Below are 72,089 nucleotides of genomic sequence, written 5' to 3'. Positions count from 1 at the left end.
GACCAATTATGTGACAAGTGCAGAATAAAGCAATGATGTGTGGTATGTTGACTCAGGTGCATCAAATTACATGACAGGTCATGCAGAATGGATGCAGGATGCAAGGAAAATGGAAAAACCAAGATTTGTGGAGACTGGTGATGATATTGCACATCGTATTATGCAAATTGGTAAAATTCCTTTGTCTATGCAGGATGGAAAAAAGAAATACCTGTATGATGTATTTCATGTCCCAAATATCACCAAGAACTTGGTTTCTATTGGTCAAATGGTTGAGCAAGGCTTGCAGGTCAGATTTAATCCTCATGGATGCTTTGTTGAGGATATGAAAAATAAAGGTCGCTTGATAACAAAAGGGAAGAAGAAGGGCAGGATGTTTACGTTGGATGCGGACATGCCTAAATTGAGTGCAGCAATGTTTGCACATGGGACCGGTGTAGTTGCAAATATTGATATCTAGCATAAACGCATTGGTCATGTTAATGTACAATGACTTAAATTAATGCAGACCCAAAATATTGTTACAGAATTGCCTAAGTTCAAGGTTGCAGAAATGCATAAGTTATGTGAAGCCTATCAATTTGGAAAACAGGCAAGGAAACCATTTCCTAGACATGTTCAAGAGAGTAAGAGGCCATTGGAATTAATCCACTCTGATGTGTGGACTACTAAAGCTGCATCTCTTGGAGGCTATCATTATTTTGTCACTTTTATTGATGACTACAGCTGAAAACTTTGGGTGTATTTTATGAAAAAAAAAAGTGAAGTGTTTGGGCATTTCAAAGCTTTTAAAGCTATGGTTAAAAAAGAAACAGGCCTACAAATAAAATGCCTAAGGGCAGATGGAGCGGGAGGGTACCTCTCAAATGAGTTTGCAAGTTTCCTACAGGAGCATGGCATAAAGCAGCAAAATTCATGCAGTCATACCCCACAGCAAAATGGACTTGCAGAAAGGAAAAACAGGCATATTGGAGAGGTATCTCATGCCATGCTTAATGAAAAAGACTTGCCAAATTATTATTGGGCTGAAGTAGTTGCTACAGCAGTCTACATAATGAACAAGACTCCCACTGCAGTAATACATGGCATGACGCCAGAGGAGAGGTATACTCGTAGGAAACCAGATATTTCTCATTTGAAAGTTTTTGGTTGCATTGCCTATGTTCATGTGCCAGATGAGTTGAGATCCAAGTTGGATCCAAAAGCTGAGAAGTGCATCTTTATTAGTTATTCTCTGCAGCAGAAAGGGTATAGATGCTATAACCCTTCTACTCGTAAGTTTACAGTGAGCAGAGATGTTGTTTTTGATGAGATGAGGAGCTGGTATAAACCAGTAAATGTGATTGATGATGCAGATGCATAAAATGGTAATGCTACACAGAATTCACAGTATCATTCACAAAATATTAGTGGACTTGTAGTGTCCTGTAGCAGTGGTTCACATACTTCGCCATGGACAGGCAGATTGAGATTAGGAGGATCTCCTCAAAGCAATGCAAATAGTGGTATGCAAGTATCACGAAAAGGAAAAGAGAAAGTAGATCAGCCCATGGTTGATGTGAATGCAAGTCACTCTTATGTGGATGGTGAATCCAGTGGCTCAGAACAGAGCCTTGATGATGAATTGGGTATTCCTTCTATTGTTACACCTAGAGTAAGGAAGACAAGGGATGTTTTGAGAGCACCTGGTAGTGAACCTATTTTGTGTAGGTCTACCAGAGCTAGGTATCCTATGGATAGGCTGAAATATGATGGATTTACAGCCATTCACTATGCCTATATGGTCAAAGTGATACATGAACCAGAACCCACTTCTTTTGAGCAAGCCATGGGAAAAGAAAAATGGGAGAAAACCATGGATGAAGAAATGGATGCCTTAGAAGCAAATGCTACATAGGAATTGGTGCCTTTGCCTAAAGACAAGAATGCAATTGGCTGCAAGTGGGTTTATAAGGTGAAGCACAATGCAAATGGTTCTGTGAACAGATACAAGGCAAGATTAGTTGTCAAGGGGTATGCACAGACATATGGCATTGGTTATGAAGAAACATTCAATCCGGTTGCAAGGATGGCAGCCGTAAGAGTAGTCATTGCTATGGCTGCATCAAAGGGATGGTCTTTACATCAGATGGATGTAAATAATGCTTTCTTGCATGGTGATTTGCAAGAAGAGGTCGATATGGAGCAGCCACTAGGTTATGTTCATGCTGTTCATCCTGAGTTTGTTTGTAGGAGGTTGAAGAAATCCTTGTATGGCTTGAAGCAAGCACCCAGAGCATGGTCTGACAAGATAGGACAGTATCTTGTCACTATTGGCTTTCAGATTTCCAAGGCAAATTTCTCACTTTATGTGAGAAAAACAGAGAAAGGCATTATGCTGCTTGTCATTTATGTTGATGATTTGATCATCACAGGTGATAGTGATGAAGATATCCTTCATGTGAAAATGGTATTGGGATTTGTATGGTAAAGTACTCCACAAAGTATATGGCCAACCATACCAGCAATGATTGCCTAATTGTTATGAGCAAACTCCATGCAACAAAAAGGGTCATGGTGTTTAATCTATAATGTTTTAGGCCATAATATAAATACATGCTTCTATGATACTACCTTGATCCAAAATTTTGGAACATGAATCCCAAAGAGGAAGCATGACTCACTTCCATAAGGCAATCGAAACATATTGTCCACAAGATGCTACATTACTAAGTGTTATAATGATCTAGCATCGTATAAATGCAATGAGGGTTTGTTTGCATCCCCTAATGTATGAGGACTACTTCAAAATACCCCTACATAGAAATGGTGGATGATGAATTGTGCATCCCCTAATGTACGAGAACTAGTTGAAACTACCCCTACATAGAAATGGTGGATGATGAATTGTGCTAGTTGTGGACTCCTACAACCATTTTCCATGGGTATTTTGGCACAACCAAGCTCCAAGCTAGGTGTTGAAAGGATTTGGAGTGACTATATTTACATCCACAATATTCTAAGGAATTGACTCCTAGAAGATTGAGGTGGGAAGCTTGTATATATTTATTGCAATTATAAAACATTAATTACCTTGGTAGATGCACAATTTGAGGAGAAAGCTCCAAAATGCACATATAATGTCATTCTTGATTCCATCCCTTTCGAATGAGCTTATACCATAATTGAGACTAACATTGCAATCCAAACAAATGAGGAGGAGCAACAGGTTGAAGGTGACACCCAATGAGGACAATGAGAAAGAGGAGGATAAGGACAACCTTCCAAGCCATATTGATAATGAGCAAGTCGACGATACCTTTGATGTTAGAGACTTGATAATTTTTGAAAGTCAATAAAATTTTTGAACTCTTTTGATAAATTAGATAAATATCTTGAGGGTTACTCATTTTTTTGGAAAGTTGAAACTTTAGAATTTACTTTTCAAAACAATTATTTTTGTTGAATTCGAAGTTAAAGAGATGGATGTTTAGTATAGCCATTTTTTCCAAGACCAAATTTATTAGATTGTGTCCTTATTTGAATGTTTAGACATTATCACTAGAGCCCACCTTTTGACTTGTAAACAGTAGTTCAAATAGTCAAGAAATAATGCCAATGTTGATATCTTCAAGGCACTAGAGGTGGTCTAGCAATGATGTGCCCTACAACAATATTAGAATTGTGGAAATGTTTGGGGGTTGATCAATGTTTGTTATGGTTTATTATTAGGGGTTAAGATTTCAAACAAATTGAATGATGCAACTTGCACACTTTTTTATGGTATTATGTACATCCTCATGCAAGGGGCTAGTAATATATTGAGAGGCTTGATTATTATTAGTGTGCCTTCTATGTATTATGTGTGCATTGTTTTATTGTAGGCATGTCTTTATTATTGGGTACTCCAATGTCTGCATGCCTACTCTAATGGGTAGCTTACATTGGTTTTGTTGAATGGGTTTGTTTATATGGGTTCCTTCAATGCACAATTACCATCAAACTTGGAGCAAGTTATGTAGACAATTCAATATTAAGAACTCAATAAGTTAAACCTATGCCTAGAAGATGCGGTATAAAATTTGATGGATCCATCCTTCTTCTTTTTTGACATTACTACCAGCTAGAAGCACCTCCACTAGAATAGGTTGGATTGTATGGATGGTGACAGATACCATCACAATGTCCTCTACATGTATCCCATGCAATGTTGCTCTTTTATCCATGCACTCTTGCCTTATGCACAATTCATTTCATTCAAGGTTTTCAATTGTACCTACATAGCATTATAGCTTTTCATGCATCTACATACATCGATCATTGTATCTCCTTGACATGAGCTTGTAGCTTCTAGACTTGCTCTTCCAATGTTGGTAATGCTCCCTTGAATACATGTAATAGCATCTCTTATGTGTGTTTGTAACTATGTGAAGAGATTCTAGGGAGAGTTCCTTCATGAAGTGCAAAACCAACATGTTTGCAAAATATAGGGTCCATTTCCACATGGTGGTATTCTTTGCCATATACTTATAACATATATGTCATGTGTCTTAGCTCAAATATTTGGGTGTTGATAGTTATTGACATTCCATCTCCCATGCTTCTCTATTGGCTATGAAACTAAGCCAAAGTGTCTTCATTTTCTTTGGCTTCCTTCTAGGTCATCCTCCTCCTCTACATTTAGTGGCTAGATAGATAAAACCTCCTCCTTGGACACCAAGTTGTTAATGTCATTCCAACATACACCAGTAGGATTTGTCCACTATGAGGGGCATTAAATAGTGTCTAGCAAACATTGTGGATGTGGAGGCCCTCATAATGTGCATGGTTACATGCTCACATTCCTCTTGTTCTTAAGCCTCCTCTCATGTAAGTGATCCTCTTCTTCTCAAGCATGCTCTCATCATGTAAGTGGTCTCTTGCTTGCTCTTCTAACTCCATCATAATGTTGTAGCTCATATCCTTATAACATTCTATCAAGATATGTGAAGGTCCTCCATTGGCATGTGTATCTATTTCTATTGGTTATGTCATGGTTGATGTTCATTGTGTACGTAAGGTAGTACACATGCATGAATTCAAACACATGATTGGATTTAATTTCAATGCATGGAGTATATAACATTTCACATCTCATATTTTGGTGCATGTATGTTTGAAATTTGAATACATGCACAAGTTTTGAAATGTGCAACCATGTTGCAACATTATCAACATGTCATGGGATAAGCATGAATGCAACATGATAGGATGCAACATGATGATGCTACATGATATGGTGCAATACGATATGATGTAACATGATGATTTAGCATGATGATGCTACATGATGTGATGCAACATAAAAATGATACATGATGATGCAACATGACGATTCTACATGATATGAATATGCACTCCTTGAGCCCTTGACTATATTTTGTTGCAATCTGATTTAGGACATGTATGATAGTGTTGACTAGCTAGAATGATCATTAGAGGACCTACCCCCTCAACATGCTCAACCCCATATTGACTCTCACATGGTTCTCCATTCCTCCACCCCATCCCCTTACACAAATTTGTTATTGTCATTGATTTCCATTTAACCATACTTGTCTATAGTACCTATCATACTTCAATGACATAAACTCTCTACCTTAGTCAGTCTGAAAGGTTTTTAGTTTTGGGGCCATTCTAAGCTTTACCTTTGCCATCTAATCCCACATTTGGTTGAAGTCTTGAGACTTCTTTGACAATGTGTATATCCACGTCATCTAGCTATAGTCATCGATGAATGTGAGAGCACTTAGCTAAAATTCTCATGGGCATTAGCCCTAAGATGTCAAAGTGGGTTAGCTACTGCAATAGTTTTGTGGCCTAGTTTGTGACGATCATCATGCATAGATTCCACTGTTGCCTACCTTTCATCTAAGCCTCATCTAAGCCCGATAGAGTTTGTGTGACTACCAATGATTGGTGGGAGCCCATCCGAGCTTTTGGGTGTCTGTATCACATATAATCAAATATACTAATAATCTCGAGGCATCTCTCTCATTCCATACCATCAATGCACTGATCTTGTAGAGGCCTCCCTCCTCTGCAATTTTATTAAAACAAAGAAAGGGACTTTCTATGAATGCTTAGAAAAAATCAACCAAACAAGTCAATTGTCCCTATAACACTGACCATGGGAAACAACATTAAAAAAACTGGCTAACAGGAGACCACCCTGTTTCTAAAGAACCCATCTCATTGCCTTGGGAATCTCTGGAGTAAGGGCTAACAACCAGGGAGGACTATATAGCCAGTGAATCCCTCATGGAGTGGCAATGTAAAAAATGCATGCAGGCCAAGCTTGGCATAAGCGCTCGCCTTTTGGTGATTGGTCTAGAATCTGATGTCCCGTGCTCCCAAGTGGCATGCAGGGTGTAGATGATATCCTACCAGATGGTAACTAGAGTGGCCATGGGTGAAACATGGTGCTCGCCCATAACTAGGCCATAACGCATAACCCAATTCTTCCACGCCATGAGGCTGGCCACTCTCTCCCACATGGCGTCCTCTATACAAGAGAGGGGATGATGCCAAGGAAGTAGGATCACCTCATGTATCTCAATCCAATGAATGGTCTATCCATGTATCTTATAGGATAGGGAAACCTCATCAATGTGGAAGGCATGACCCTCCTCTATCAACCACGATGCCATGCCACAAGTGAAGTCCCACTAGATCCTCTACATCCATGCCACAATCTGTAAGGATCCCAACTAATCCTTTGAGCACTAGGGCAGCTCCATAAGTAGTGTGGGGTCATCTCTCAAACTCCCTCCATACAGCAATGGCATTGTGCATCTACTCATTACTGCTCCAACCAAGGGCCTATGGGTAAACGCCAATGCGCAACCAACCAAGAGAAATAGTAAATATTCCATGGCAATATGTTGGACCCTAATCACATCTAGGATCTAGATCTGACCTCCTAATGCACATACTACTTGGCCCAATGTCTCTCTCTCTCTCTCTCTCTCTCTCTCTCTCTCTCTCTCTAGATTTCATGCAGATGCCTCCATATGGAGCCATCATCTTATCAATGTTGAGTATAGAAAGAAGTCCACCTCCTCACTTGCTCTGTGTGGCCTACTCTAGATGGCCAAAACCACTCACTAGGATTCCACTAGACCTCTCAAAGCAATCGGCCCTCCTAGAGCCAAAGGTGCCACATCGGGGGCATCCTGGTTTGAGATGCTAAGAGGGTCAATGAACCACTCCTCACCCAAACATCCCACTACCCTTATCATCTACCACTTAAGTGAATCTAGACTCCCATCCATCTCTCGATCTCCTCAAACACTCAAACCTCTTGGCCCCACTCTTGAGAGACTAGCTCTGTCACTACCATGACTAATCATACTCAACGGCACCCCTATCCTAAAAAAATAACTTAGCCACTCTCGCCATGACTTGGGAATGGATGCATCTATATCTCTCATCTACTATCCTACCCCTTGGAGATGAGAGATTTCTCCTAGCCACACCTCTATCTCTGCAAGGGAACCCACTTTTGTCTCAAAAGACTTGGTTGGGTGATTGTCCCATTGTGTCCAACCTATGTGAGCCCACTATTCAAGCACAAGGCCATCTTGATCTCTAATCTTTGAGTGCCAAATAAGGTGACAATACTTGACCTCATCCTTGCTACAGCAAGGTCGAGCCCAAATGATTCCTTCTACTAGTCTCTATCAAAGCTTGTATAGGCTCTGTATAAATGGTGAGTCCTTCCCCATGAGAGGGGCCTCAAAAAGGATTCACCGATGAGTCTACTACCACTATCCACCTATGTGTAGGGTATTCTTGGAATCCCATCTAAGGAGAAGCTTCTAAGTCTCTGCACCTAGGGTGAGACCTCATGCAACTCCCTTGCCCAAGAGGGCTCTATTTTGCATCTCTAGATGAATGATGCCCAAGCCTCCTTGTGCATATGGCATGATCATTTTTGCCATGCAACTTTGGATCTAGTGTTCCTTGTTATGTCATGTAATCCACCCCATAAGATTTTGCATACTAAGCACCTAAGCTGTGCCATGCTCCCCTTATTAAAGCACCAAGGTTATGTACCAAGCTGGGGCAAGAAGGACATAGTTGGTCACTAGAGCTCTGCCTCTACTAGGAGAGTTTGGATCCAATATAAGAGCTTACACCAAACACTCTCTATAACTAGGGAATTATGATGCTCTATTGAAATATCAATACCCACTTGGCATACAAGTTACCTCGTTGTCTACCCCCACAGAATCCACTGACAGCCAAAGGCAACCCCCTAGTCTCAAACATCCTCTGACCCCTTGAAGAAGCCAATAGATTTGGTCTAGTTGGTTTGAGCCTCAGAGCCTTGCAATAAATAGCCAAGGCTCTCCTTAGCATCTCCAAGCTCGCTGATGATCCCTCCACATAAAGACTGTATCATCTGCAAACTCTAAATCCAACAACTCCTCCTGCCAACTCAAAAGCCTCCAGTGAAGGCCTGTAGCCTAAGAGCACAAAAAGTAAACCAGTGCCTCAGCTACAAAAAAGGAAAGGAAGGGGGCGAGGAGGCAACCTTGTTGTACCAAACATGAAAGAGACAAGGCCTCTCACATGTGACCACCAATAAGCACCTATCTAGAACTCCCTGTATAAAGAGACGAGACCCTCTAATTCATCTATCCAAAATATCCCAATTTGTGAATAGTCCCCTTCAAGAAGAACCCTGGCTCATAGAATTACTCGTAGTTCTTCCCCTAGTTCATAGAATAACAGAGGTCCAAAAATATAATGGTCCACCCTATTGTATGCCTTCTCAAAATCGAAGAGAAGGATAGCTAGAGGATGTGGTTCCAAGGTGAAGATGTTTTCCAAGATGCTATGCTCCTAAATAAAGCTAGTTTGCTTGTTCGCGAATGATGTAAGAAAGCACAAGTTCAAGACCTTAGCTAAGATCATGTGTGCCATATCCAAGAGGGTGATTTATTTCCACTTACAAATGCCTAATATGTCTCTCCTCCCATCAGGATCAAGCAATTCTGACCTCGACTCAAGGACTGAGGAAGTGAGCCTAAGTCAAAGGTCTCCTAACAAGTAAGCCATAGGGGGGGTGAGAATAAGCTCCCAAAAGCTTTAGAAGAAGGACGAGATCAAGCCTTGCCAAGGAACTTCTAAGGTGGGAGGGCCTTCAAGGCCTTCCAGAGCTCCTTATTAATGGAGCTCCTTATTATTAAGCTGGGAGGGCTTCTAGATCTCCTTATTAATGGATGATGCCTCTAGCTACTTGCTCAACCTCAGTAAGACTATTGTCCAAACCTAATCCGACATTGCCTCTTGGGCTACAAGAACCATGGGAGACTTCTTATTGGACTTGAACACTATCAATAGAAGTCTATTGTTCTCTCAAGAACCTCCAAAGTCTCTTTGTAATATTGTAGTTTGAGTAGAGTTTGCTATTATAATCGACTGAAGTATTTGGTACATCAATAACAAGTATGGTTTGTAAAGAGTGAACACAGAGAACAATGTTGATATTCTCATTTTAAAATATACGTTGAAGAACATCTTGCCATCATAAGCACCATATCTAAAAGGATAGAGGAATGGGAATAATGCATACTCATGTGTTAATTTGTCACATTGTGATAGACCTTCCATAGATGTTATGAGTTGATGCTCAATAATTCTTGTTGAATCATGAAGTACAATTGTGCCGACTTCATGCGATGTATTTTTCCTGAATTGATGAGTTGTAGGTAGCATGTTGATTTGTTCTAGTAATGACAAGTAGTTGTCCTCATGTGCAATTTTCATAAGATCGAATGGTGAGTCAGCAGAGTGTCTTTCAAGAATATCAGAAATAACATCGACAAACTAAAAAATTCACTCGTTTCTCCCAAAACAGCTGCCTCTGTCGATCTTGCATTCAATAAACACAGCAGTTCATCTCCTATCTTGCAATACAATGAATTGCTTCGCTGTTTTTAACAAGTTGATGCTTGTAATGCTTCTTAGATAAAGATGGTTTATGATGAAAACCTTTCACATTTGTCCACTCTGTACTGTGGGAGGATGCAAAAGTGTGATTGTAGAACATAGCGTTGATAAAAAACTGTCGAAACTGCAGCCCCGCTTTATACAAGGTTTTTAAGATCAATTTCAAGCTAGTGTCCTACCTTCCCATACAAGCCCCTCATTCACTGCATTTGATGGCGATGCTTCATGCGAGAAGCCTTTCACTATTTTTCAATGGTCTCAAGTGAAAATGCTTGTACAAACTATCGATTCCTCTGAGGGTGTTCGAGTGACATTACTGATTTTAACTTTGTAAAAGAACCTGTGTTAAATTCTATTCTACGACAAAATACACAATATTGCATCTTGAAATATATTGAGAAGTAATTTGGTTCCATTCTTTTAGAAATTTATCGATGACTAGTCATAAAGAGAAACTCGGTTGTAATCGTCTTTTCTTGTTTTCTATGCTAATGTAGGAAGCACGTTCTCTTCTTTCAATAAGTGAACTTTTCATATTTGTAAAGTAAATTATATGTTAAAGTAGAAGCACCTACTTTATTTTCTTGTTGTAGATCAGAGTGTTAAAAATGACTTGAAATTCACCAATTTGAATAATTTGCAAACAAAATATCAAGGTTGTTAACACTTTATATTTTTCACTCAAAATTTATAACATCTTTAGTTTATGTTGATACCAATTTGAATATAGCATATAGGAATTTGGAGGGAATTTGAATGTAGCATGTAGCATTTCGAATATAGAACATGGTAAATAGCTCTTTCTTTTTGCACATAGTAGTTTGTGTTTAGCATATATTTTTTGGAATATATTTTTTAGCTATTTGAATTTAGGATATAGCACTTTTCATTTATCACTTTATACATATTTGATAGCAATTTGAATTTGAGATATAGCACTCTAAATTTTGTACATAGCATTTTGCATTTAGAATTAGCACTTAGCACTGAGCGACTAGCATTTTTGCATTTAGCATATAGCACTTTATATCCAACACATAAACAAATAAACTTAACCACACATTCGTGTAGGGAGAGAGTCGGCACATTTCCTCTCCAAAAATTATAAGACCAAGGAATGTGCCCTTCCTTGGATTCATATCATTTTGCATTTTGCACATAGTATTTTGCATATAGCATGTAGCAATTTAAGTTTGGGATATAGAACATAGCACTTTGCATTTTGCACATGGTACTTTGTTTTTAGAAATGTATGATTTTGTATTTTGTACATAGTATTTTGCATATAGCACATAGCATTGAGCAACTAGCATTTTTGCATTTAGCACATAGCACTTTGTATCCAACACATAAACAAATAAACTTAACCACACATTCGTGCGGGGGGAGAGTCGGCACATTTCCTCTCCAAAAATTATAAGACCAAGGAACGTGCCCTTCCTTGGGTTCATATCATTTTGTATTGTGCACTTAGTATTTTGCATATAGCATGATATATAGAACAGAGCACTTTGCATTTTGCACATGGTACTTTGCGTTTAGGAATGTATGATTTTGTATTTTGCACATACTATTTTGTATATAGCATGTAGCAATTTGAGTTTGGGATATAGAACTTTGCATTCAGTATATAGTAATTTTTATTTAAGTATTAGTGTTAAAATGGCTAACATGCCATATCGACATCTTGGGTGGTTCTTGTTCTAGGGGGGTCAAAAGTACTTTAGAGATCCTTCATAGGGCGACATCAAGAGCCCCAATTGATGTAGAGTGCAATGATCAAGCATGTGCCCCTCTTGATCACAAACTTCTAGATGCCAAATCAAAGGCTGGCACTAAAACTTCTCTCTACACTATGGATTGGTTTGGAAGGGGAGGGGTACCATCCCAAGCAACAAAGGATTTACTTAATAGAAGTCTCCTTTTTGCAAAAAAAAAAACTGGCCTAATTTGTTTCATGTCCCTCAACAAATGTGATGAGGAGGACTTGGTGATAAGCCAAGCTTCATCTATATGGGCTTGGCTGCATGCTATGTACGTCTTATATTTAATATCCACTGTTGCTCAGATCTCAATTTTTATTGCTACTAGCTAAGAAGGATTTCAATATCCAAAAGAATTGGTGTGGAGTTGTCATGGTCACCTAGCATCACCATGGACAGTGGCTGATATCAACAATACAAGTCTTCATCAACAGTGCAGGTTGGCAGCCAATTTGAAGTTGCCATAGGGCCTACACAATAGATGCAGTACATAGCAGACATCCGACTACCACGTGGCAAGTTGGGGCTGCTCTAGATCAGTTGAGATCACCAAGGATCCTACACTTACCATACATAATGATGGTCAGCACTCTAGACCATTTATACTGTGGCAGGTTTCTACAAAAGCTGAAAATTTGAATGTACAAGGTTTTATCACATCCTATGTTTTGAGTATATAATCTTACAAGCCTGTCGATGCATACGATAACTTTTCAAGGGAGACACAGAGAGCTGTACAACATTATGGGAAAATATGAAAGCCAAAAAGAGTAAGATGCAGCCCAAAATGGCTCCCTTTTCACTATCGTGCTGCTTTAATCTTGCCAAATATAAATACAATCTCTTTATGGACACCCCATAAGAAACATCAATATGGACATATGTCTATGGACATCTCCCAGCGAGTTCATAGTAGACACTGCTTCATACTTGTGACTTGTCCCTATTTGGGCTCATGGATAAGGTATTAAAAGATTTCATAACATGAAGTCCACATATGCATGACTAACATGGAAATACCTTTAGACATGTGGTAGCATGTTAGTCTTTGTTAAAGTGAATAAAGTGGATGTATCTTTACAGGCATGTGATCTGTATCCACTTGGGCCTTGATTATGTATTAGGGAGCATGTATTCCAGGCCATGCATGCCAAACGTTCATCATTTGAAGCAAATATTGGAGGTCAATCCTGCAATTTTCCACTTATAGTTTGGGAATGAATGTGGCCTTCCTATGTGTACAAAGTTCTTTTTTTTGTGTTGCCCATGACACCAAATTGCTAGATTGACACAAGCAATGGTTGTATATAATGCTATTCTTTCAGCATTTCATTCTGCAAGATGATTGCAAAGTAGAAACCAAAAGAAAATAGGCAAGGAAGATGCACGTTGATGTTTCTTTTGGACTAATTTTCTCTTTTCTTGATCGCGCTGGCAAGCCCATGACATGGTTGTACACAGAATTAAAGATGGAGCCTGAAAAGGACACAGGCTAGTAAAGTAGCATGCAACTAATAGCTTCTTAAAGAGAGGGCGGTTGCAAAGTTGGAGGGTGGGAGATGCTATCCATGTTTCTAAATGAAGGGTTATAATACTTGCAATTGAATGTTGACAGAAACACCTTTTTGGAATCTTTAGATTGACAGCATTTCTACAACTTTGTGTCAAACTAGACCAATGGTATCTACATTACAGTGAGGTCTGTATGACTGGCCACTTGAAAGGAAGTGCTTGACAGGGCATTTGTTAAGGTCAATTGTGGCAATATGGTAGTGTTATCCTCTGCAGTTGTTGCCTGAAGATGAACACAACTGCTACTGATAGAAAGCCTTTTTTTGCTTCTTTTTGTGAGCTGATTGAGACACTTCAAACTGATTGGCAAATTGATGTACTCAAAAGCCATTAGTATGGACCTTGGTCTCACCATTTTCCATAACGAAAGGAACACTGCCTATTCCCTCCTCTAGACACTTTAAAAGAAGATTTGGGATCCACAAATTTGTGGAATAACTTGTCAACGACAACATTGCTGCTGTTTCTTGGTCTCCTCCATGGGCTTGGCATTGCTGTTCTTGTTTGTTGGCTACTTTCTTCCTATGCTCCTTGGCATGGGTCCTCATCTTGTTTTGTAGAAGCACTTGAGCTTTTCTAATTGGAATATGAAAATTTATCTTCTTGCATGTCCTCCTTTTCTAAAGATCCCTATTTTCCTTTACCCTTGCCCTTTGCCTAATCATTGCGAGCTTTGTTAGTATTTGTGCCATCATACTCTTCATCCAAATCTCTTCCTCAAGGATCATGTCCCCGTACAAGCCAAGCGAAGGTTCACGCATCCAAGTTTCACCCACTAAGGCTAACAAATCTCAAACCACCTTGATTTTATTGAAAAACTCTTCACTTTCTCTAAGTTTCAGGGCATATAGTTGGGTCTAAAGGTTCAAGATCCTCATAGAGTTGTCGGTCTCATACTGACTCTTGAGGATATCCCACATAGCATGGGCATTGGTCACCAAGTGGACTAGTGGAATGAGATTGTCCTTCGTGGTCTAAATGAGCACTACAAATGCTTCTACATCCTACTCTTCCCATGTCTGCACCAATGCCAGATTGGGAGGTACTGTTGTTGCACCTGTCCCTGTAGCCTGGGGTTTTGGAAAGGACCCATCTGTCACCTTCCACAATCGCCTTGAGATGAGGAGACTCTTGGCCTTGTAGGGGATAGTTACGTCCACCAAGTGTGCCCCAGCCAAAGTTTGGCATGGGAAGGTACTTGGTTGAAGAGATTTCGCTCTTCTGACAACAAAGCAACAAAAGACTAGAAATTTGATTGGACTATCCTTATTCTGGTTGGCCTTGGCAATCACCAAGAAGCCACTTATTTACGACTGAAGGCTTCCCACAATGATAGTTACTCAATGGAGAGGGTGGATCTCCTGAGTGAAAGCTATTGACTGCTCACCTGATCTCTATGCTTTTCTGCCAGGGAACCCCCAGAACGATATGCTCTGGATTCCCTTGAAACAATATAGCTCCTGATTCCCCCTCACGATTGAATCTGAAAGGGCCTGAAGGCTTGGGACTGCTGATCCCACATGAACCCTTGTGATATGGAGAGGCTATGATGGTTGCAAGGGCTGCTTGGGAAAGCTGACGACCATTGAAGTTGCTGGTTGTATTGCTGCTCTGGAAGATGCTGCTGAATGAGGCCTGAGGGCCCTTGTATAGCCGAATGCTGCCCTAGATCTGGGCAACCAATAGGCACATGGCCAACACCACCAGATTGTCATCACATCTTTGGGCGCCCGACTTAGTCTGTGGCAGCCCCGACCAGGTTTATGAACACCCCAACGTGGGCTGGGCCTGTATAAGACCCCCTCCTGCTCTGGGGATCGCTGCTAGCCTTTGCCTGCCTGCATGGCTTTCCTGGGGGCTGAATTGCCCTCTTTCCTACTGCATACTGCTGCAACTATTATTGCTGCCTGTGTAGCTACCACATAGACCACCTGCTGCTGCTGGACTATGCCACATCTCCTTTGACTGGATCTAACCCTGGCAAAGGGTTTAGAGCCTCTGAGGCTGCCCTATCATCAAGTAGATTGCCACGGGCACAATCCATATGAAGACAGGATTAAGTTTTGCTGAGCAAGAATCAAAACAATCCTACCAATAATCACCACATGAACATACTCCATGCTCAATGTGATGGAAACAATTAGCATCCCTTACAGTTATTTTCTGTTGAGCCCCTTCGAAATATATTTGGTAGCAGAATGACAGTTAGAGCACACCCTAAGGTTCTTTATAATATGAATAAGTGTTCTTGGAGGGGTGGAAATGAGCCCAAAACTGATGGCCAGCTTCATGCTGTGGTAGCAAAGCGAATCTTCTCTCTCTTCCTCATCCAGATCATGAAGCACCACATTTGTGTCAGCTGCAAATCTTGCCTCCTTCATGCATCTATTCAACCTCTGCAACTCGGCTTGTATCTCCTCATGTGGGGGAGAGCTCCAAGCTGTCCAACACATCTCAAGATGTCCATTTAAGTGCAAAAGTGGCCCATAGCTACCCAAGATGTTGATGTGTCATGTTGGCCATGTGGACAGCAGGTCAAGGTGGAGTGATTTTCAAACCACATAGAACTATATGGAATCAATACAGATATATGGATGCTGAACAAAATTCTAGACCAAAATATTGTTTCATGGACTACAATGATTGCTGTGTGTACTCAACATGGGCATCTTGAGGAGGCTATTGACCTTTTCAGCCAAATGTATCAGAAAGGAGTGCAAAGGTCACATTGTTTGGATTTATTCCTGCCTCCTCTCCTAGTCCACACTGAGGATAGGCAGCAGGCTGCTATCAAAGCAGCCCATGTAACTACATCTTGCTTGGGTATTTTGTCAAAAACTTGCCTTGCATGGTCTAAACATCCACAATTTCCATACATACTGATGAGCATTTCCCACGAGAATATCTAGATGGATGCTACTCTTTGTGATTTGCAAATGCAACCACTTGCCTTCAGGTAACACAGCCTCACTTGCATATGCCTCCAAAACTGCAATAAGAGTCACCTTATCTGGATTTACCCCTTCAACTTGCATTTGAAAATATAGCTGGACAGCCTCCTGGCCCTTCACATGGAAGGCATAGTCACCTTATCTGGATTTACCCCTTCAATTTGCATCTAAAAATACAGCTGCAGGCTCCTGGCCCTTCTCATGGAAGGCATAAACTGAAATCATAGTAGTCCAAGATACAACATCCCATTTGTCCACAAAGAAACACGACGATCCAGGGTAATAAACACCGCCACTGCATCCTGTAGGGCCCCACATTCGCCATACATTCGTACCAATAGGGATTCCAAAATAGTATTTCGCTTGAGGACACTCTCAATAATTTGTCTATGAACACACTTACCTTCTGGCAAGGCCTTTGCATCCTCTAGGGCCCCACATTTGCCATACATTTGTATAAACAGGGATTCCAGAATAGTATTTCACTTGAGGCCACTCTTAATAATTTGTCTATAAACACGCTCACCTTCTGACAAGGCCTTTGCATCCTTACATCAAAGCAATACAAAAGCACACATGCCAGGATCCACTTCAATGCCTGGACATTCCTCTCTCATTTTTGGTGTTGACTCATTCACTGCATTCTGTACTTAACGTTTGTCGTTGTTAGCAAAAGCAACAAATGAATAAACTTTAGTGAGGTAAGGACACTAACAAAAGGGCCTCTCTTCAACAATGGGCAGTGCATCATGATGTAAATGTAACAGACCTGTGTACAATGCACGTCACCAGCCTTTAGTGAGGTAAGGACACTAACAAAAGGGCTTCTCTTTGACAATGGGCAGTGCATCACGATGTAACAAACTTGTGTATAGTGCATGTCACCAGCCAGCCCAAGAGGATTTGCTCTTTGCCTAAACCACACAAACGCCATATTTTTCAGTAATAATTCTGTTACTTGACAGGTTCTGTTAGTGACAATTCAGTAACAATTCTGTTAGTGAGGTAAGGATACTAACAAAAGGGCTTCTCTTTGACAATAGGCAATGCATCACGATGTAAATGTAACAGACCTGTGTAGAGTGCATGTCAGCAGACATCCCAATAGGATTTGCTCTTCGCCTAAACCACACAAACGCCATATTTTTCAGTAATAATTATGTTACTTGACAGGTTTTGAGACCTATAGAGGCTCCAAGCTCACATTTCGAAGAATTAGCTGGCCAAGCAGTGCTATAGAAGGAGATGCAAAGGGAGGGTTGGGAGAACTGCATCCTCTCTTGAGAATGGAGAAAAAATCGGGGAGGGCAGTTTTGTCGTCAATAGGCCCACTTTTAAATCTTTCTTCAAGTATAGAGCTCAACTAGCAAAGAGGTACCTCATCATCACGAAGTGCAATTCCCTAGTGAAAGGAAATAATTTCACATTGGCACACTACGGACTCTGTGGTAGGGCAAGATACACATATCTAGACCAGACCAAGGTATTAAAAAGCAATCTTGGATTCATTTTGTGACATCCGCAACACACAAAAGGGGAAAATCACCCAAATCCGAAAAGTATACAGTTTCAATAAATTAATCTAATAATTGTTTGACACCACGACGAAGCAGCAGCAACACCATCGCTCATCCACTGTGCGCACTCTTCCCATCCAATCTACAGTAGCATCTCCAAACTTCCCACCCAATTGTTCCATCCCTTACTTGCCATTCCATCCCTCTCCTCAGATTTCATTGTCAACAACAAGCCACATTGAATGAAGGAACAACCAAAAACATTGTGAATTTAGTAAACTTCACAAGATTGAAAAGAGGCAAGTAAAAGTACCTGAGATGGCATCCAATCGCTCCGACCTGACCACAAAAAAGATGGCTGATACAAATTCAGTACAGTGCACTTTACAGTTGCCTTGCGAGCAACCCATGGTTGATCTTCTCACATGCTTGTACTCTTTGGTGTCCTCAGAATAGAGAGTATCCTATGCAATTCTGCTAGATAGAGGAGCCTACTTTTGATTTTTTAGCATCTGCGTTTGACATCCAAAGCTATTTGCGAAACTCTGATTCCTGGCCATTCCCTCGGAAAGGGCATTTAGCCTCAATGCAGTAGCAAGGTCTCCCTCACAATAGGATAGAGAGCCCCAAAAAACTTCATCTTTTGCTTCCCGTTCTCAAGACGCTTGAATTCTACAGAACCAAGGCTATGAGGTGCGAAAGTTGCAGTTGTAGAAGCGATGGTAGTAGTGAGTGCAGTAGATGACTGCGACATGTTTAGAGGACTGCAGGAAAGTGCTGCCACTGAACTCCAATCCATTGTAGATGGAGTCTAAAAATGTTGTGAATCAAGCTCGTAGGCTCTCTGAGGTACGATTACTAAGGCTTCTATGGCAGGGGCTGAGAAAAGGGCAACGACATTACATGAGGGTCTTGGGGGTCCATGGTCGCCCCGATAAGAAATCTGGCGAATTTTCAGAAGACATCCAAGTTTCGGGATCTCTGGAATTGGAAGCCACAACCTCAAAATGAAAATCTACCAAGAGAGAAACATAAAAACCTCCATGAACTACGTTGCAACAAGCTAGCTAGCCAGCCCACCAGCCCAAGAAGAGAGAGAACGCAGAGAAATCTCAAAGATTGGCACAACCGCAGAAATGGGGCGATGAAGCAAGAAGCATGGGGGGAGGGATAAGAAGAGCTGGTGACTTTGGCGAGGTCCTTGACAAGGAGAGGAGGAGGATCTGGCAGAGGCAATTGGGAACCAAGGAGGCAGTTGCCAAATTCTATAACCCTTGGATTAGTATAAATTCAAGGTTTATAAAACAGACATGTGACTCAACCACAAGCTAGAATTTCTTTTCATTCCACAATGCTACCTACCTAAAGATAATGATATCATGCAAACTGTACAAATGACACAAACCCATAAGCTCATTGTGTCAGATTTTTGCACCCACAAGTCCTAGGGCAGTGTAGGTGCAAGAATTTGCAATTAGGAATTTTATGCCAAAATTGCATAGCTAGGGAAACCAAGGAGCTGCACGTAATGAATTTTCCATCGTCTGAGAAGGTTGAAACACCAACATTTTGCAAATGGGCAATCCATGTGCTCAGCATGATGGCACGTCTTTATAACAGTCTTGAATTTTTATCACTATAAGGGACTATAGGATGGGAATACACGGCACCTGCTCTCCTCTCAAGTAACCTTGGAGTTTATTCAATCTGGGGTGGTCGCTTTTCGTTATAAATGAACCAAGATGGATTTATGTTTAAGGAGGGGCTAGCACATAAGCGTAACAAGGGCCTTGAAGAGATGAAGGCCAGCTTGACATAGCCTTGACGTGTGAGTCTTTGGAGAGCCTCGCGACGACTTTATGCTCTACTCTCACAAGCCAGAAAGCTCGACTTACTACAATGTTCAAACTCCCATTTTCTTGAGGTTAGAGAGGCACGCAACGCTGGCTAAGTGGAGAGTGAGAATGTTACATGCTCCACTTCATATTTCCTTTAATGATAGTTGTCTTTTTGTGCTATCCGTAGTCTATTGAACGATCTGAGTATGTTGGTATCACTAAAAGACGATGACAATTTGAATTTTGCCTAGCACATCACTCATGTTGATTTCTATGACGATCGATTATGATCACGACTATTGACATTTAGGTAATATGCCAATATCGTATCCATTCGCAAGACTTATCCTCGACGCTAATATTATCGACATTTATATTCTCGACATTATCTCGGCACCTAAGGAAGGGCCTAGCGTGCCACCACCTGCTCACACTATGTGTAGTTATAATAATTATATCTTATATATTATCATACAAATATTTTCAAGTGCTTGTCCATACAAATTGCTTGTTTCTTACAACATTCGTCTCCTTTGATGCATGTTATCGATGGGAGAAAGCAAGGAAATCCAAGCTAGCTGCAAGATCGAAAGATATCGACACCTTTACTCATATGATTATACTTCATGTGACAATATTCTTAAATTGCAAGGAAAATCAGTTATTGTAAGGCCTTATTCATGTATTTGTTGGACTTTCAAAAATATGGAGATCACCAAGTCAATAACAAGGTTGCATGTATGCACAAAAGCACTTGGCTCTAACTTGTGGGTTTTACGAGTCTTTAGACATTGTCGATTGTTTAGTAAGAAACAATAAAAAAGAAACACTTCGAGGACTCACAAGATCCATTAGGTTTTGCCAAGGTTCTATAGTTTTTTGCATGCTCTCACACTGACTGCAAAGCCATTGCCTTAAAAAAAAAAAACAAACTATTATTTAAAACTGAAAGGTAAATTGACGTTTTTTTTCCTTGAAGGTTTTACGAATAATACTTGCAAAGTTTTGATGTCAACTTTCTGGGTTTTTTTTTTGCTTTATTTTTATAAATAGATCCAGTAGACGACAATCTCTTCACCAGCAGGCATAAAGTCCGTTAGGCAGGCATAAAGTCCGTTAGGCAGACATTAAGCTCGTTTGGCAAGCAGAAACCTCATTTCAACAAAAAAGTGACTATTTTTTCACAGGCGAACCTACTTTTTTGACAAACGGCTTTTTGGATAGCAAATTTTTTTACAGGCAACAACTTTAACAATTAACAGGCGAATCGGCTTTAGCGCCTTGCTCACAAACTAACATGTGAGACCTGGGCTTTAGCGCCTTGCTCACAAACTAACATGTGAGACCTGGATGAGCGATCGAAAAGCTTGAAAGACTTGTAGCTAAGGGAGAGCTCAAGCATGGAGGGAGAGTGGAGCCCCTTACTTGATTTATAGCCATGTTGGAGGGGGGTAAAAAGCACACACAAGCTAAAGTTGAAAAGCCAACAGCCACACACAAGCTAAAAGTTGAGAAGCCAAAAGTCATCGATCCACACACAAGCTAAAAGTTGAAAGCCAAAAGTCATCTAAAAGTGGGTTTAGAAACTCCTAATAAAACTCCGAAAAGACTAAGAATAATCACAAAACTCCCCAACTGTCTCTAGGAGAGCCAGTGCTTTTGGGAGTCTCGAGGAGAGCTAGTGCTAATAAATCACCACCGTCACATTTGCAGGGGCCTCATATTTACATTTTTACTCTGCTGCGGCAAATCTCAATTGAGAACCCCCTCTCTCTCACAGGACTTTGTAGGCGCGGTCGTGCCTAAACAAAAGGATTACTGGTGCTCAATTGCCTCGGTGGGGTGTTACCGTCTGTCCAAGCACACTGTGTGGAGTGGCTATTGAAACGATTCGTGTCGTCAGTTATGTGGTGGATATGGAGACTAAAGGGCAGCTTTGGTGCCCCTTTTCTCATTCTGATCACGTCCATATACTGGACTCAGGTTTGGAAAGCTATCTTCTCCGTTTGTGATTCGTTCATACTAGTTTTGCTAGTAGAAAGTATGTTATCACGAAATCTACCCCACTTCCTTCCAACGCAATTTTGGGGTTTTCTCGTCAGGGCTTTCGATCCTTACCATGGATGGGTATATCTTATCAGTTAAAGGATAAATTGAAACTCAGCCCTTCCGCATCACAGTCTGTGATATCTGTGGCATTTTTGCCCTGGAGTGTGAAGCCGCTGTATGGGTAAGTCAAGAAGCAGGTCGGTTTCTCTGAGTTTTTGTCCGTATTATGTTTACTTTGTTTGGCTCTCATTCTTGTTTTGCTTAATACAGTGATGAAAAGTTATGGAGTCTATCACCTTTTTCTGATTGTTTAAAACTTTGCAGGATCTTTTCCGATTGCGTGCCAATCAGAGGAAGTCGGCGCATCTCTTATTTGATAATATCCAGTGTTATTTCTTTCATCCCTGGATTGCTTCTTGGGCTTGTTAAGCCTGTTATGATGTCTTCAGTGTATTTGACTGGGCTTTTGGCAGCGCAGAACCTTGGTGCAGCTTGGCTGATGTGGTGATTGATGCCATGATCGCAGAGGCTGCAAGAAAAGAAAGGTCACTTCTGAAAACTCCAGTCGAAAAACTTATCGTGATTTTTAATTGGTTCCAAATGTCAGCAATGTAGCTGACAATCTCCTTCGATTACTGTTTATAAAGGTTTTAATGTAGGAGCATGGAATTTAAAACCTTATTTCAATTTGTTGATACATAGAATTGGAGGTGAGCTTCATCCAATAATTTGTTAGCAACCGATCAATAACGCGTATTATCATACAGTGGTTTTGTTCCGACGCCCAGAAGTCTTGGTTGATTGTAATATCAGATTAATTTTCCGTACTTGTTAGCAACGATCAACAACACGGATTATCATATAGTGTCTTTCTTCCCACGCCTAGAAGTCTCAGATTTCAGAATTGATATTGTGATATATGCAGAGAGCGACATCTTGAAAGGGCCTAAAGTTAGGAGGAACATTTTTATACGACTGCTCTTACGCTCAGCTTACAAATCATATCATCACTCATGTGCTTGTTTCCATGTCTAAGTCATGCCTCATGGAAGTCGAACAAGACAGGCTTCAAGGCTACATGTAAAATACACTCTCTCGTTGAGTAGTGGGTCTTTTCACGAGGACCATCCTTTATAGTGCCGATTGGGTCAAAAGGAATAGTTTGGATTGCTTCTATATAGAGCTCCAGATTTTGAACATTACCGTTGATTTGGGCACCCTCGAGCATGGTCTCGTCATCAGACCTCAGTACCTCGAGGACAGGAGAGTCTCACATGCATTGAGGATCACCATCAGTTAGTTGTGAGTCTTGTCACGTCAGCTAGACAGGGGGAGCTGCAGACATATCCAGAGAGCAGAGGATCTGCACACTATGCCGGATGGAGGAGATCAAGACAGAGGAGCAATTTCTCAGTGTTTGCCCAGTCTACTATGAGATTCGAGGGCGATATCACTGCCTTTTTTAGAAGGGGCATGGCTTTGGTCCACTTACATAGCTGATCCATTTTTCCGAACAGGTTTGTATTGGGCTCTATCTGATTGATGCGACGACAGAGAGATATATTGATGCGACAGAGCAGAGAGTAGTAGAATTGATGCCACAGGTCACTGAGATCAACAGAGCATAGACACACGATGCTACTAGACGAGAGACACGTACTCCACATGCGACACAGAGAGGGACCAAAGCATGCATGATCAAGGTCTGGTCTATTTCAGCCCTCCTTAGAGGTGATCGCCAGAGACGAGGTGTCACCCTTGATGTAGCCCATCGGATAATTACATGTGACATATGTCACTCTTCTCCTTTCTTCCACAAAGACTGCATAACAATACGCCCTTCAACTCAAATATTGGTTCTACTTCTATCCCAAGTACGATGAAGATAGGATTGCATGTCTTCCCTTTTGCTATCAAAGTTTTTTTTGTTTGGGTTGGGATTATAAAGCTTAGTTAGCACTGTGTATAACAAGAGATTCTAGATTTTTTTGAAACCGAGACAGCAACGTATGCTTGGCTAGTGATGAGAACATAAGTGTAGCTTTGCTTACTAAGTTATTTTTTTTAAATATTTTTCTCATTTACTCTTAACTTTGTTTGAAGTTGCTTACAAACTCCATTCTTCCTTTCTCTCTTTTCTCTCTCCTTGTTCTTTCACGTGTTTCATAAAATTTTAATTCATAAGATGGGATAAATTTGTGAGAGTTGTGCACGTGTGGAAGAGTACAAAAAAGAGAGAAAAGAAAGATGTATTGACGTCTGCGGGAGGCCTCGCGTGCCTATGAGACAAAGTGCAAAACCAAAAGGTAACTCATACAAGCCACTAGGGGCTGAAGCAAAGGGCTCACTAAGGCCCTTGCTGAAAGCTAAAGTGCTAAGCTAGTGAACAAAATAGTAGAGTAGCAAAATATCACAAGAGTATCAGGTGCTCAGAGCTGATGCTCCTAGTACATGCCCATCTCGATGGCTCTCTGATGAGATGTGAGGAGCTCTCGTATCTATGTCTGTCGAGCTATCTCTTGATGCGGTGAAGGGTGTGGTCTCCTCGAGAGGCCTTGGAGACTTGGCCATGCATTGTATTTAAGGAGATCTTTCTTTTTGGAATGGAGAAAACTAGGACAGCCAAGAATGATAGAAAAGTTGTCACACGATGAGGAGTTTGTGGATGCCCCTAGGATTCTTGTTGTAATTCATGATGAGGTAGTGGTCATGGCAGAACTAGATCTTGGTGGGGAAATCTTCTCCCCCCCAAGCCCTAGATGTATGGAGCTGGAGAAGGCCAACTGTATGATACAATTGATTTCATCTCGTGGGATTATCTCGGATGGTGCATCCATGCTGTACTAAAAGGGGGAAAGTCTGTTCATCTAAATGCCGTGACTACCAAACCATGTGGATATCCCTGCATACCATGCTGTGTCAACATTGCTCTTTGCTGGTCACCTGGAAGACTCCAATGCCAGCGTCAGTAATCTCCATTGGGGTAAGGTTCAGACTCTGTGGAGGAAAGTCACTGTCTAAAAGCTGGCATCAACCTAGAGAGGGGTCATGGCGAACTCTGCCTATATAATCTGATGGGGGACCGTGGGCTTGCTCCAAATCAGGATGGACCCCATAATCACCTGTAGCCTCTCAAATCTCTTTCACTCAGGCGCTGAAATATCACTCCCCCAGAAAGGTGTTACATACATGGTAGTCAGTCTCACTAGCATGTCTAAAGGCCAGTCCTTTGTCGGAGGGTCCTAGAAGTGTGCCTAGTCGGGTCAAAGCACCCCATCCTCGTGTGAGTTGTGCTATACTTGCATGGATCATCGTGAAACCTGGTCCGAGCGCATTGGTTCGACATCGTCATAATTCCCCATCCTCTTTCTCCCCTCTATCTATTCTTTCATTGGTTCGACATTGTCATAATTCCCCATCCTCTTTCTCCCCTCTATCTATTCTTTCTCTGATGATCACTTTGCCATCTCTGTAGGCAGCCCACTTTCTTGCCTCTCTTGCTGTCACCAAATTGGTACTTCTCCCAAGACATAAAGAGGAATCTTTATTGCATTGACGATGGTCAAGAAAGTTGACTTTGGTTAACTAGAATAAGTTTTATTGTTTTTACTTTTGCTTTGCATTGGTAAAAGAGAACTGTGGGGACGCACACAAGGGACTAGGATTAATCCAAGAACTAGGAATGCATGCAGTTCGCTAACCTTTAAAGGGTTAAAGTGTTCGAGTTTGTGTAGGACTTGGAAGAGTGCTAAAAGGCTCAAAAAGCTGGAGCAAGTGGCAAAAAGCAGGTCCCACAAGGCAAAAAGCACTTGGGAGATGGCGCCATTAAAGAAGACCCCACGGGGTTCTAGAAAAGACGTAAAAAGTGGCCCCACGGTGGGCAAAAAGCAAGAAAGTTTATTTTTATAAAAAGTAGCTATTAAAAGCGAGTCTAGCTTTTTGCTGGTCCAAGTCTATAAAAGAAGGGCGTCAGGGCTTCCAGATCATTCTAGAGTTGTACTCAGCTGCATGCTCTTTTCAGAGCCAATTGTACAAAGTATTATTCTATTGCAATAAAGACCTTCAGGGGGGTCCAACCCTTATTTCTGGGCCCTAGTGTTGCGTGTGATGCGTCTCCTTCTTCTCTCCCTTTGTTCTATCGCGAAGAATCTTAGAGATAAGTGCTGCAATTCTGAATTTCAGATTTCAGTTTGTGCTCTCCAGTTTTTATCGCAAAGTTCTTGTGAAATGTTGCAAAAATATTGCGTGGAAGTAGCAATCTTTGTTCTTTCTCCCCCTCTCTCAATTTGTTTTGATTCCCAGAAGATATCTGTTGCTACTCCTTGTCATATGAAGCTATTAGATGCTGATTTTCCCTGTTATCTATGAAATTCAAAATCTATCTTGGTGATTATCTGCTGCAAATCGAAGATCCAGGCTGCGTTTCTACCAGCAGTGATTCGTTTTTAAGGTTTCAAAGGTGAATACAGATTCGTTTTAGGGTTTTTGGTCCGGTTTCCGTGGTATTAGAGGATAGGATTTCCATTTTTTTTAGTGGAAACGGTCCAAGGCTAGCATGCAGTGTGAATCAAGGTGAGGCGCACCTATTTTTGTATCAGTTTGTGTGCTGGAGGGTGAGGCGCACCAATTGTGACCTGATTCTTGCTGGAGAAGGTGGGGCGCTCTTGTTTGTGAACTAATACACATCCAAGAAGGTGGGGCACTCCCGTCTGGAGGCTAGCAGCAGAGGTGCATTTAAGCACAAATTCGTATTGGCTAGAAATCTCCTCTCTCTCTGTCGCCCTATCTCTTGGGCTGTTTTCTTCTTTTCTCTGTGATCTATGAAGTGGGAAAGACGTTCATCCTGTCGTCATCCTTGGTGACGCGCTTTCAATCTCTTGCTCATAATTCTTGAAGCAAAAAGCACTTGCTTTACACGAAAAGCATCTACTTCTCCCAAAAAAGCACCCACTTTTCACAAAAAGCAACCGCTTTTTGTGCACACGTGTCCAAAGCGGTGTAAAAGAAGCAGCAAAAGCAATGAAAAGCAGCAAAAAACTGCAGTTGCTTTCTCTTTTTTCTCATCATGGACGTGGCCTCTCAGCCCTCACAAGTACAAGCGCCTAAGCAAGATTGCGAGATGAAGGGAAGAAGGTCCGAGGATGAGGATTCCTATTGAGAACTATTGGTTGAATTGACAAAAGCAAGAAAGAACCACTCCTTAGTGAAAGCTTGTCAATGGACAAAGTGTTTCCAGAGATGTTATGGGAAATCTAAAGCTAAGTATTTCTTTCATGATTATGAAGTTTGATTTATATTTATTTAAAGATCTAACTCTTCTATCTTACAAGGAAAGAAGTTTGTTGTTTCCTTGATTGTTTCAGGAATCAAAAGCCAAGCACACACGATTGCTTATACATACATATGTGGTCCTAAAGTATTCCTTGATGGGACAAGCTAGTTATTTCGAGTTATATTTCAGTTTTGGAGGATTCCAAGTTATTGTACACGAGTGATATAGTCTCTATTATGGAAGCAGTTTTTTGTGACTTATGCGGTCAAGGCTATAGACTATAGACGAAATTATTGGAGAGATTGAATTACGTCCAAGAGGAAAGGGGATGAGATTTTGACATACAATTCTTTATTAAATTGAAGACACAAGATTATGTTGAGTAGCCTCCACTAGATAAATTTTAGATGACTCCAATTATAGTTTCTTCCCCCTAGGGAGATGAATAATATATGTCCGAAATATAGTTACTCAAGGAAAACTGAACACGCCTAAGGAAAAGGGACCAAATATTCATAACCCTCCCTGCAAGTTGGTTTTGTATGCGGAGGGGGAACCCTTTTGCCTTACCTCTTATTTGTGGAAGATACTTGGAGACATAATTGAGACTGAGGGGCACCTAGCTACACACACACACACACACACACACACATACATATATATATGTAGTGCAAATGGATATGTAAATATTAGGCTACTCAGAGCAGCCTGCTCTCAACCACAGGGCCCGCTGTAGCCTGCGGGTCACTCTAGTTGGGATCACGCAGTCTAATCTCCTGTCTCCACCTACTAGGGTCTCCTCCGTCCCATTAGGTGAGTCACTAGCTAATCAGGGCTAGCTAGGGATGTAGCATGGCAGCTTGAGCGAACATTTGATTGGGGTATTACAGACAACTCCTTCTCTTTATTCCATTGAGTCCCACAAGGGTGTCCTTAGCTCCTTAATCTTCCTTTTTGCAGTGGAGTGCTTGAGATACTTTTGAGATACAATGGAGCCGGGTTGGTTGGGATGCTCATCCTGATTTGATGACATACTGGTCGTTGAGTATGCAAATGACGTCACTTTATCTGAAGGGGACAATGGTTTGCCTGGAGACCTCTTGGTAGTTACTCCCTGACCATAGGTGCTTAGATCACTAAGCACAAGTCAGCTGGATTTCTTACATGGAGAAAGAGCTTTCTCATGTGCGTTGGGACATTGGGCTTTAAATGGTATCCCCATAGTCTAGACGGCAGAGTATCCAGGGTGCAAGGTGGGGATGGACGTCTTGATGAGCAACATGTGGGATCGGTTTTAGAGAGACCCGAGCATATTACCTAGTGAGCAGCAGGTGGGATTGGTTATAGTTTCTTGTCTCTAAATTAGCTAGGGATTTCTAAGACCTTCTTTAAACATGCTCTTGATATTTTCCATAGGAGGGCCTCACAGATTGAGCAGGTAAGGAATGACCTGGAATTCAAAGATGAAGCATTGATTTCCAAGATATTGCCTCAACTTCACATCTTTGAACCATGGTGATTTGATGCTAAGTAGTTGGAGATACTCATTGGTTCCTCAAAAAATTTATACATATATATTCAAATGTTGGAAGATGTTTGGTTTACATGACCTATGAGCTAGCTTGGTAATAAATCCCTAGTTACCAAAACCATATTCAATGATGATGGAAACTCATACAAAAAAGTGGGCACGTCTTATTTACTCACAAGACTCATATCAAACAAATAAGGGATGCATAGCGTAGATATTATAATTTGATATGGATTAGACAGCTCTATTATTTAGTATTCCTTTTTTGTACATGGCAGTGGATGCTTGTAGTTGGCACTTCACAGCCTTCTTGACTTCTAGAACCTCAAATGCTCGAGTTCCTTTCAGCTTTAGTTTTGCTTAGAGTCTATACTAAGACATTGCGACACTCGTTGGCAGTTGCTCTCTTGCCATGTTATGACTAGTGTTAATGGTTAAACTTTGAACTCGGAAGATGTATTCCTTTGATAGATGTATGTAGTAGGCTTAGCTGGTAGATATTGTCAAATTCTTGTTGTTCTAAACTTTTGAATCAATTCATTATTCATATATGAGTACATTGTAATTTGTGTGTACTATGTGCGTTGCATATTTTAATTTTAATATAATTTCTGTATATTTTATATACCTCTATATCTTGTATCAAAGATATTTTTGTATTTAGGAAAAAATGTTTCTAAAATGTCTTAGTTTCGTTAGACATTCGCATCTAAAATATGTCTAACCAGTCATGTCTTACGTATGTGAACGACCTTTTGGTTTAGGTTGTTGAGTTCCCCCACACTCAAAAGTGGGTTTTTGTTTTTTGTTTTGGAATGGAAACAAATGCATACTTTTGTATAAAATAATACCGAATCGCATTGATCAATTTTTCGTGTGCTGACACTTTTGTTGACTCAACCTTATCTTGTAAGAACTTATGACCTCTATCTCCTATGACTTCTGCCTTCTCTGTTCGGATGTCAGAATTTTAAGTCTCCTTAATGTACTTCTGTTCTGCAGGGCTGAATATGCAGGAGATCTTCAATCCATCTCATGGTTTGCCATGGCTCTGGGAGGCATGTTTGCTAGTGTTACAGGCGGTTTTGCTCTCTCGGCGTTTGATGTAAATGGCATCTTTCTCCTTTTTTCCATATTTCCTCTGTTACAGCTTGTTGCTTGTATTTTGATTGATGAAAAGGATTTGACTGGAGACTGTGAGAGTGGTGAGGTAGACGAGCCCAGAAACGTTGATACCATTGGCGGTGATAGGAACGATCCAGATGATGTCAAACCAGAATTGTTGAATACATATCAAGAACAAGGGGTGAATAGTGCTTGTGGGGAAGATGTGAGAGAGGAAGTTCCTGTCTATGATAGGGACTTAGTTGATGAAGATGAAGAGTGGGTGAAGATTGAAGCCGATAAAATGAAGCTCATTTTGGAGGACAACAATTCCGGTTCTGTCAATAGGAGTACAAGGGAAGGGCTCTGTCCAGTTGATGGTATCAAGCAGTCAGACGTAGTTGAAGTATATGAACAAGGTGGACTTCGAAGACGAAAGGGTGAGCGTGAAACAGAAGGGGCAAAGGAGAGCAGAGATGAATCGAAATTTAGAAAACCTGAGCCATCCTTTGTTTCTAAAATAAGGAAGACGTTTGGTGTACTCTTTCAGGCCATACGAGAACCAGCGATTCGACAGTAGGTTTCTTTTTCTTTTAGCACTCCTGCTTTTTTTTCAGTCTTGCCATGGTGTTGCAAAAACATTGTTGTACAAATTCACCCATTTCTCTTGATTTTTATCTGCATTGTGGTAAACTTTTCTCAAGTTTTGGATGTGTCGTGGCAGGCCAATGCTGTGGTTTTTCCTTGCCCAGATTTCTATACCAAGTCTTTCTACCATAATGTTCTATTATCAGACAAATTTCCTTCATCTTGATGCTTCATTTCTTGGAATATCTCGCTTAGTCAGCTGGGGAGCTTTGATGCTTGGAACATATGTGTACAATCAATACTTGAAGCATGTCCGGCTAAGGATGATTTTTTGGTCAGATCAATCATATCCTGTTTTATATTAATTCTCAAACTACTCACTAAATGGAGGAATGTGTTATGTTAATGGGAAGTTTTGTTAAAATTTGACTTGGATTTCTATAAAATGACCTGTCCTGTACATGTACGGAATATTGTACTCAACGATATGGAAATATTTTTTGAATAATTTTGTAGCTTCTTGTTATCTTTTTGCTTGGGAAAGAAAGAAAGAAAATGAAATGATCAAGGTTGAGTCTTGACATTGGAGGCATGTCATAGCTACAAAGGCAGTGGCTGCATTGTGCTAAGGATCTTTTTAGCTCAAGTAACCAATAGATAAAGAGAGAATTTTACGTCAAAGGATATAAGCAGTATATGTAAAGATAATTCAAGAGACTGCTCTTGAGAACAGCACCCTCCCCGCTCTCCCTCCCCATTCCCCCACCCCCATCCCCAGCGCCCCGGCCCTCTCCCACCACCCCCAAAAAAAAACACATCTACCCACCTCAAAACCCAATAGAAAGGTGCATGCCTTCGTGTGCTTACACACCATGTAAGAAAAAAGACATGCATGCTCTCGTGCATGCGCAATAAGGTGGGGTCCTTTTTCCCCAACTTCTCTATCTTTTCTTCTCTGATGCTTGTGCGTAATTAGACATAACTTGCAATGGAAAATCATCGCTTCCTACATCGGCCCATCAATGGATGTTTGGATCTATTGACTAGTTTGTACAGTAGAAATTGTGATGGTGGTGTATTGTGCAGCTCATGGAATAGAGGAGGTAGTTTGTGACATATGTTGCCTTCAGAGCCTCAAGTACAAGAGGGCACGTCAAAGCTTCTCACCACACATCAGAGAGTGAACAAAATAGCAAACGAGTCTTGTTTCGGATCACAGCAAGATAGTGTCTGTCTAGCTTTTGATCAGGGGTGCAACAGGACTGCTTCTAACTATATGACTTATTTCTTACCACATGATCTCTGAATCCAATGAGCTTCTCAGGAATATATTCAATGTGTCTAGTCTCATCCATAGGAGGTAATTCTGCTAAGACTTGCTCCGTAGGTCCCAGGTATTTCTTGAGTAGTGACACATGGAAAACATTATGAATTCTGGTAGTAGGAGGAAGAGTCCAACTGATAGGCCACTTCACTCATTCTTCTCATCACGTTGTAGGGTCGATAATACCTATGGGCAACCGCGACATTAGTATTCCCCCTCAGAGATGCATACCTTGATTTGTGGAGCCTTAGAAATACATAATCACCTTCCTTAAGACGGAGTTCCGTTTTATGTTGATCAGCATACTCCTTCATCCTGGCTTGAGCTCTCGTCCTGTTGTCCTTGCACAGTTGCAACAAGGCAGTCATACTGGCCAGATCATCCTTAAGGCTTGCTGGTTGATAATAGCCTTGTCAAGAATGGTGGATGGTACATGGGCGTTGCAACCATCCATGGCCTCAAAAGGACTTATGCCAATAGAAGGATGCTTAGTGGTGTTGTAGCAAGACTCAGCTAAATGAAGCCACTTGTCCCATGTATATTGGGTATCAAAACAAAAGTGCCTTAGATACTATTCCACCCACCTATGAAAAGCTCCTGCCAAAATTGGCCCATAAACTTGGCATCATGGTCACTCACAATTTCTTGAGGTAAGCCACACAGCTTGAATACATTTCCATGAATTGTTGAGCGACCATAGAGGCTGTGTATTGAGTCTTTATGGGAATAAAATGGGCAGTCTTAGTCATCCTGTCAACCACCACAAATATGTTGTTCCATCCCCTAGAAGCTACTGGCAGACCTAAAATAAAATCCATAGAGATGTGTGTCCACTTTCCTTCAGGAATGGGGCAATGGTTTGAGAGGACCAGCAGGACTCAGGTTCGGCTCCCTGTTTTGTTGATATGGCTTACAGTTCTGCACGTGTATAGACATCCCTTCCAATAAAAGCTTTGCTTGACTTTTTCATAAGCCTTGAATAGCCCAACATGGCCAGCCGTAGGAGATGAATGAAAGTCCTGCAGAATTAGCAGCTTATAGGTGGAGTTTTCAGTAAAGAATATTCTGGCCTTATATCAAGTAAACCATTGTACAAACTGAAGTTGGGATAGTCATGACAATCAGTGTTTTGCAAGGCCTGGAATATAGCAGTAGCTTTTGGAGCAGAGAGTTATTCCTGTCGAATCATATGGATCCAATCCTTGTAGATCTCAGAAATGGAGGATAAAGTACAATCCCACATCCTGGAAAGTGAGTCTGCCACTATATCTCTTTGCCCAATTCATATTCCAAAACAAAACACAGCAAAGCCGGCTCTCAAAACAAAAAACATATCAAAATCATAGTTTTGCACAATGGATAACCACCTTCTCTGCTTAGGGGATAGATTAAGCCAATTTTTTGAAGATTTTAGTGCATACACCGCTTTCCCAAAGCTCCACTGATCACATAAAGCATCTAGGTGTTTCCCCAACACTGATATGCATAACAATGTCAAAAGCCCCAATTCATATGCATCTGCCACTGTCCTGTAAGTCATAAAATGCATCAAATCCTTGCACAAATCAACTCCAATCAGGAGGATATACGCAAACAAGTGCGTGTATAAGCCAATGCTTGGCTGTGGCTACAAAAGCCCCTTGATTCTGTACCTTGTGACTTGAAATTCTCAACACCGACTAGGTACTCACGTGAGTGTAATCTGCATCATTTTGTAAGCCAAAGCTCTTCAAAGATTTTAAGGCATACCAAAGGCATCAATCTACAGTTTGTCCCGAAATCAGGGCGAAGACGCTTGGCGGGAGGCGGGGAATGTGCGTTTGCTTCGCAAGATCAGGTAGGAGACGATGATGGCGGAGCTGTTGGCGCCTGTGGCGCTGGTAGCGCCGTTGCTGGCGCCTGTGGCGCTGGTAGCGCCGCTGCTGCTGGCGCCTGGCGGCTTTGCTGCTGGCGTCGCCGGTGGCTTAGCTGCTGGCGTCGCTGGTGGCCTAGCCGCTGGCATCGCCGGTGGCCTAGGCTACTGGCGTCGCCGATGGCCACGATGGCTAATAGCGCTGGCAGCGCTAGTAGCTGCTGGCGCTGCTGGAGGCGCTGGCTGCTTGGCGATGGCAGGTGCTCGCCATTCTTAGCATTTCAGCTTCGTTTTTGCGTCGATTCGACATGGGGGACTCTCCAAAGCGTGGCAGGTATTCCGAGTCTCCGTCACCAAGGCCCAAGATATTCGAGGTCCAAAAGCCCCTTGAGAAGGTACCGGTCAAGAAGTCCCGCAAGGAGGGAGAGTGTGCTGCTCCAAGCTCTGATACCAGTTGTGGAAGGGGAGAGTAGGAGCACACCGACACACACAAGTAGGATAAACACAAGAGTGTGGGGATAAAACATATGTGTGTGCCTCCCCTAGCACACAGTCAACCTTTTATATGAAAGGATAAGGTTACAACACTAAGTACGGTGTACTTAGTGTACTTAACAAATAAAGTACTAAGTGTACTAACTGTACTTGGGTGGCCATAGTGCCTTTACCCCAACAATGATTTCATTCACTCACATCCCAGTGGCTGGGCAACATTGCTTGCTATACCATTAGCCACCTCCCCTGATCCATGATGGTGAGATGCAGCCTCATGGCTTGGATGGACTTAGGGTAAATGAATTTATGAGTGCTTTACCACTGTCAATTAATATGTGGACATGCCCGTTTTGGATGAATCTTTTCAAACGGAGAACTTGAGCTCCTTTACAGCCCATAACAGCATCTGTGGATATGCTGAATAGTTCAGCCTGTGCATCAGAATAAATCTCATCACCCTCTACTCAAGGATGTGCATTATAAATTCTGTCATCAAGGGAGTAGTCATAAGCAACTTCAATATTCCATTGCTGACTAGAACGTGGACATTTGGCTTGGGAAATAACTTTTTTTTGAGTGCTCACTTACTGAATCACTAGGGTCAAAGGGATATGAAGTACTTTTTTTGGAACCTTTAGGAACTTCATCATCCTCATATTTACTGTCATTTACACATTCATGAAATTCCATATCTATTGCAGCTTCATCAGAAGCTGAGTCCTCATCAACCTCTATAATCATGCTGACTTTGCCTCCAGATTTAGCCTTGCATTTGCTTCTTTGATCCAGGGACCATTTCTCTCCACAAAGGTAACACAGGTTCTTCTTTATCTTTTTCTTCATAAGAGCTGAGAGAGATGTTTAACTAACGTCTGTTTCTTGTCCCCCATATCTTCCTTGCTTGGTGTCTTAGGCAGGGCCTTGGCATCATCAACCTTATAGGCTTTAGGGTGTCCCATGGTACTACCATACACAGTGGGAAACCTGTCAATAGTGGGGACTGATGAGGATACCACTGGTTCATGGTCCATGGGAGTGCTAACCTTGCTTAGGGGCTTGTTTCCAAAATGCCTAATACAAATACCCTTTTCGTTCCAGTTATACTTAGGCTCATAATGCTCAGCAAATAGTGTAGCCTTCTTCAAAGAGGTGGATCTCTGAGCACAAGCATCAGAGGCCAGGCTAGGGTGAAGACCATGAATGAATTGCATCTTGCCCCTTTCATAATTCCATGAGTAAATAGAGATAGTTTGCAGAATTGCTTGATGTAAATCCTTCACTGCTCCCTGTTGGGACATATCATACCATTGCCATACATATTGGTCTCTAGCAAGGGGTGAAACAAAAGTCCTGAACATCTCTACTTTGAATTCATCCCATGTATCAATAATTGTGCCTTTTCCCTGAAGATGCCTCCACCATGAGTGGGCAAAATCCTCAAGGTGCAGGACAGCAAATCCGATTTTTCCTTGATCCCCTTTTGGGTATAATAGGCAATAATCATCCATCTTGCTGAGCCACTCCTCCAATTCACTGGGGGTACATGGTTCACCTTTGAACATGGAGAGATCGATCTTATCCTTGACATATGTATCGGGATGCAGAGTACCTTTAGGCTCAATTGACTTGACAGTTTGAATATATTGTTGAAAAGTCAACACTGCTATGAGATTTTCTGGCAGTCCCTTATATTCAGTAAATAGCATCAATACTGTTACTTATAGAAGCATTAACATTTGACGAATCCTTATCCTTGTGAGCTGCCAAACCATTGGAATGATAGGCTCTCTGGGCAGAGGACATGAACCCCATTGGATAAACTTTTGGAACTAGATCATCCTCTGAAGCAGGGTCTGCGACAGTCTCTTCCCCTCTTTGATTTGGCTTCTTTTGAGTTGACCAAACCCTCTGTTCATGGTGGATTAGAGGTTTTGCAATCTTTGATCCATTCTCTTCAGCTTGATCTCTATATTCCAACCCTTGAATACTTGGAGCATTGGTCCCATATCAATTGCTCCGGACAAACTTGAGACTGATCTTGACTGTTGTTTCTGAGGAACTGAATCATTGCCTTTAGGCTCCACCCTATGAAGTGAAGTCTCAGCCTGCTCCCCACCAATTGTTCTGATCCCCTCATTCAGTATCAGCAGCCCTTCATGAAACTTCCATTTCAGCCCCATCCATTCTAGGGTCTGAGTCACTACATACCTGCCTTCTAGAATCGTTTGCAGATTTACTTGTTGGCATTGTAGAAGCAGAGAATCACAGATCTGAACCAAATTTCAAAATTTCCTCCGATCCAATTACTTATGTAGAGTCAGTAGAGCATAGGCAGGGGATAGAATAGGGAAAACCCCCAGTTGCTGGAAATGAGCAAAGATTTAGAGCAATTGCCCATTGCGCTAGGCTGGAAAGGGAATTTGCCCTGAAGTCAAATCGATACAGTTCCAAATGCCGTGATACTCGGTATACCATCGGTAGGGAAGATTGCGTTTCAGATTATCCAATTGGATTGGAATTTGGAAGCTAACTTCAGGAGATCGCAGCAAATGGAGGATTCTGCCTGCGTCATCTCCCAGCAGCTCCAGAATTAGGGCAAATCACAGAGATGCTTTGCACACCCCTTAAAGAGGAGATTGTGATGCAATATATCCAATCAAATTGAGATTTGGAGCATTGCTCCCAGAAATCGCAGCAAATCAAGGATGGGAAGTACAATGTGAAAACAATAGGAAAGCACCTTCATAGATCTGGAGAGAGTGAGAGAGAAAGTAAGTCAGGGGCTGGACTTACAACAGGTGCTTGTGAGGGCTGCACAACAACAAGCAGAGTTAGTTCAATCTTAGAATTGACTTGGAGCTAGAAGCGCTGGCCGTAGAATTCCATTTTGGAATTATAACAGTGTTTAAATCATAAGCTGAGTCCAATTGAGCAGCCATGCCTTTTATAGAGGCTGTTATATAGCATTGCTTATGGTATAACTCTCCTGGACTGCCATGTGGCAGTATACTAGCAGCCGTAGATGCAAAGTACAAAGTACAAAGCCACTGAAAAGACCAATATTTAACCCTCTTTGTTCACTAACTAACCCCCTTTGTTACAAGGGTTTCTCTTAATTTCAATTTTGTTGAAAGGAATATACCCCATCTATTTGTCAGAGTCCAATCAACGTTCGTCACCTATTTGTCTATGTAAGATATTAGGTACATTTATAAGAAGGGTTTAAGCTTCCCATGATTGTTGGTGTGGAAGTCAAGGAGTCATCTCCTTGGTAGGGTGCTCCTCGTTTTGGTTTGCGTGGTGGCTAGTGTCAAGTATATTCAGCCTGCCATTTGATTTCGTCTTTGGGAATGCTAATGATGGTATGGGATCGTGTCCATGTAACAATATTGCTGCTCAAAGGCTCCCAAATCCTGAGTCAACTGATACTGCTCCACTATAGATGAGGGTTGCCAAGTGGATTCATCATCCTGAAGGCCCCTCGATTGACGTAATATTCCACATAGGATTTGTTCCCGAGTACATGGTCCCTGAAACCAATGATTCTCTCTGGAATGTACTGAATCTGTCCCTCCTCTTCCATAGGAGGTAACTCCTCAAGTGCTTGTTCAGATGGACCCATGTACCTCTTCAAGAGTGAGACATGGAATACATCATGAATCCTAGAAGATGGAGGCAGTTCCAGCTGGTAAGCCAGTTCACCAACCCTCCTTAGCACTTTGTATGGGCTGTAATACCTATGCGCAAGCTTAGTATAAGTGTTTCCCTTAAGAGAAGCATATCTAGTCTTGTGGAGCGTGAGAAACACATAATCCTCCTCCTCAAAGCAGAGTTCTCTCCTTGCAACGCTGTAGTAAATCAGTCATGCATGCTAGATCATCCCTAGCTTGTTGGTTGGCCATAGCACTATCAACAATTGTGGAAGGCACATGGACCTTACAACCAAACATAGCTTCAAATGGACTCATGCCAATGGAGGTATGCTTAGTATTATTATAGCAGAATTCATCCAGAGAAAGCCATTTGTCCCATGTTGTTTGAGTGCCAAAGCTGAAATGTCTGAGGTATTCTTCCAGCCACCTGTTTACCCTCTCTGTTTGGCCATCAGTTTGAGGATGATCAGCAGTGCTAGGGGTTAGAAGTGTGCCCATAGACTTAAACAACTCTTGCCAAAAACGTCCCATGAATGTGGCATCACGGAATCACTCACAATCTCGTGTGGCAACCCATGGAACTTGAAGACATTCTCAATGAATCGGGAGGCAATCATGGAAGCTGAATACTAAGTTTTTGGTAGGAATGGAATGTGCAGCCTATGTGAGCCTATCAACCAAAAATGCTGCTCCAGCCTCTACGAGTCATAGGTAGGCCCATGATAAAGTCCATGGAGAGATGTGTCTGTTTACCTTCAGGAATAGGCAGAGGTTGGAGGAGAGCAGCTGGGCTGAGATTTAATTCTCCGTTTTGCTGGCAAGGCTTACAGCACTGTACATAATTGTTCATGTTTTTCCAAAGCCCAATTTAAAAAAAACTCTGTTTTACTCTCTCATAGGTTTTGAACAACCCTGTGTGACTAGCCATAGGGGATTATTTCAGCTCCTAACCACCGGCAGCTTGTAGACTGAGTTTTCAATGAGGTAAATCCTGTCATGAAACTAGATCAGCCCATTGTTAAGCTTGTAATGTGGGTAGTTGGGGTCCTACAGGTCATGAAATAGAGTTGCAAGTGCTGGGTTTGAAAGGTATTCCTTTTGAATTCCATGTATGCAATCCTTGTAAACTTCTGTAATAGAGGATAGAGTACATGTCCACATCCTGGAGAGTGAATCAGCCACCACCTTCTCCTTCCCCATCTTGTATTCAATGTCAAAGTGTCATAATTTTGAACGTTGGATAGCCACCTTTTCTGTTTGGGAGATAGGTTGGACTGAGATAAGAACTATTTGAGACTCCTATGATTAGTTCTTACCTTAAAATGACTCTCATATATATAGTGATGCCATTTCTTGATAGCATGCAATATTGTTAGTATTTCCTGGTTATCAAATGTGGTAGGTCAGCTCTGTGTCATCCAACTTCCAGCTCTCATAGGCTATTACTCCATTTCTTTGCTTGAGCACTGCTCCAAGGCCCCAAACCACTAGCATCAGCTTCAATGATGAATGGTGGAGAGGAATCTGGACATACAAGGATGGGAGCTGAGGTCAAAGCGTCCTCCAGTTCCTGGAAACTTTTCCCTGCAGTTCTGTCCAGAAAAAGGCCTCCTTCTTGAGCTGGTCAGTAAGGGGTGCTGCTATTTTTGCAAAGTGTTTAATGAAACTTCTATAGAAGTACACTGATCCAAGAAATCCCCTGAATTGAGTGGTGCTCTGAGGACGCATCTTTCACACACTTGACCTTATTGAGGTCCATTCTTATGCCCTTGTTGCTAACTATAAGACCTTATTGGGGTCCATTCTTATGCCCTTGTTGCTAACTATATGACCAAGCTACTCCACCTCATTGTCCATGAATGTGCACTTGCTTGCCTTGGCAAAGAGTTGGTGGTTTCTCAAGACTTTAAGGTCCTGCTTTACATGCATTAGGTTCTCCTCTTTAGATTTGCTGTAAATGAGTAGGATTGATCTACAGAGATAGGGCTGTAGGATCTTGTTCATGAGTGCTCGGAACATTTTAGTGAGGCCACATGCCATTACTTTGAACTGATATAAACCCCGTTCAGTTCTGAAGGCAGTTTTCTGCTCCTCCTCCTCCTTGATCCTTATTTGGTGGTAGCCTGACCTTAGATCAATCTTCGTAAAGTAATTGGCTCCTCTCAGCTCATCAAGAAAATCATCCACTCTTGTTCTTCACAGTCATTTTATTCAAGTCTGTATAATAAAGAATGAGGAAGCAAAAGGAGATTGACTGTGTGTGATGAAATCCCTGTCCAAAAGTTCCTGGACCTGCTTGGCTACCTTCTCTGTTTCAGCCCTTGAAAGCCTATATCGTTGTTTATTTACTGGTTTTGACCCTGGCTTAAGGTTAATCGCATGATCCACATCTCTCTTGGGAGGTAAGTTATGATGATGGACTCAGGGCCAAGTAATTGAGGCGAATCGATTTGTGAAGTGACAAGGAAGATCAGCAAAAACATCTGAAAACCTCTGCAGCAACTCTTGCATATCCTTGTCTTCCACCCACAGTCCATTGCTGTCCTCTGTTTTAGCTAAGTGTACAGCTTAGAGTCCACAATCCCCTTTGAGGTCCCTGTTTGCTGATGGAGTGCTCACCAGTAGCCACTTCAACTTTAAGGGCATGGTCCAATGTGGATGGGCTCAATCTCATTGCTTGGATAGATTTGGTGTTGATGAAGTTGTGGGTACTCCCACTATCAACCCAAATGTGGACAGATCTGTCATTGATTATTCCCTTCAATCTGAGAGTTTGGGCACCCCTAGAACCCATGATAGCTTCTGGAGAGATGCTATACAGACCTGGCTGAGTGTCCCAAAATACTTCATCATCTCCTACACAATAGTTTCCATCAGGTTCTCTACCATCAGCCATCTAATTGTCAAGAATTTCCTCATTCCAGTGTCTGCATAACCTTGAGAAATTGGGATGGCAATCACCATGGTATCACATGGAGTGGACCCACCAGGGTCATATGGGAAGGAGGATCCTACATCATCATCTTGACCATCATTCACACAATCATGAAAATCGGATTCTGCTTCTGGGCAAATTACCTTCAATTTCAAGTATCATGCTAAGTCTTGCTCCTGATTTAGCCTTGCATTTGCTCCTATGGTCTAGGGACCATTTCTCTCCACAGAAGTAACATAGATTCTTTCTCTTTCTTTCCTCCATGAGAGCTTGAGAGATATGCTTAACTAGTCTTTCCTTCTCATCCCCATATCCTCCTTGCTTGGTGGCTTAGGCAGGGCCTTAGTATCATCAGCCTTGTAGGCTTTAGGATGCCCCATACTACTGCCATACACTAAATTCTGCCCATGTGTCAATAATTGTGCCTTCTCTTTGTAGATACCTCCACCATGAGTGGGCAAAATCTTCAAGGTGTAGGACAGCAAATCTGATTTTGCTTTGATTAGAGTAGAATCTGATTTTGCTTTGATTATCACGTGGGGGAATTGCCATGTGGCAATTGCCCCCTTTCTCCCCATTTGGAATGGAAGCTGTGTAGGCCATCATCTCCTGGTCGTATTGATGCCCTCTGGGCCCTGGTATGTGCCATGTAGCTTTAGTTATTGGCACTTAGGTCACCTAGTACTTTGTGTGTCTTATGACACCTAGTACTAGTGGTACCACTAGGACACTGTCCTAGGATTTCCCTTTATTTTGTACTTTGTACTTTCATTTGTTAGTAGTTGATGTGACGGCTTCCACTTCTTGCTTCACTTTTTTTTGCATCCTTTTGCTTCCGTGAGCCTACAGTGGTATCAGAGCACTTCCTTCTCGGACCTGCTCCGTACTCCCTGCTTCCTGCTTCCAACTCCAGCTCCAGCTCCCGCATTTCTACTCCATCGTCAAGCTTCTTCTCCTGGACATCCGCACAGCTCCGACGCGACTTGCTGTCCATACAGTCCATACAAAACGTCAGTTCATCCGTACACATGCGTGTCAGTTCGTCTGTACAGCTGTACGGATTTTCATACCGCACGTCAATACGTACTGTCCGTACATCCCCGCATTTCGATGTCTGTGCATTTCGTACCAGCCGTACATTTCGTACAGTTGTCCGTACAATGTACAGATTCCGTACTATTTCGTACTTGGAGATTCTTTTGCAGGCTGAAGGTGTCCCGTGTCCGTCATCTGTTGGCAGGATTCATTTGCAGGCTCAGCTATGCATTCAGCCATTGTTTGGCTTCGATTTTGGGAGCAGACATTGCAGTAGATCTGCAATTTTTGGTGACATTTGGGGCTTTTGCATTTGGGCTACGATTTTGCAAGTAGATTGTAGATTTGCAGACAATTTGGGGCTTTTTCTGAAATTTTCCTATTTTTGGCTCAGTTTTGCTCTAATTGCAAGCAGATTGCACGATACTTTCAGATTTGCAGTGAATTTGGCAAGAAATTGCAGACCATTTGATCACATTTGCAAATTACAGCTTAATTTGGGGCTTTTCCAGATTTGGACAGCAAGTCCTATTTTTTGCAGTTGCAAGCCTTGAGGCTATCTTTTGGGTCACTTTGTCAGTGCATTTTTGACTTGTCCTATTTGCAATGGTTGGCAACAATCATGATTTTTTTGGCATTCTTCGTGAAGATGATAAGTTGGATGGCACCAACTATCCAATGTGGTCTTATCTCATGAAGCATATTCTTGTTGCAAGACATTTTTGGAACATTGTTTCTGGGATTGATTTGAGGTCAGCCAGTACTGCAGTGGCTGCCCCTAATGCTGGTCCCTCTGCATAGGGGACTCCTCGTGATGCTTTATCCTCTAGCACCCCTGTTGCTGCTCCTCCAACTCAGGGACAAACAAGATGGGATGCAAGAGATGCAAATGCACATTCCTGTATTGCTTTATCATGCAAGAGAATCATTATTCCACACATCCGGTCATGCAGGACAACAAAGGATGCTTGGGACAAATTGGCTTCTCTTTATCAGATTCACAATGAGGCACATGTTGCATATTTAAGAAGGCAATTGCAGGAAGTCAGCATGAATGAAGGTGACTCTATGGATGCATACTTGACCAAGGTCAAGGACCTCATGGAACAACTTGCCAATATTGATGAGGTGGTGCCAAATTCTCAGCGTGTCAGTACCACATTGAATAGGCTGCCAGATACTTATCAAGGGTTTGCTACAACCCTTTGACTAGTGGCCTTGGGTAATCCAAATCACTACTCCTTTGATCAATTAGTCACTTTGCTTTTGCAGGAAGAGCAAAGTCGTGCTAATAGGCAAGCTACTATTCCTGATCATGCATTTGCTCTACTGCAGAAAGGAAAAGGCAAGGCTTCCAAGCCTATGGGTAAGCCTAAATATGCGCCTAACAGTGGCATTTCCTCCAATGTATCTCAAAAGACAACAAATAAGTCAAAGAAAAAAAGATGCAACTATTGTCGCAAGCCAGGGCATGAAATTTCAGAATGCAGGAAGCGCATTGCTTCGGAGAAGAAGAAAGCAGGATTGACAGTAAATGCCTCACATGCAATTGAATCCCATGAGCCAGCAGATGCCTCACATGCACATGCTCTCCAGGATGATTAGGCATGGGCTGTCCATTGCTCTTTTGATCCCTCCAAAGTTGATGCATTCTTTTCTGCTAATGATGCTCATTCTTGATATTTTGATAGTGGTGCTTCCAAGCACCTAACCTCTTGCAGACAAATGTTTCATTACTTGGCTAATGCACCTTGAGGGGGGACTGTCACATGTGCTGATAATGCTTCCTATGCTGTAAAAGGAATTGGAGATGTGCAACTCACATCCATTTCAAGCCATCTTGTCACTTTGACTAATGTTCTTTTTGTGCCTGGGATTGAAGTCAACTTGATCTCAATTTCAGCAATTGCCACTTCAGGTTTTAGAGTGATTTTTGATGGATACAGATGCCTAGTATATGATATTCGTGATGACAATGCCATAGTTCTCACTGGCACTTTGAAAAAGGGGCTTTATCGCCTTGATTATCACTCAGCTGCACTTTCTATTGAAGCATTTGCTATTTCAGGTTCACAGCTTGCATGAAACTCATCTTTGGCATGAGAGAATGGGTCGTCTAAGTTATAGAGCTCTTGCCAAGTTACATTCACAGGGCATGGCAAATGATGCACCTCAAACTCACACAGTTTCCAAACATGTATGTGAGGGTTGTCTTTTGGGTAAGATGCATCGGTTTCCTTTTCAAAAAGATTGTTCAAAATTCTCACAAAGGAAATTGCAGCTAGTGCACAGTGATGTCTAGGGCCCAATGAGGACAAATGCCATTGGTGGGTACAAATATTTCATGACTCTAATTGATGACTTCACAAGATATTGCTAGGTATATGCTTTAAAAGCCAAATCTGAAGTGTTCTCATGCTTTCAGAGGTGGCTGAATATGGTTGAGAATGAATCAGGATGCAAGCTTGTCACCCTCAACACAGATGGGGGGGGAGAATATATGTCAAAGGAGTTTGATGCATTTTTGTCTTCACGGGGCATTGTTCACTCATGCACTACTCCTTACACTCCTCAGCATAATCCTGTTCCTGAAAGAAAGAACAGGTCCACTATGGCGATTGCCAGATGCATGCTTAAGGCCAAGTCCTTGCCCAATAAATTTTGGCTTGATGTAATGATGTGTGCTAACTATGTGCTGAATAGATCACCTACAAGGGCATTGAGAACTGTTACCCTTATGAAGCATGGAAAGGCAGGAAGCCTTCACTTTCACACATGAGAGTTTTTGGGTCTCTTGCATATGTCCATGTACCATCTCAGCTGAGATGTAAGCTTGATGATAAGGCAATCAAATGCATATTTGTTGGTGATAGCCAGGAGAGCAGAGGGTATTGGTTGTGGGAAGATTATTGTCAGTAGAGATGTAATCTTTGCTGAACATTCAACTGCTTCTCTTGTGGACTGCAAAGCTAAGCCAGAAGTTGACATGTTTGATGCCTTGACTCTTGGTTACCTCTTCTTCCCTCAGGGGGGGCCTTTGACCAGCAACATGAGCCAACCAAATATTGGGAAGATTATTGTCAGTAGAGATGTAATCTTTGCTGAACATTCAGCTTCTTCTCTTGTGGACTGCAAAGCTAAGCCAGAAGTTGACATGTTTGATGCCTTGACTCTTGGTTACCTCTTCTTCCCTCAGGGGGGGCCTTTGACCAGCAACATGAGCCTCCTGCAGGCCCTTTAACAAGCAATGATCAGCCAGCAACCCATGCTGATTTGCAGGTTCCTTTTCCAGCACAAAATGATCCCAATATTCATGATGTAGTGATTGAAGAAAGAGCTGTCAATAGACAGCAAAGGCAAGTTCCCAGATGGCTTCTTGACACATTGAGGGACAGCAAACAAGATCAACCTCTTGCTGCCCAGACAAGATCAGAGAATAGAAAGATGCATGGTCACTTTCTTGAGTTTGCACTCCTTGCTACAGTTTGCAATGAAGAGCCTTTGTGCCATAAAGATGCTTTTGACAGCAAAGAGTGGATGGATGCAATGAGAGCTGAGCTAGAATCTATTGCCAAAAATGACACATGGGAATTAAAAAAGGAAATCTGATGGTAGCATAGATCGACACAAAGCCCGTCTTGTTGCAAAAGGGTATGCCCAACAACAAGGCATTGACTTTGAGGAGACCTTTGCTCCCACTTCCAGGATTACTACTATCAGATGTGTCATTGCCATTGCAGCCCATCACCATTGGCAAGTACACCAGCTTGACATCAAGATTGCCTTTCTTCATGGGGATCTGCAGGAAGAAGTTTATGTGACACAACCTCTTGGCTTTGAGGTTGTTGGCTCTGAAAACAAGGTATGCCGGCTAAGAAAAGCCCTTTATGGTTTGAAGCAAGTACCCAGGGCATGGTAATGCTAAAATTATGCACACTTCCTGTCCCTTGGTTTTCAGAATAGCCCAACAGAGCCCACTCTTTATGTCCGTGGGAGTGGATCTGATTTTTTAGTGCTGATTTTATATGTGGATGACATGCTGATCACGGGCCCTGATACTCAGCATATTGCAGCTTTCAAGGCTGATTTTCAGCAAGCTTTTGAAATGTCAGACATGGGACAGCTGCACTATTATTTGGGCATTTAGTTTGCTCATGTTGAGGGGGGTATTATGATGACACAGTCCAAGTATATTGGACAGCTCCTCGATCGTTTTCAGTTTGAGGAGTGCAAGCTAATCTCTATTGGATGTCTCATTTACTTGTGCCACACCAGACGTGACTTACAATATGCAGTATCCCAGCTCAGCAGGCTCATGCACATGCCCAGTTCACAGCATTGGCAGGCAGTGAAGAGAGTCTTCAGATATCTCAGAGGCACTTAATATTTAGCCCTCTTTTATGATGATTAGGGTTCACTTACCATGCATGCTTACACGGTTAGTGATTGGGCAGGTTGTTCCGACACCAGAGTGTCACATATCGGCAACAGTTTTTTGCTTGGCAGTTCATGTATCTCTTGGCTCAGCAAGAAGCAACCAATAGTTGCCACATCCAGCTGTGAGGCTGAGTACAGGGCAGCCTTCACCGCTACAATAGAGTGTATCTGGCTTCGACAGTTACTTGCAGATCTTGGTATTCGCCAGACATCCTCCACTATGGTCTATACTGACAGCCAGAGTGCTTTGGCTATTGCACATAATCCAATGTTTCATGCGCTTACCAAGCACATTGAGGTTCACTATCATTATGTTCGAGAGCGGTTGTCAGCAGGAGACATAGAGTTGTCCTACCTTCCCACAGAGGATAACATAGCAAATCTTTTTACAAAGGCACTTCCTCGTCCCAAGTTTGAAGTCTTTCGACAGGCTTTACACTTGGTTCCCTTTGTTACATGATATGGCTACCTTGTACATTCATAGGTGGCTATATCCCTTGGGATGAACATGTGCCACCATGACCAGAAAATACGAGGTATTCTGAGACATTTCCATAATACTTTAGCCTATACCATGGAGGGGGGTTTGTAGGCCATCATCTCCCGGTCGTATTGATGCCCTCTGGGCCCTGGTATGTGCCATGTAGCTTTAGTTATTGGCACTTAGGTCACCTAGTACTTTTAGTGTCTTATGACACCTAGTACTAGTGGTACCACTAGTACATTGTCCTAGGATTCTCCTTTATTTTGTACTTTGTACTTTCATTTGTTAGTAGTTGATGTGACGGCTTCCAGTTCTTGCTTTACTCTTTTTTGCATCCTTTTGCTTCTGTGAGCCTACAAGCTGGAGAAGCTTAGAGGAAGAGGCAGATTATGTAGACGGAGAAGGGGAGATTTTTAGAGATTGACGTCGAGTTTGCTGCTGCTGCAACAGAGAGTAGTACGAACTTGATACGGAGGGCAAGGTCTTGTAGTACGGATCCTGTACGGTGAATACATGTAGGTTTGGTACGGCTGATGGTACAGAGGATACGTATGGGTGGTACATATTGCAAGTACAACGCCTCCGTACGAGTTGTGTGTACGGTCTGTTACAATGGGCTGAGTGTATGGATAAGTCACAACTGCTGGAGCAGAATTGCTAGCGCCTATGTGTATAGACTGCTATATGTACGGACTACCGTACGTCTATTGTACGGGCTGCCATAGGTACTGACTGCTACACGTGCGGGTTGCCATGCGTATGGCTGTGTGTACGGCCTGTGTACGGCTGCAAGTATCTATATGTACGGTTGTCGTACAGTTTCTACAGACGGTTCATTGCTAGTCACGGTTAACCTACAGGCTGCTTGTACAAGATGTTGACAAGCTGAGATTGGCCTCTCTACAACTGATGCTGAGATTGGCCTCTCTACAACTGATCATTGGTCCTAAACTTATGCAAATCCTGCTGTGCGTGCAACGTCTGCCATAAAACCTCGGCGTGGTGTAGAGAATGCATTATGTCTGTCTGATTGGACTCCATGCTGGGATATAGGCTGCTTGCCTTTGTTTGGTAATACATGTGCGACAACTTGGCCAATCTGTTGAGACTGCTGACTAATCATCTGCTGTCCCAACTGCAAAGATGTATCCTGCTGGAGCATGGAGGAGAATGCTGCAAGGAATTGAGTCTGAACAACCCGAGATGTAGGAGAGAGGGCTTGAGTGGTAGTAGGAACATTTGTACCACTAGTGGATGCACCCACTGTGGAAGGCAAGTGCATGCTGAGCAGCCTCATCACTGTCATCAAGTGACTTAAGAGGGGGACGTTGGGGTGCCATGGTGAACTGCCACGGGAGAGAGGAAGCTTGAATGTATGGCTTTCCCTGCAAAGAAATTCCCAAACTGATATAGTGTGCAGAACCACGAAAATGTCAATGGAGAAGCTCAAGAGAAAGGTCAATGAAGAAGCTGCAAAATGTGGTCCAAATAAGCCCGAACGGGGTTGGGAAAGGCCCCGAAATGACTGAGAAAGGGCTGGAAAAAGGATCTCTCTTTTTTTTTGGGGGGGGGGGGGAGGAGGGGGGTCCTAAGTCACCTAAGATAGTTATCACAGCCCTAACCTAAGACTACTAGGGTTGTTAGGACACTGACTTAAGCTAACCTAATCCAATTGCTTAACCCTAGTTAGAACTAACCTAACCTAGTCCCAACTAACTAAACCTAAACCTAACACGCTAACTAAACTAATCGTGGTTACAATCTAACTTGGCAATTAATTAATGCAAGATGCTAAGGTTTGTGCAGGGCCTGGCCACGGCAGCGGCAACAAGGACGTAGCGACGGGCGGCGGTGATGGCGTTGCGAACGAAAGAGATGAGCAGGAGGGCGTTTGCAGGAGACCTGCGACGGGCTGGCAGGCATGGATGAGCAGCAACGCAACGACTGAAAATTGTTCCCCTATGGGGCATTCCCTATGCCAGGAGCAACTGAGGGAATTACAGGTGGAGTCACGGGTGGCTGACCACTTCAAGGTACATCATTTTGCGTAGGCCTTTGCTTCCTCTGCATCTTCTTGGCTGTCCTTATACTCTTGGGAGGGGCATTCAAAAGTTCAGCTAGATTCTGGGTCAATTGTGTCAAAGTGCCCATTGCACTTGCTAATTTCATCTTGAAGAGGGCTTCTGCATCTAGTTCTTCAGCTTCATCTTGGGATACCTCAATGGCATGCCCCGAAAGAACATGTTGTCCCTTACCATCTTGACCTTCTTTACCCTCATTGGTGTTTTGCTCCTCAAAGCTGTCCGACCTCCTGTCTTCCTCCTACTCTGAGATAGTTAGAGACCTCTCACGATGTGACATGCTTGCTGTTTTTATGCTGTAACAAGAATGCAATTGAGGCTTTCTTCACCCAACACTACCGGGGTTCACCTCTGCAAGAAGATGGTGACGATCCCGGCAATGGAACCACTGAAACCGGCCTTCAGTCAACTAAAGGGCAGTAAACTGTACTTCCATTAGTTAGATTCCAATTAGAAACAACTTTGAAAACGCTGAAAGGGAGGCTAAAGTGCCCCTGCTCAAAAACCAAAGACCAAGGACACTGACTGGCTGCAAACACTTTGGCGCCCTTCTGGTATTTATTTAATTCTTCAGGCAATGGCAATTGTGCAATTACATCAAGGGCTCACCCTTGCACTCTACTACACTAGCAGTCCACTACCCAAGCCAATACTTGGCATCAGAATGCATCCAATTCCCAGGAAGAAGAGCAAGGCTCATAGGTGCAGAGGCCAGAAATAGGAGAAAAAGGCTAGAACATCAGCAACAAGGCCTTTGGAAGTGTGCCAACAGCCCGCACAACTTCCAGATGATGCCTTGGGGTGTGTGCCAGCTGCAGGAATGTCTCGGGATGGGTGCCAGCAGGTCGTCCAGCAGCAAAAGAGACCTTGGACAGCATGAAACTGTCCGTACAACAAGGAAGAACATCCGTACAGCATTAAAGAGGGTCCATACTGTCATTAAATGAGCCGTACATCATTAATCACGTTCACACAGCAGCAAGCAATCGCCTTGGGATGCGTGCCGAGAGAGAGAGAGAGAGAGAGTAGTGTGGAAAATCCCGTACAAAGTGAAGAATATGAATCAAACGTTGGGTGTAGGGCCTTTAGACAGAAGGGTGCATGGCAAATTGGCACATATCCTAACCCCTACAACCAATGACACACTTAAAAGCTCTAACCCACTTTACCAATGACACATTGCTCTCCCCTTGGGCCCAACTTTTAGACCCCTCTTTCCTAGCATTAGCCTAACACTTGGGCCTAGTGGTTGTACCTAGGCATTGGATGCGTTCCTAGGGACTTTTGGGAAGTATCACTTCCCCTAGGCTAGTCCCCCAAGCCAAAGGTAGTCACGGTTACCAAATTCATGTCCCCATGACAATGACTTTGGACATGTTCCTAGTTTTATCTAGATATATGCACCTCCTTTCCTCTTAATATTTTTGGATAGTGTGGAAAAGCTAGCTAATTGAAAAAGGGGGGTTTCAATGGACATCGTTTTTTACCATGGCCACACCACTCTTTGAAAACCTTTTGTTGAGATCTAGATTTTTGTGTGGAAGGAAAACCACAATTTTCTGATGTCCTGACCGTGGACCCACCTACCATTCTCCTTCTCTTTACATTAAGTTTTTTATCTCTCTTTAAGGACTGCATGAGACTCTTTGAAGATATTGACAGCATTGAACTTCACCAAAGCAGGTAGAAGTGGACGGACTTGGGAGCTGGAGAGGATACCCTAGGGCTCTTCGACATGTGCACTACCAACTGTTGTGTCTCTGATAGTCCTCTAGCATTTGCTGGCAGTGAAATTATTGCCTCTTTTTCCTTTTGCTAGCATACCCTCTTCATAGTGATTTGGGGAGGAGAGGACTAGATCAGCTTAGAGGCTATAGAAAAGAATAAAAGTAACAGCACAGGGATCAAATCTACGTTGTAAATTAAAGAAACGAAGACACTTGGGCTTCTCTAAAAATCACAATCTTTTTCACAGCCCAGTACTCCGTGGATGGCAGATTCAAAGATAGGATTCAGGCCTTGAACCGATGTTTAGAGGCTGTCCCAAGGGCCAAAGCTCATCAACAGAGTAGACTGTTAAAAAACTTCATGAAAAGAGAGCTTGGGACCTTCTGGCCCGGGGCAGGTGTGCCCAACAGGTATCAAGCCATGTCATTAAAAGGTCATCACCTCATCTTCAAGGGCAGCAGTTGGCCGATATCTTCTCAAATTGGTTTTCTGATAGAAAATATTAATCCCTGACAATGCATGTTGACTTGGATGGTAAGCTGCCTGAGCCCTTGTCTTCCCCCCAACTCCATGCCACAGCCCCTGTATCTTTCTGTGCCTCAGTCTGCTTCTTCCTGCGAATATGTGCTCAACCTCATGGCTCTCTCGTCTGCCCCGTTCCCACACCATCAAATTGCTAAGGGAGGGGGAAACAAAAATAGAAATAAATCTCTATCTGATTCCACCTTCCCCTCCTACTCCCCCCAAAATCATAATTCCGTAGCAGTCACTTGCCTCCCCTTCACATGTGCTCAGCCTTACTCGCCCCCCTAGTTGTGCAGGCTGCCCCTTGTCTTGTGTCATAGGCCCTTCCTTTTGCCCCTAATCTTCCGCTGCCATTCTGCACCCTTTTTCTCTGCCCAAACATCCCTTTTGTGCTGTTTTGCTGCTCCCGTGTGCCCAGTCAGCACCTTTTAATACTGAACCTTTTCGTGTCTCTTAGCCTCTTTCCTCACCCTTGTTTTCTCTTCACCATTGGGATTGTCACTGGCAGAGTTGTGAGATTTTCATTCAACTTTGGGAGAGGATATTGACCTTTTTAGGTTTGGCGAGAGCAGCTCGCATGGTAGCATCCTTGACACCGACCACCATTCAATCTATATCAGAGGACAAGCAAGACGTCAAGTTTTGCGGTGCTAGAGTTATAGAATAGAGAAACTGTAGGTCACCTTGGTGGCCTCACCTCTGCTTATTGACAAGTTTGAGATTCGTTCCAGGCGAGCCTCACTTCGAGAAGATCACATATATGATGTTTTTATATGTGGCACTAGATACTCTTACTCCAGTTTACAATTGTAAGGACTATATCCTACTCTAGTGGAGCCAAGTGCATGTGGGCTTGCATGCCAAGATGTTAAATCCCCTCTAGAGGCTGTCAGTTCTTTCATCTCCCATTTCATGGTCTAAATGATGAGAACTGACTTTCGGATGCAAATTCTGTGTGTGTGTGTGTGTGTGTGTGTGTGTGTGTGTGTGTGTGGCAGGGGATCTAATCTTGTGTTCGTGTTCTCTGCAGGTGGAGTCACATTGCCTTATCTTTTATCGTTCTTTCTGATGTCATCCTCGTGAGTGGCCTCCATGTGCGGCTTGGTATACCTAACAAAGCGTTTGTTGTAGGAGCGTCAGCTTTGGGAGATGCAGTGAACCAGTTCAAGTATGAACCTTTTAACTCATTTAAAAAGTCAGGGCTCTGTCACAAGCTATAGTGTCAGTTCATGAAGTTATCCTTAATGCCATGAATTGTTAAGAATGACCTTCAACTCAAAATGGGCTTTGAACATTTGCCCCTGATGTGAGGTATTCTGTATTGTGTAAAAATGAGAACAATAAATGTTCTTTTGTTTGGAGTAAAGTGGAAGGATTACTTGGTGTTTAGAGGTTTGCATCAGTAATGTATGTCAAATATCAGTTACACTACTTGAAGTTTGAAGTCATGTATGTTGATTCTTTGGTGCTTGGTTAATATGGTACCTGCGTTTGGAAAATGCTTGCTTGTCTTCATATTGAACTGAGTTTTGAATGTTTTGTTCTCGCAGATTCATGCCTTTTGTGATTCTGTCAGGTCGATTATGTCCACCAGGCATTGAAGGGACACTTTTTGCTCTTTTTATGTCCTTAAACAATTTTGGTACAACCCTGAGCTCTTTCTTTGGAGCAGGACTTGCCTCTGCTCTTGACATTTCTTCAAATAAGTTTGAAAATTTTGGTATGGGCATATGCATTCAAGCCTTCTGCACAATAATTCCTATATTTTTTCTCCATTTAATACCTAATGAAATAACTGGCGTCTCAGTAAATTCAGCTGCTTAGAGACTTTCAAATTGTGAGATATGTATACATGATATGTACGTGCAGACATATCAGTTCCATGCATAATTTGATTACACAGGAACCTGATTACTTAATGATGATTGACATTCGCCTTCAAATGAGAGGTATGTATGGGTTACTGAAAGTGACCTTATGGTCAATTAATAGTTAAAAGAGGATCAAAATGTGTACTCAATGGATTCACATTTGCAACTTCTGGGTTCTTTGATCTGACTTCCCTCCTAAATATGCCAACACCACTTTTTCTCTGGAACAATTTCTGTGTGCTAGAACAGTTTTCAATGAGGACATGATCATGGATCATCATCCACCTATGACATATCCCCGAAGGATGCCGGCGACCACTTGCAGCTTCTTACTACTATTCTTGTTGCTTCTTTCACCTCAGATACTCTATATAGGGCTGCTACTCTCCACATAAATGTGTCACTAAGATCATGCATCTTACAAGAGGCACTCATTGCTCTAAATCACAAAAGATTCCTTGCTTTGATGCAACATTGCATTAAGACATCGCATTTGGCTCTTTGGTGCATGGGCTATTTCTATAAAGTCATCTATTTTTCCTTGCCTTATATTGCTTTGCAAATTGGTTTTATTTTCCATACAAGACGTAAGAAATGTAATAGGGGTATTTGATTTACACCTAACCACAAGTCATCCCCTTATTTTGCCACATACGAGAGTTCATTCCTCTGAGGCCTCTGTGGAGAGCTCAATTCAACTTGCTCATGGCTAAGATCAATCAGTTTTGGGTCAATTAGAAACTTCTTGGAGTTTGCGTTGCTTGAGGTGGATCTAGGCACAAGCAAACCTTGTTCATGTGTGTTATGGCTCAATTGGCTGGTTTAAGGATGTGGGTTTACGGAGAATCATAGAGAAGAAAATGAGCCAATTAAAGAGAAATGACAAATTTTTTGGTGTAAGTCGAATTTTAAAATTGCAATCATCCTTTTGCAATTGAGCATATCCTATTGTAGAGTAGTTGAATGTAGGTTCCAAGGAGTTTTGAGTGGGAAACTTATGTTTGCTAGAATCACGAAAGGATCTTAGGATTGAAGTTCTGATGCAGGTATTGTGGATCGCAAAAGTTGGGAGCAATTATCTTTTTTTTCGAGTAGGTGCCTCATATGAAGTTGATGCAAAAGAGGTTTGAAGGAAAATAGAGCATGGAGAGGAAGCACTATTAATTAGCCTTTATACCCTTCACTTTAACACTCTTGAGACCTCTCAATTGTTTCACTTTCTTGCTCAACCATTCTACATTCCTCCTCCTAGCTCAACCATCATGACTCAATTGTTTTGTTGTCTACTATGGTGTGAAGTGTTGTCACCACAAAGCATAAAAGAAAGCAATGATCCAAATTTCTTTCTATGGAAATAAAGGATGGTTTTCTATATCAAGGACTTGGGCTTGGGATGAGATATTTAGTAGCATCCACATAGTTGAGCCTGTGAACCCTATTAAATTTGAAAGCGTGGTACTCTAATAAGACATTGAGGGAAATCTTGTTAAAATTATGTAGGATTATAAAGGTAAGCCGGATGTGACGAAAAGGATCTTGCGATTGACAAACCTACGAATTTGAAAAGTTTTCATGCACCATGTTGAGCCGATTTTTGCCTTGGTCAATGAGTTGACAAAGCAATCATCAAAGAGGAATCCTTTTAAACATCATAAGTGGTGATTTTACAATGTAAGTTTGAGAGATCATACATGATGACTTTTTGCTAATTTGCAACCCAACTTGACAACGAGTTGAGAAAGAAAAGGCATGACATTGAAAGAGAGAGAGAGATCCTTGTTCTTTGCAAATGGCATGAAAGTAAGAGATTCTAAGTGCTTGGCATATACATTAAACCTCGTATAAATGCATGGCCATATTGACTAGAAAGTGTAAGCATGTGGCACACATCCTTCATAGAATTCCCATTTGTTATTGATCTTTCAAATTTGAAATCATTGCAAGTTATGGAGAAAAACAATATGATGCATGGTCTACCATGGACGTCTAGGGTTTGATTATGGGAAGGTGGGGAACCACGAGCTCATCAGTGCTTGCATTAGTGCGGCATGGAGGGTTGTGGTCTAGGTTTATTCCTAGGCGTAGGCATGGTGGAAAGGTGCAAAACGAAGCCGGGATTTATAAAAGGGTCCCTTGTATGGTGCATGGCACCAAAGAAGGAAACCAATTGTCAAATGGGGAGTCTTCGATAGAGAGAGTAGATCCCATGGAGGACCCAAGGCTAGGTGGAAAGCATGGAAAAGCCCTTTGTAACATAGATGAATTTCGAAGAATAAAGGGTTTTGTGAGAGGCCTCAAAGACGATAGTAAAGAACATCTCCCAAAACCTTAAAACAGGCTATCAAGTATGCCCGGATCTATGATGACACAACAAGGCCTAAAACTAGAATTGTGGATCAAACTAGCTTTGTTCCCAGATTTGATAAATTTTCTAAATAGAAAATCCAAAAAGAAACTTGAGGCACAACCCATGAAACACCAAGCAATGATTGTCCCACATGATTTCTTAAACTATCCTATAGTTAAGAAATTGCAGAAGTAGACCATGCTCAACAAGTTAATCCGCATATGAGAGGGAGCTATACGTAGTTTATGCATTAAAGAAGTAGAGGCACCATCTATATGGTGATCATATTTGATCAAGAAAGGATCAAATGGATTTGCAAGCAACGAGAACTTACAGGAAGAAAAGATAGATGGGCTAAAACAATGCCAGCATTTGATATCCAAAGGGGAAATTTAATGTCAGAGAAAATTCCCTAAGTTGAATGCCAATGATAAATGGAGTGAGCCTTATTTTCTTCCAAATTGACTTCCTAGAGTCCAATAATAAAAAAAGTGAGCATGATCCTCATGTTTTGGAAATATAGAAAGAAACTATTGAGAGGGATCTCATAGGTCGAGGAACTTTCGTTTGTCACCACATGGTTATGGCGACACATTGTAGGTTGGTGATAGAGGAGTGCAAATATAACATTCAAAATGGCTACTTTCTCTACAAAGGTAGAGTATGTGTCCTCGATAATAATGACATAAGGTGTCAAATTCTTATTGAGTGTCATGATAATCCTAGTGCTAGACACATTGAGAATTCAAAACATGTATGCATTTCTGAAAACACAATTCTTTTGGATTGGAATAAATAAGAGTGTCCACAATTGTGTATTGAAGTGCCATAAATTATAGGTCAATAAAGTTGAACATCTTAAGGTAAGTGGTCTTCTACACCTTTTGGAGATCCCATCTGGCAAAGGGAGAGCATCTCCATCAAATTTTTACTTAGGACAAAGAGGGGGCATGACTCTGTGTGAGTTATTGTGGATCGATTAACCAGGATGGCCCAATTTGTTCCAACTAAAGAAGAAGTTAAAACTATTGAAGTGCAAATCTATTCATGGAGCATGTTTTGAGTATGAGCACTATGGACCACCCATAGAGTGAGTGGTCAAATAGAAAGGGTGTCGTTGAGGATATGATTTGGGAATATGTACCTAAAAGAAATTAACCGGGAACAATATTTACACATATTGGAATTTGTATATAATAGTAATAGACATTCACCAATAGGGTTTTAGTCCAATCATGATGACATATGGATTTCAAACTAGAGCTTCAATTGTGCTAGATTCAAAAAGAGAAGATTAAGGCAACTATAGATTTTCTTGAAGATAGGATTAAAAGGGCTCAAGGTAGGGCAATAAATTTTGTAGATCCACACTAGATAATAGGAATCAAAAAAAAAATAGAAATTTTATCTTAAAGTGCCACTGAGTCATAAGAAACTATAAAAATAGATAAATGTACAAAGTTGTCTCCTAAGTATTAGGAATGTATGTCTAGTTTTTCATGTAAGTAGATTAAAAGGAAACTAGGAGATGAAGTCCTAGTTGCACTCATTGAAGTTACATATTTACCACATCGGTAGAATGAATGTTAGATATGCAAGACAAAGGAACAAGACATACAATATATCAAGAATGTCTAGTTAATGGGAACATATACCTTAAGATAGTCCAACATGGGGATTTGTAAGAAATCAAGGAGGATTTTGAGTGTGTCATTCATATTTCAAGGAATGCATTGGAATTAGCATCGTAAGTTTATGCATGGTTTAGAATTTGTCATGTGGAGGCAAGCGCGAGGCAAGAGGACAAGGGACATTGGTTCCACTACCAAGGAGCTACGTACTAAGAGAAGGAATGATGGGAGAGCATCGCACAGGCAAGCAGGGTGTTGCAATTTGGTACTATTGTTGAAGGAAGGGGTAGTCACGAAGACGAGGGGGACAACGGATCCGATGACATGGAATCTGAGAGGGGAGATGGTAAGGGAACAAAGGTGCCTCAAATATTATGTCCATAGATGGCATTGCAAGTACTTGCTTGACATTGTGTTTTCTACTGGCTGCTCCAGAGGAGGTTGTATATCATAGGGTAGTGAGAGTTGACTAGCTAGATGTGCACTTGTCACTAGTGGATGGAAAGCGGCACCAGTATGTATTCAATAGTTTGCAGGTGTATTTTAATCAAAAGGGTATGAATATGATTATTGATGTGGATTATTGATGTGAATGTTCTTCAGGTCTCATGTGAAAGTAAGGAATTTTCTTAGGTTGCTGACCCCTCCATCCATCACAATTGAAGAGAAAGAAACAAAGGCAACTGCAAGCATGATTTTGGGCAAACTTTCCTACATCATCTCTAGTTGAGTGCATCTCCGAAAAGGAGATTCCGGAGTGGAACTAGTTAAATATGGGTCTTGTGGAGGCTATTCCAGCATTTGCAAACCATATAGTCAAAGATGGGGGGTGGCTTATTAGTACTTGCTTGCCATAACTTGTGTTTTGTTCAATTAGGAGCAATGGATAATGGATTTGAGCTAGTTTGCACACTGATGGTATACCTTGACTACGGCTACATGCGAGAGAATCCCAAGGAGATGGTATGTGAAATATCATTTAAATGGTAGTATAGTTTCAGATATGTTTATACACAAATTTGCAGAAGTTTGACTTGTTTATGTTTTCATGGTTACAGATGACCTGGCTAGTGTTGGGTATGTGGCAGCGCCGTGGATGCAAGATCCCCACGTACTACAATAAAGCCTTAGTAGAGAAGAGCCTTGGCAATGACACATGCGTTAGCCAGTCAAACTGGATAAGGGAGACAAAAATCCATACCTTCAAAGGCACACAAGAGAGACACAAGTTCGTGCTAGGTGGTGTGGAGAGACAACTTGGATTGAGTAGGTAATTTTAATTTGCAGGTGCTTTTTTCAGTCTTTTTGTATGGTTGGTTTGTTAACAATTGAGGATCTTGTTTCTAGGTTTCTCTTGCACACATTCACACAGGAGGGGGACATGGTTGTGGATGCATTTGTAGGCACGGGCAACATGGCACGTGCATGTGCAGAGCTAGACAGACATTGTGTCTCTCTTGAGAAAGATGATGACATGGTGACTGTTTACTTGAGGCCCTTAGAGCGCAGGCATCTAGATGCCAAGAAAGGGGAATGAGTTTTTCCTATTTTGTGTGATGACATTTCGTGCTCCAAGGCTTTGAACATATGCTTATGTATTTGAACTTATATTTGTTTAAATTTTGTGGACCATTTCTTTGAATAGATGTTTCATTTTATCTCTATGGTTTGTGTTTTTTACTATTTGTTACATCCATTAGGAAAGAGAGAGTAGATAGCAATTTTTGAACATAGATATCAGATGATGTGTGAGGAATAGAGTAATGAAGTGAACTAGGAAGTTGTAGATCATTGAATGAGCTATGACTTTGTTTTTGAAATCATGTCAATCGGAGACCTAGAGAGAGAGATACGATTCATTTTATCTCTATGGTTTGTGTTTTTCATTGTTTGTTACATCCATTAGGAAAAAGTGAGTAGATAGCAGTTTTTGAACATAGATATCAGATGATGTGTTAGGAATAGAGTAATGAAGTGGACTAGGAAGTTGTAGACCATTGAATGAGCTATGACTTTGTTTTTGGAATCATGTCAATCCGCTCGCCTAAAATTTTTAGCCTTAAGGATTGATGTGTTGATTTAGAGTGGTGCTAGAAATCGGACCCGAGGACTTAAAATCCTCCATGAAATTGGTGAAAATCATCATTGTTGAATGCAAGACTGAATACACTTGGAAAATTTGGATGCATTAGGGCATGAACCTTTGGAATCTATTGGGGCATGGAAATGTGAGGCTCATGCAAACCTACATGATCAATAATGACTAGAAGCGGGATTTATTAGGCTTTCTACCTATCCACAGGTTCCTTTTTGTGAGCTCTTCTCTCCAACGTCCACTTCCATGATGTCTCCATCTTGAGAGTTGAGCTCTCTTTGGAACCCACCCCATGCCCAATGCTTACCACTTGGTTTCCTTCTTTGGTTCCATGTGTCTAACAAGGCCCCCTTCCATAAAATCTCTCTCATGGGATTCCCTTTACATGAGTGTTCATAGAAAACATTTTTCTCCATAGATCACAAAACCTAGGGTTTCAAATTTTCTAAGCTTTTAAAGGAGAATTTGCAGATTTTTAAGCTGAAATATAACTAAATTAACTAAAATTTTATAGGTGTATGACATACTTACCTTTGTGTAGCTTCTTCTCTGATTCGGGAACCTTGTTGAGAGGATAATCCAACCACCAGGGGCATCTCTACATCTCCCACTCTGACAACCCACCAGAGCGTTGCGACCATGTGTCAGGAAACATGCATAGTGGCCCTTTTGTTATCAACCAATCATGGCACTCCACTGGCATCTCATTTAAAGCACACTCTCCCACTAGCTTGAAAAACCACCTGCAAGCCATTCACATAACTATTAATCCATCATCATATACTATTATGTGACTTTCCGTATGGACTAGAGCATCCAACATTCATTACCTGTACACTAGACGCCGTACAGACATAGGCATTTGTGGCTGCTTCTCCGCAACTGGTGAGCTCTTCATATCGCATGGTATGTTATTGACAGGCATTTTATGAGAGAATGTTATGGCATGATTTCAAATATTTGATTGCACAAACGATTTCCCAAAACCAAAATTTCTCACCTACTAAGTCCAGAACGTCCCTTCATTTTTTTTGATGTAGGGGCACTTCTTCCTCACTGATCCTCTCCAAGGAAGATATTTGAGATGCAAGCACTGCTCCAGAGGTGACCTTTGGACCTTTTGACATTATAGTCTCCTGTAATCTTCGCTGAGATCGCAAGGAATAGTGGGATCCAAGTCCACTGCTGGACTCCATCTCCAACATTTTAGGAAAGAACCATTTTTGAGTGAGACTATTTGCACAAGATAATTTGCTTCCTTTCCATTTTTCATACTTTTATGCACGTTCCAGCTAAGAAATCTGAGAGGGCACATTTCCCTCCTCATCCATGAAATCAAGTAAAGACGTGTAGATATTGAGGGGATTAACAATTAAAAGGGAGCAAGGGAGTAATGTGTTTAAAAAGACAATGGGATAATGCATTAACTGGTGAGAGAGAGCTAATTTTTGGGGAGCGCATGGTTGCTCTGGGATTTATATACGAGCAACACTAATATAATTTCTTTGGTGAGAGACAAGGGTCCTCTGTCTCGCAAAGGCACATTAGTGTGAAGGGGACTCTAGAGTGTCCACACATTAATCAGGAGTTCTTATACAAAGAAATACCAAAAGCTCGTTTGTGGGGGTTAAAGGTCACTGTGCCTTTACCCCAGTTATGTACAATACTCAAACACATATATAAATGAATGAAAAAGAAGATTAGGGTGATTCTGCACCCACCAAAACTTGTGTGGCTCTCTGTCTCTCTCTCTCTCTCCTTCTTCCGTTCTTGCTTCCGTTGAGAGCACTCTCAACTGGTATCAGAGCCCAAGTGATCTAGCTGAGCGTGCGTGAATGCTTAGAAGCTCAGCAGCTCTGTGGGAGGAAGGAGAAGCTCTATGGGAAGCTTTGTGGGCGACTTTACTTGCATCCAAGTGTGCAGAGACCTTGGAGGAACCTTTGGAAAAGTCACTTTGGCTTTACGAAGTGGTTTTGAGAGCCTGTTAAGAGCTTTCAAAGAAAAAGTCGTTTTTTGAGCTTTTCCCTGTTCCGTTCGATGACAGAGACTCCATATTGACTTGTAGAGGCAACTATTGCTTGCTTTTGGTGTCCACTTCACTTCGGGAGCTTGGAAACACCTTCATTCTTGAATCTGGGATCATTTCATTGGATTTCTGACTCACTGTGTCAGTTCCTGCGTTTTTTGCCCGGGTGTTGGAACTCAAGTTTGGAGCAACCATTTGCATATCTGTCAGTTCCGGTGGACTCAGGAGGTCCTAAAACTTCTATGTTGCTCATCATTCGCACTCCAGTGGAGTTTACAGATAACTCTGTTTCCAAAAACGTTTTTCAGTCTGTGTGTTGGACCCAGTGATTGAGACCACGGTTTCCAAAACCGTCTGTCCCATTGCGTTTCGGACGCCCAAAAACCCCTACCTATCAGTTCTTGCGTGATTCGGTGGAGGATTTTCAGAGTTATAAATCTCTGTGTATTCGATTTCGTCTCTCTGTTATGCATTTTTCATTCTAAGGTTTTGAAACCTTAGATTTATGCCACATGGCAGTGGATAAGTGTTGACTCCCATTTCTCACTCATCGGTTGGGATTTTGGAGTTCTGGCAGAAGAGAGATATTTGCAGATTTTCTTGCTGAGTCCGATTATGCAATGGCGCCCATGTTTTGAAGCATCTCAGGTTCTATTTTCAGTAGCGCTCATTACCGTGGGACTATGATTTCTTGAGCATACCTTATGCAGATCACTCTGGTTGCAGAGTTTGAGCAGTGTGCGCTCATTCGTGGTATGCATTGGGTTGCAATGGATGATTTATAGGCCATTTGGATGCATTGCGGTCCTTGTTGGATGCGCTGATAGGCCCAAATTGCCTTGTGGGATGCTATTTTTTATGGACGCTTTGCACATGGATGCTATTTTATGCTAAGGGACAGCTTTGACACATTGTTGGTGATGCACTGATAGTGCTATGCTCTCTTGGATGAGATGTAATTGATGCATATGCCAGTGGACAGTGTTTATGCTTGAGTCATTTGGCACTTATTGGCATTTTCTTTTGGGCCAGATTTGACACATTGTTGGTGATGCACTGATAGTGCTATGCTCTCTTGGATGAGATATAATTGATGCATATGCCAGTGGACAGTGTTTATGCTTGAGTCATTTGGCACTTATTGGCATTTTCTTTTGGGCCAGATTTGCTCATATGGATGCATAGTATATGCACATGAGTCAGATGCATCTTTTGATGCTTTGAGCTTTGAGTTTTTTGTGATATTTCAGTCTATTGTGGCATACACATTTGGATGCACCTGGTATTTGGTGTGATTCTCTCTTGAGGCACTAGCATTTGGGATTTTGCTTTATTTGCATCATGGCATCCTCTTCCATGTCTGAAAAGGAGTTTTTCAACATTAAAAAGTTTGATGGGACAAACTTTTCTTTGTGGAAAGAACAAATAAGGGATGTGCTTATTCAAAAGAAGCAGATTAAACCCTTGGCAGGGATTGAAGCTAAGCCTGCAAATATGTCTGAGGATGATTGGAATGAGTTGGATGCATTAGCAAAGTCTACTATTAGACTTCATCTTGCAGAGTCAGTTTATTTTACAGTAGTAAATGAGCAGACTACTGAAGATTTGTGGAAGAAACTGTGTGCCACTTATGAGAAGGAAACTGCCTCTAATAAAGTTTACCTCATGAAGAGGTTATTTGAGCTACAGATGAAGGAAGGGGTCTCCATTGCTTCTCACTTGAATGAATTCAATATTATTTTCAGCCAGCTTCAGGCTCAGAAGATGAATTTTGATGCGGAGACTAAGGCAATATTTCTCTTATGTTCATTGCCATCCTCATGGGATACCTTCCGTACAGCTGTCAGTAACTCTACACCTGGTGGAGTATTGAAATTTGATGATGTTGTGGGTAGCTTGTTGGCCGAGGAGATTAGACGGAAGTCTATGGATGGCAACAAGCAGGATGCAGCCTTAAATGTGCAAAGGGTCAGATCACAGTTCAGGGTGAAGTCCCAAGAAAGAGGGAAGTCTCGTAGCAAATCCAGGGCACAGAACATTGAGTGTTACCATTGTGGCAAGAAGGGCCATATGAAAAAGGATTGCTACAAGCTGAAAAGAGAGCAAAAGGATAAGAAAAAGAATGCAAATTGGGGTGCAAATAAAAAGGAAGAGAGTCCAAGGGAGGACAAAGGAAAAGTGAAGATCGAGGAGATCAATGCAGTCACACATGATAGTGACAATGATGTTCTCTTCATGTCTAGTTTATCTACAGAGTTGCTTACCACTTCAAATGATGCATATTCCCAGGATTGGATTTTGGATTCTGGTGCTTCATTCCATGTTACTCCCCATAGGGAATGGTTCTCCACTTATGACAGTCGAAAGACAGGTTATGTGCATCTTGGAAATGACTATGCATGTGACATAGTGGGAGCAGGTGACATAAAGTTTTCTTTTGCAAATGGGTCTGCATTTGTTTTGAAACATGTGAGACATGTGCCTAAGCTAACCAAGAGTCTTATTTCAGTGGATCAGCTAGATGATGCTAGTTTTCACACCACTTTTGGCTTTCAGAGTTGGAAAATTCAAAAGGGCTCTATGCTTTTGGCCAGGGGTGCCAAGTGTGGGACTTTGTATCCCTTACATGTATCAGGGGTATTTGATCATGTTGTTGCAATAACCGAGCAGCCAAGCACTTCTTTGTGGCATTGCAGGTTGGGGCACATGAGCCAGAATGGAATGAAACTCTTATGCCGTTTGGGTTATGTACCGCATTTGAGTTTCTCTGATTTTGAATTTTGTGAGCATTGTCTCTATGGGAAGCAGACTAAATCAGCCCATAAAAGAAGGGGAAAGAAAGAGTTTGAAATGCTTGATTTGGTGCATTCAGATGTATGTGGTCCCATGCCTACACGGTCATTAGGCGGGGCTGAATACTATGTGACATTCATTGATGATGCAACTAGGAAAGTGTGGGCTTACGCTATAGCTCGGAAGAGTGATGTGTTCCAGGTATTTCAAAAATGGCTGGCCTTGGTTGAGAATCAGTCAGGTAGAACGCTTAAATGCCTACAGACTGACAATGGTGGAGAGTATCTCTCTCATGACTTTCAGCATTTCTGTGATACACGTGGGATTAAGAGGGAGCTCACATCCCCTCGTACTCCAGAGCAAAATCCAGTTGCAGAAAAGATGAACCGTACCATTCAAGAAAGGTTGCAATGCATGCTTTCCAATGCAAGTCTTTCTGGTGGTTTTTGGGCTGAGGCAATGAAGACTGCAGTGCATGTGATCAATAGATCACCTAGTAAGAGTTTGGATGGTGGTATTCCTGAAGAGGCATGGAGTGGAAAGAAGCCCTCTTACTCTCATTTGCGTATATTTGGGTGTGAGGCATATGCACATGTGCCAAAAGAGCTTCGAAAGAAGCTAGATCCTAAGTCTAGGAAATGCATCTTTCTGGGTTATGGTGAAAGTGGAGAGATGGGCTATCGTCTCTGGGATCCAGAAGCAAAGAAGATCATACGCAGCCATGATGTGGTCTTCAATGAGAAGAAGATGCATAAGGCACCCATGAGGGATGTGGAAATGAGGAGAATCACTTTCCAGGATGTGAATCCACCTGCATATGTTGATAGACAGCAAGCTGTCCATGCACCAAATGTGCAAGAAATGGTACAACCAAGTACTCCCACAGGTATACAATCAAGGGTAGATGATGGATCATCTATTGGTGGAAATGATGAGCCAAATGTGGCTGATATGCAAGTGGGACAGCAAGCTGAAATGCCCTTGAGAAGATCATCTAGAGTGTCTAGACCGCCTGATAGGTTTGTTCCAGGGGTAGACTATGTGATGCTTACTGATTGCGGGGAGCCTTCTTGCTACAAAGAGGCTATGATGCGTGAGGATCAACGCAAGTGGGAGTATGCTATGCAATCAGAGATGAGTTCACTTATGAAGAATAAGACTTGGGACTTGGTTTCTTTGCCACATGGAAAGAAAGCATTGCCATGTAAATGGGTCTACAAAATGAAGGTCACAGGTGATGATGTGCCTAGGTACAAGGCCCGTTTGGTTGCTAAAGGGTTCAAGCAAGAGAAGGGTGTGGACTTTGATGAGATATTCTCTCCGGTTGTGAAGATGACCACACTTAGATGCATGCTTGGACTAGTGGCAGTAGAGGATATGGAGCTTATGCAAATGGATGTCAAGACAGCTTTCTTGCATGGGGATTTGCATGAGGAAATTTACATGGTGCAGCCGGAAGGCTTTGAAGAAAAGGGCAAAGAGCATTTAGTTTGCAAGCTAAAGAAGAGTCTCTATGGTCTTAAGCAAGCACCTAGAGAATGGTATCAGAAGTTTGATGCTTTCATTCGGTCCCAGGGTTTTAGAAGGAGTGAAATTGATCACTGCCTCTACACTAAAAGAGCTAAGGATAGTAGCCTGATAATCCTGGCACTATATGTGGATGATATGCTATTGGCTAGCAAGAATACTTATGAGCTAGATGCATTAAAGGCCAAGTTGCATGAGGCCTTTGATATGAAGGATTTGGGATTTGCAGGTCATATTCTTGGTATGCGCATCACGCATGATCGGAGTAGGAAACTCCTTTGGCTTTCACAAAAAGAGTATGTTACAAAAGTATTACAGCATTTCAATATGGAGGGGGGGAAGGCAGTGAGTACTCCATTGCCTCCATATGTGAAACTGAGTCATACAGATAGTCCCAAATCAGAAGAGGAGAGGGCCATGATGGCTAAGATTCCTTATGCATCAGCGGTTGGGAGTCTTATGTATGCTATGATAGCTACTAGACCAGACATTGCATTTGCAGTGGGAGTTGTTAGCCGGTATATGGCTAATCCAGGAAAGAGGCATTGGGAGGCAGTTAAGTGCATCATGAGGTACATGAAGGGTACCAAGGAGATGTGCATTTGCTTTGGTAAAGGAGACATGCGTGTACTTGGGTACACAGATTCAGACTATGCAGGGCATGTGGATAGTAGGAGATCCACTTCTGGTTATGTGTTCACCTTTGAAGGTGGTGCAGTGTCGTGGATGTCTCGCGCACAGAAGTGCATTGCTTTGTCTACCACAGAGGCTGAGTATGTTGCAGCCACAGAGGGTTGCAAGGAGGCTATATGGCTTGATCGGCTAGTGGGAGATTTGGGGATTCATACAGGTGTACCGACATTGCATAGTGATTCCATGAGTGCTATTCAGCTAGCACGGAATCCGGTCTTTCATGCAAAGACCAAACACATTGAGGTCAGGTACCATTTCATCAGGGAGGTACTTGAGGACAAGCGCATAGAGCTTGTCAAGGTTCATACAGATGATAACCCTGCAGATATGCTGACGAAGAGTCTACCTAGTCAGCGGTTTGAGTATTGTCGTGTATTGATGGGCATTGGATAGTATGCTCACTGGTTGTTCTCCCTTAAAGGCACATTGTCCTTTAAGTGGGAGGTTGTGGGGGTTAAAGGTCACTGTGCCTTTACCCTAGTTATGTACAATACTCAAACACATATATAAATGAATGAAAAAGAAGATTAGGGTGATTCTGCACCCACCAAAACTTGTGTGGCTCTTTGTCTCTCTCTCTCTCTCCTTCTTCCGTTCTTGCTTCCATTGAGAGCACTCTCATCGTTCACTTCACATCAATTAGGCAAAACAATATACTCTGGTGGTTCACTTGGCATCAATGTAATAGGTTTGCTAAATTCAAAATAGCATTGGATGTAGGTGGGTATGGGATGTGCTTTGGATACTCTATCACGACTTCAGTAAAGCAATGCCTTCTATAGTCTACGGTAACAAATGGCTCTATGAATAGCAAATACAAGGGGCCAAATCCGTGATTTTACAACAAATGCTTTCTATGCAGCCTCAGCTTAACACCACAACCAAAGCCTACATCTCCATTGCAACAGATTGCCTAATGAATCTCAACGAGCTCCCTCCGCCATACTCCAAGACCATAGTGCAATGCTATAGCTAGCAAAGCTCCAACACGACATCGCGGATGACCTCGATGCCCATGGTACACAAACATAGCCGACCATGCTCCTCTTGAGGCTCCATCTATTAACAACTCACAAGACTCTCAATAATGCTCAACAATCGCCATCAACTCTCCCAACGAGCTCCATCCTCAACTCTCAGTTCTCCAATGCCAAAGCATGAGCAACTCAACCGAGATCCACAATGGACTTCAGCAACTCCAACAACACCTTGCACCAAATCTCCAAGACCTCGCAACAGATGCCTACGACATCAACACCCGTCTCCACCAACACAGAAGCATAGGAAACAACCACCTCCCAAGGTAGTTTTCCAGTAGCAGCAAAGATCATGCCTTCGTTTAGCTTTGGGTTGAGCCATTTATGCTCGACGCAAATGGCCAAGCCGCTAGCGGGTCGGGCTCTTTTGGCCCCTCTAGACATTGTTTGCACCTAGCGCAAATGGAGGTTCCACAAGCCTCTCGTCCATATCGGCCATTTGGCACGTCCAGGAGTGATTTGCGCCAAGTGCAAATGGCTTATCAAGCCACTATAAGGCCTCTTGGGCCATTTGGCTCTGCCAGTAGTGATTTGCACCCAGCACAAATGGCTTATCGAGCCACCACAAGGCCCTCTTAGGCCATTTGGCTCTACCAAGACCCATTTGTGCCCATCGCAAATGGTCATTTCTTGAAAAAAACATTGCTACTAGCATTTCGGGAAGAGGGAGGAACCAGGCGAGGGAGGAGGGAGAAGCCTACTTACCTCTGAGCGTGGGGAGCCGAGCATGGGGAGCCGAGTAAAAGGAGCCGAGCATGGGGAGCCACGCATAGAGGGAGGAGCCACAAGGGTGGAGTGGCGAGGGAGGAGGCAGGATGAAGGAGGCAAGGGAGGAGGGGGGTGAAGATGAGGTAGGAGGGATTTGAGGAGGAAGGAGGGAGGACGAAGGTGAGGGAGAAAGGAGGGATTTGAGGAGGCAAGAGGGAGGAGGGATTTGAGGAGGATGAGATTGGAAAGTAACAGGGATGTTTGTGCATGAGTTAAAAACAAATCGTGAGGGAGGAGGTGTGTGCATGAGGAAATTTTTATAAAGTGTCCCTTCAACAGTCACTTCAATAGCCAATTTTCTAACATTCTTATGCACATTCCTCGTTGCACTTCCCCCCCTCCCTTGGTACTTGGCCCTTCTCTTTTGGTCCCTACCTTTCTCTTTTGCTCCCTTCCCAACACAGTTCCTTGCCTCCCCTCCCATGCCCTTGCTTATACCTCCTCTCATAGTACTCTTCTCTTCTTGTCCCTGCCCACCCTCACCTTGGCAACTCTTGACTACGCCCTCTGCAAACTTCTATGTAGAAAACTTCTACAATGGCCATTGCAACCATTGCATTTGATGCTCAATGCCTGCTGCTGCTGCAAGATGTAGAAATCCCATTGAAGGAAGGAAAGTGTGTTGTGAACAAAAGTTTCTTGGTTAATAAGCTTCATACAAGCCTCATATTTGATGGAGTCAATGCTGTGATTGCTAATACTATTTGTGGCCAAACTCTGGTCCCTATGGTGGAGCACACCAACATGGAAGGAGGTATACATTTCATCATGGATTCAAGCTTGTCTGACAAGTATATAGTGTCAACTAGAGAGAGGACATCCTCACTGACAATGGCTAGAAGTGATCCACACACCATATATGTCGAGGATGATGAATACAGTGATGATAAATGTTTTGTGAGTGTTCAGGACGATGACGAGACAGTCCAAGTGGTGTCTACAGTAGAGTGGAAATCCACAATGTCGGGGTCGAGTTCTCTATTGGAAGTGTATCTTCCTCTAGGCCCCAAGGAAGATACACTTCCAATAGAGAAATCCACAGTGTCGGGGTCTAGTTCTCTATTGGTGCAAGAAGCCGTGCAATCAAATCGCACTGTTGGAACAAGGAAAATACAAATGGATGTGACACGAAGATTGATAGAGAAAATGGTAATGAATTCTAAAAGGTCTCTGGAGTCTCATTTTGGCGATGAGTTGTACAACATTTTGGAGGAATTGGAGCCTCTAGCAAGAACGCGCAGGTATTTCAAAATCCTTTCTCATTTTCTTTCTTGGTGTTTGGAAATTTTCGATGATAAATGGGTTTTCTGCCTTTACTTTAACCAGGTTGAAAGACATTGTTAGGAAGGCAAAAAGGCAAAAAGGACATTGTTGGGAAGGCGTTGGAGGGCTAGACAGTATCTTGGAGCTAAAACGAAAATGCATGTATGACTTCTTTCACTGTAGCCAATTTCCTAGACAGGGGTTTGAGGAAGAAAGATGTTTTGTGTCCAAAATGTCCACCAAGGGTCCAGCTTCAGGGGTTGACATAGTTAATCATATGAATCGTGATGGTTCCGGTGATTTGAAGACAAGCTGGGTGATGTTTGATCACACACAGAGAGTGGTTGGTTGGAGCACTTTTGCTTGTCATGTCTATGATCCAAGGTATAATATTCCATAATTTCCTATGGTTTTCCCATATTGATTGTTTGCTACATGGTGCATGCTGATCTTGTATTCTATTCTTTGTATCATAGCTAGCGGGAGCTGCCCAATATAGCCACATGTGAAATGAAAGAAGAGGACACAGATGTACAAATACTCTTTTGGGAGAACCTTAACCAAGTCATGGTACGGTCTGGCTATTCGAAGTAAATTTTTATGGATTTATGGCTGATGAAGCACAAGCAGGATGGTTGGCAATACGGCATGTATTCAATGGGGGTCGTGAGATAGAAGGAAGGGAGCCTCTTCCACTGGGAGCAAAGTTTGCATCAACACTAGGCATATGTAGAGATTGGACATCGTGTGGAGCACAAGGAGTTATGTGAGTGATGGCATCACAAATGTGAAAAAATTAATTAAATAAGTCCATGATAGATACATGAACCAAATGGAGTAGAAATGGATAGAAGTAGAGTTATATATGTGTAAATGCTTGAGGTTTAGTTTTAGCCATATGTTGTGTGTAATTTAGGGGAATTTTTTCATAAATCGTGTGTCTAAATGATAACATTGAACCCTATACTTCAAGATCTAATGCAAAAAGAGAACTCAGGCTACTCTGTTCCACTCGCCTAGGTCCGCTTGCCTAAATTTCTTATTCAGTCCTTAGCATGATAAAATTTCTATTTTAGTATAGTCTTGTTGTAAGTGCAATTTAATAGGACGCATTGAGATTGTAAATTGCATTGTATGTGCACTACGTACTACATGTGGTTTAGGGCTCCTACTCCCATATTCACTTCCTTGTATATATACATGTTTTGCATTCATTGTATATGTACCTATTTTGGGTTCACTTTCTCGTGTATATATCCCCTTCCTCGTTTAAATACCTATTTTGGGTTCACTCCATGTGGGGAGCATAGTGTATACATCTTTAATAGTACGTGAGCTATCAAGCTCTCCTCTCTCTCTCTCTCTCTCTCTCTCTCTCTCTCTCTCTCTCTCTCTCTCTCTCTCTCTCTCCTTCACCAATTCTTCAACAAATATGAGATCACAATTGAGATTAAATCAAACTCAAGGGTTAGCCAAATAGGCTTGCAAGCTGAAGAGGAAAAATGCAGATGTAACAAAAGATAGAGGACAAAGTCCAGAATAGAACAAGGAATAAAGAATAATGTAGAAATAGTTGCACTAGCCTTTTATATAATTTTTTGTAGATAGTCGGTTAATCTTATGTTCTAGTCTTCCTACTCTCAAGTCTTCGTCTTAGTTGCTCATTCCAAAACATGGAATAAGAGTAATCCAAATGACATGAGACTTTGTAATTCCACAAATGATGATGTGTCCCACCAACATGGACAATTTGGATGCATTCTAAATGTGGGCTCTATGGGAATAAAGATGATGCAAGTCAAAATCATAACATCCAAAATGCCTTATGGGTTTCAATTAGAGGCCTGAATAATCTTTATGGGAATGATCGTCCTACATGATTATTCTCCACTGGGCACATGAACTAGCTTTTGCTTATATGTTGACAACCTAACCCCACTATAGTCCCAAATGTGGCCTTAAATTGGAAACACGATGCTCAAATATCTTTAATCTCATTTTTTATTGAAGCCACTAAGTAATGTTAGCCAAGGAGGAATGTAATAAGTATTATACCATGTGCTATTGCCAATAACAAAGTCTTATAGGCAAGCACTATCCACACTTAGCAAGTTCATTTTGCCAAATATGGAATACCAACCCACTATCATACCAATTCCTTGAAATTGAAAGGACCAAGTGGTGAACCAATACCCTATAAAATGGTATCTACAAATAGGATTAAAGATCCCAAATGTTCTAATTCAATGTAATTATAAAAGGGATCCCACAATTGTACGATTGTACAAAAGTGAAAAATGACTAGATCTAGGAGGAATCGATCAAAACATAGGGCACTAAAACGTTAAAACATAGGCCATACCAATACAATTGTACAATTGTACAAAAATGACTAGATTTAGGAGGAATCGATCAAAACATAGGGCACTAAAACGTCAAAACATAGGCCATACCAATTGAATAGATACTTCCACAAACTGTGCACCCAAATTTCCATATATGAAGACACTCAACTAGTAGGAATTCTTTAACAAAGTCAACTCTCAATACGAAGGCAGATCTAAAATGTTTCCTTCCTCACATTTAAATGTCTTATTTTGTTCATATTGCCTTCAAATCCAATAGGAAGAATATCAAGAGAAAATTGGAGGCAATATGAAAAAGTGATCATTTTTCGAAACACTTGTGTGAGAAATATCACAATCCACATAGTTTTGTAACTATTCATATACGGATGCATTTATTTGTTCCCACATTGCAACAATGGCAATTCCAATATTGAGACACAGACTATTTGTCTTCTCCAATTCCCGTGGTATTTGTATGGAAATTCTGTTGTGTTTGTAACCGAAGATTGAAAGGGACACCACTTCCCTCATCTTGCTTGTGGAAATGGAATTTGGACTCTTGATGCCACTTTAATTATGCTAATAGAGGCCTAATCATGATACCTAAAATTTTGGATAGGAAATTTTCCTAGCCACATCTAGGACATAAATAAGGGTGAAAAAATAATCCCTACCCAAGTTAAATGTAAGGCCATTGTGAAGGCATTCCTATCCTTCTTTGATAGATGTCATAGAATGTACAAAGGAGTGAATACCCATGAGAACGTTCTAGCAACCCAACCTCTAATATGGGACAACAAATGAGATGAAAACATGGCATTCTTGATCGATAAGTTTTTATAATTTGTACCATGGTCTCTGAAATATTATCTAGCTATTCCATTTGCAAGTTTTGATTAGGAATACTCATTCAAAGGGAAAATGGATGACCAAAAACATGTCATAGATATTAGTTTATCTTTCTATCCATGGGCTTAC

The 72,089-nt window shown here is 41.9% G+C and overlaps 1 protein-coding gene and 2 long non-coding RNA genes across 3 annotated transcripts; 2 read left to right on the top strand and 1 right to left on the bottom strand.

Annotated features, from left to right (window-relative positions):
- Positions 1-17,748: 17,748 nt before the first annotated feature.
- Positions 17,749-19,000, bottom strand: LOC147880881 (uncharacterized). Its single transcript, XR_015540503.1, has 2 exons — positions 18,821-19,000; positions 17,749-18,724 (listed from the first exon to the last, which is right to left on the bottom strand). It is a non-coding gene; the product is annotated as an uncharacterized LOC147880881 (long non-coding RNA).
- Positions 19,001-21,392: 2,392 nt separating this feature from the next.
- On the top strand, positions 21,393-52,878 carry LOC147880880 (putative folate-biopterin transporter 4). The gene is given in 8 exon segments (XM_087369782.1): positions 21,393-21,602; positions 21,722-21,849; positions 21,993-22,159; positions 22,162-22,213; positions 29,474-30,151; positions 30,300-30,497; positions 51,743-51,880; positions 52,263-52,878. Coding segments are annotated over 8 exon segments (1,713 nt in total). The 5' UTR covers positions 21,393-21,524; the 3' UTR covers positions 52,537-52,878.
- Positions 52,879-57,428: 4,550 nt separating this feature from the next.
- Positions 57,429-58,093, top strand: LOC147880879 (uncharacterized). Its single transcript, XR_015543989.1, has 3 exons — positions 57,429-57,524; positions 57,620-57,800; positions 57,909-58,093. It is a non-coding gene; the product is annotated as an uncharacterized LOC147880879 (long non-coding RNA).
- Positions 58,094-72,089: the final 13,996 nt, after the last annotated feature.

The sequence above is a fragment of the Dipteris shenzhenensis genome, chromosome 31, assembly GCF_047967505.1.
Source record: "Dipteris shenzhenensis isolate YYH24624 ecotype China chromosome 31, Dip_SZ_1.0, whole genome shotgun sequence".
Lineage (NCBI taxonomy): Eukaryota > Viridiplantae > Streptophyta > Polypodiopsida > Gleicheniales > Dipteridaceae > Dipteris > Dipteris shenzhenensis.
Note: the sequence above shows the minus strand (reverse complement) of the source record. Positions and strands in the feature narration are given on the sequence as shown.